This window comes from Budorcas taxicolor, chromosome 5, assembly GCF_023091745.1.
Source record: "Budorcas taxicolor isolate Tak-1 chromosome 5, Takin1.1, whole genome shotgun sequence".
Taxonomy (NCBI): Eukaryota; Metazoa; Chordata; class Mammalia; order Artiodactyla; family Bovidae; genus Budorcas; species Budorcas taxicolor.
In genome coordinates, this window is record NC_068914.1 from 624,443 (window position 1) to 696,531 (window position 72,089).

General features: G+C 44.4%; 1 pseudogene; it reads left to right on the forward strand.

The window, feature by feature from the left end:
* The first annotated feature begins 35,702 nt into the window (after window positions 1-35,702).
* On the forward strand, window positions 35,703-36,661 carry LOC128048669 (S-adenosylmethionine decarboxylase proenzyme 2-like; annotated as a pseudogene).
* The last annotated feature ends 35,428 nt before the right edge of the window (window positions 36,662-72,089 follow it).

The following is a 72,089-nucleotide window of genomic DNA, read 5'->3' on the forward strand; positions in this document are numbered from 1 at the left end:
CTCTTATTCACTTTTTAAGTCAAAAAATTGTTGAAGTGTCCTTTTTACTAACGGCCTTTCTCTTCACTATTTTATCAGTATTTTCAATAGTTTTATTTCTTTGTTTACTTTTGGCTTTGTGTGTCTTCCTTGCTTGCTTGGAAGGCTTTTCTCTAGTTGCAGCGAGTCGGGGCTACTCTTCATTCCAGTGCGCGGGCTCCGTAACTGTGGGGCACAGGCTTAGTTGTTCCATGGGATATGGGGTCACGTGGGATCTCCCGGACCAGGGAGGAAAGCCATCTCTTGCCTTGCAGGCAGATTCACTACTACTGAGCCATCAGGGAAGCCCTCCCTTCACTGTTTTAAGCTCATCCTGTTTTTATACCGATTATACATTAATATTTATTTTACCCTCTTGAACTAGAATCCTAGTTTTTCTTTTTAAAGTTCATTTTGTCATTAGGTGGGAAAAATTGGAAGACTGTGGCCTAGGGAGACCTAGGCCCAGGTGAGGTGGTAGGGGCCTGCATCAAGGGGGGCAGTGGGTGTGGAAAGAAGGGAAGAATCTGGGGATGTCGGTGAGCAGGTCTGACAGGTGAGGCATGCGGAACAAGGGGAGAGTAGGAGTGTGAGCTAACCGCCAGAGTTTAGACATGGCTGGGGCTTCCCTGGTGGCTCAGCTGGTGAAGAATCTGCCTGCAAAGCAGGAGACCCGCTCAGCTGGTGAAGAATCCGCCTGCAAAGCAGGAGACCCGCTCAGCTGGTGAAGAATCCACCTGCAAAGCAGGAGACCCGCTCAGCTGGTGAAGAATCCGCCTGCAAAGCAGGAGACCCGCTCAGCTGGTGAAGAATCCGCCTGCAATGCAGGAGACCCGCTCAGCTGGTGAAGAATCCGCCTGCAATGCAGGAGACCCGCTCAGCTGGTGAAGAATCCGCCTGCAAAGCAGGAGACCCGCTCAGCTGGTGAAGAATCCGCCTGCAAAGCAGGAGACCCGCTCAGCTGGTGAAGAATCCACCTGCAATGCAGGAGACCCTGGCTTGATTCCTGGGTTGGGAAGATCCCCTGGGGAAGCGAAAGGCTGCCCACTCCAGCACTCTTGGGCTTCCCTGGTGGCTCAGCTGGTGAAGAATCCACCTGCAGTGCGGGAGGCCTGGGTTCAATCCCTGGGTTGAGAAGATCCCCTAGAGGAGGGCATGGCAACCCATTTGAGTTTTCTTGCCTGGAGAAGCCCAAAAATACTGGAGTGGGTAGTCTATCCCTTCTCCAGTGGATCTTCTGACCCAGAAATCAAATCAGGGCCTCCTGCATTGCCGTTCTTTACCAGCTGAGCTCTCAGGGCCAGTGGTACGATGGAAAATGCATCTGACTGCAGATCAGAGGAACCTGGCGGGCTATAGTCTATGGGGTCACAAAGAGTCAGACACAACTGAATGACTGAACTCAGCACAGACGGAATCTGTGGCAAAACACAAGGAGAACTGAGTTTGGAGCAGAGTTTTAGGAAGTCCAGTTTGGACAGTTCGGATTTGTAGCACAGCTAGGACATCCCAGTTGAAGTGTCTCTGTAGAACTGGTGCTCAGGAGGGATGGACAAGAAAAAAATATAGCCTCACGAGTCATCAGCATATGACTTTTGATGATGTAGTGTGTTGTAGGCATTCCCAAGACCACCCTCAAGCTCAACAAAAAAGCTCACTAGAAGGACTCACAGGACTCAGAAAGGCTGTTATACTCATGTGAAAGTGAAAGTTGCTTAGCCGTGTTCTACTCTTTGCAACCCCATGGACTATACAGTTCATGGAATTCTCCAGGCCAGAATACTGGAGTGGGTAGCCTTTCCCTTCTCCAGGGGAACTTCCCAACCCAAGGATCGAACCCAGGTCTCCTGCACTGTAGGCAGATTCTTTACCAGTTGAGCCACCAGGGAAGCCCAAGAATACTGAAGTGGGTAGCCTATCCCTTCTCCAGAGGGTCTTCCTGACCCAGGAATCAAACCAGGGTCTCCTGCATTGCTGTTCTTTACCAGCTGAGCTCTCGGGGGCAGTGGCACAGTGGATGATGCGTCTGACTGCGGATCAGAAGATTCCAGGTCATACTCACGCTTATGGTTTATTACAATGAAAGGAGGCAACAAAGTCAGCAAACCTAAAAGCTTGTGGCGGCAGAGTCCGGGCACGAGCTTCGAGTTGTCCCTTCCAGTGCATCTGTGCAGGTGGGACTTACTTATCCCAGCAGTGATGCGTGACAACACCTATGGATGGTTGCCAACCAGGGACTCTCACCAGAGCCATAATGTTCAGGGATTTGGGGGTGTTGGTCAGATAATTATGGGATGCCCACATGGCTCACCTTAGCTGCTTAGCCTCCAGCCCCTTCGGAGTTCATATTGATACTTCGTAGCCCAGAAAGCCCACCACACGTCACACTGTGAGCATAAGCTATCTGGCATGGTCCAGAAAAATAGATGCTGCCATCAGACAGGATATTCCAAGGCTTAGAAGTTATCTTCTAGGAGGCAGGCAAAGGCCAGAGCTTTCCTTAGAAGGCGCACAGTTTGAAGATACCAGACCTGCTGAGTCAGCCTTTTCCTGTACATGGGGCTTGGATGGAGTCACTGGGATGGCGCCGCAGTGTGGGGACAGAAGATTGCTGTGGGCCTGACTGCCTGGGTTCCCAGCCCCTCAGGGAGGGCCTCGCCCCAGGGCCCTGGGGAGAGCGTTGGAGAGGCAGGAGGACAGCCTCTAAGCAGTGTTGTGCCAGAAGCTCCTGGAGCAGGAGTTACCACGGCAACCATACGCATGTCACAGGGGGCTCAGGCAGGAGGCCACCAAGAAGCTGGGGCCTCCGGGTCTAGCAACGAAGACGGTGCTGCCATTTTTACCAGACTGCTTCCCCGGGAGTGGCCGGCACCAGAAGTCTGACTCTCATCAGCTGGAAATGTTAGGAAATGAAGATAAGGAACACAGACAAATATTTTGAGTTGCTTGATTATGAAGGGAAGGAGTGAAAGGTGGCAGCTAGAAGGGAGTAACAAGAAATGAACTGATCTAATCATGGGAAACGGGAAGACTTGAGTATGTTTATAGATGGTGAGAAAGAAGCTGAAAGTAAGAGTGAGCGTGAGAGAAAGACGGGAGAGATGACCCAAAACAGGCGAGAGAAGACGTGTCACGTGGAGGGAGTGCACTCGGGGTCTTAGCAGAGTGCGAAGGGGGGTCCACTTTAGGGGAAGGGAGAGGGAACTGGTTGCCAGAGCCAGCTGAGGCACTTAGGAAGTTATCATGATCTGTGGCATCATCAAGTTTAGCCGGAGAGTGGAGTCCAGAGTTTGAGTGCCACAGAGTAGGTATGTGGGAATGAGGACGTGAGAAGAGCATAAGGATGGCAGATGATGGTGAGAGTTGGTGGGAGTCTAACTGGGCTGCTCTGAGCCACCGCTGCCTCGGCACCCATTCTGTTTAACCCGTGAGATCAGCAGGTGAAGTTCTGTGACACCCACGGATTACCAGAGCGTGAGGCACTGCAGTGTGTCATCCATAGGCTGGTCTCATTTAGACAAATCCTCTGCCTTACCTGATGGAGAAGAGCATGGCTTGGAAGCTCCAATGGCTTGGCTTTCTAGAAGCTAATGGTAGCGTCTTCTTTCATGTATGATAAGGCAGTGAGGTTGGCTTAATGCATAACCATCAGAAGGACGAAACGCTACAGGTTTAAACACCATGGAAATCCATGAGAGGGTCACCGTTGGGGTCAGCTTTGGAAATAAATGAGGGTGACCTTTGGGGTCAGCTTTGGAAATACATGAGGGTCACCTTTGGGGTCAGCTTTGGAAATACATGAGGGTCACCTTTGGGGTCAGCTTTGGAGATCCATGAGGGTCACCTTTGGGGTCAGCTTTGGAAGTTCATGAGAGGGTCACCTTTGGGGTCAGCCTTGGAAATCCATGAGGGTCACCTTTGGGGTCAGCCTTGGAAGTCCATGAGAGGGTCACCTTTGGGGTCAGCTTTGGAGATCCATGCGGGTCACCTTTGGGGTCAGCTTTGGAGATCCATGCAGGTCACCTTTGGGGTCAGCTTTGGAGATCCATGTGGGTCACCTTTGGGGTCAGCTTTGGAAGTTCATGAGAGGGTCACCTTTGGGGTCACCTTAGGTGTCAGCTTTGGAAATACATGAGAGGCTCACCTTTGGGGTCAGCTTTGGAGATCCATGCGGGTCACCTTTGGGGTCAGCTTTGGAAATACATGAGAGGGTCACCTTTGGGGTCAGCTTTGGAGATCCATGCAGGTCACCTTTGGGGTCAGCTTTGGAAATACATGAGAGGGTCACCTGTGGGGTCAGCTTTGGAGATCCATGCGGGTCACCTTTGGGGTCAGCTTTGGAAATACATGAGAGGGTCACCTTTGGGGTCAGCTTTGGAAATCCATGCGGATCACCTTTGGGGCCAGCTTTGGAGATCCATGCGGGTCACCTTTGGGGTCAGCTTTGGAGATCCATGCGGGTCACCTTTGGGGTCAGCTTTGGAAATACATGAGAGGGTCACCTTTGGGGTCAGCTTTGGAGATCCATGCGGGTCACCTTTGGGGTCAGCTTTGGAAATACATGAGAGGGTCACCTTTGGGGTCAGCTTTGGAGATCCATGCGGGTCACCTTTGGGGTCAGCTTTGGAAATACATGAGAGGGTCACCTTCGGGGTCAGCTTTGGAGATCCATGAGAGGGTCACCTTTGGGGTCAGCTTTGGAAATACATGAGAGGGTCACCTTCGGGGTCAGCTTTGGAGATCCATGCGGGTCACCTTCGGGGTCAGCTTTGGAGACGCCAGGTCTGTTTCACCACTCTCTCAGCTTGGTCCTCCCCTGTGTGTGCGTGGGATTAATTCTCTTTAAATTCGTTTTGAATTAAAAATTGTGGTAAAATACACATAACATGAAATTGAACGTCTTGGCCATTTTTAAGTGTGCAGTTCAGTGGCATTAAATACCGTCGCTTCATTGAGCAGCCATTGCTCCCATCACCAGAATGCCTCTCATCCGCACAGCTGACGCTCTTTGCCCGTTAAGTAACTTCCCGCTCCTCCTTCCCCTCAGGCCCTGGCAACCACCATTCTGCTCTTCCGTCTCCTGGATTTGGCTGCTCTGGGAGCTTTATAAGTGCAGTTATGCAGTGTTGGTCTTATTGTGACTGGCTGGTTTCACTCACCGTAATGTCCTCAAGGTCCACCCATGTAGTGGCATGCATCAGGATCCCCTTCCTTCCGAATGCTGAATAATATTTCGCTGTATTTGTAGGCCACATATTATTTATTCATCCCCTGGTGGACATTTAGGTTGCTTCAACCTTTTGGCTTTTGTGATTTATATTTTGTGAATAATGCAGCTATGTACATGGGTGTACACATATTTTTTCGATTCCCTGCTTTCATTTCTTTTGATATGTATCTTGAGGTGGAGTTTCTGGGTCATATGGTAATTGTATGTTTAATTTTTTGAGGAATTGCAAGACTTTTCAAAGCTGCTGTGCCATTTTACTTTCCCACCAACTCTGGGCTTAAGTCTAGCTTGAGTGACTTTCCTCCCGATGCAAAACAGTCCCAGCTTACTTCCCCATGCTACAGTGTCAGAGGGAAGGTGGAAAACTCCAGCATTCTAAACAGTAGCTGTGAGACACACCCTGCTTGGGTGCTTGTCACATGGCTAACCCTGAGCCAATGACGGGTAAAGAGAACAGGGTAAACTGGTGCGCTTCAGGCAACCTGGCCCACCCTGCACTGGAGGAAGGGTCATTGTCCCCTTAAGTACATATGCTCCATGGAGCTTAAAGTGAGGACCACCGATACAAAGAACTCAGGCCTTAGTGAAAGGCATTTTCATGTATATATGTGTGAAGGGCCACTCTCCTGAAATCTGAATTCTTTCTACCCTGCTGTTATTACTTTTGTCTCCTTGCTTCACTGAAGCACAGACATTTCTCTGACATTTGGAGCAGTGGCTTCATGATGCAGGATCATTAGGGAAAAGGCTAGCTTGTTTTAACACATAGTTTTCTTTTATTAGCTTTACAAGGGAAGGGGAACTTTTGCCAAGCGTCAAGACTTCTCTTCTCAGTTTGTCATCTACAACGGGAGAAGACAGTTTGGCCAGGCTCCCTTAGTCTCAGAAGAAAGATCTGCACTCAGTCCTTGGAATCCTGTCTGTTTACTGCTGGTGAACACCAGCTTCCTGCCTCTGGGCTAAAGACTCGCCCCTTTATGAGAGGCTTAGGCTGGGCGGCACTGGCCACCTCCCCGCAGTCACTGGATGATTTAAGATCTCATCAGAACAGAAACTGTAGATGCCAGGTCCACACAAACAAAGATTCAAAGGGAAAGAAAGGCCTTGGAAACAAATATGCTTGGCTCTTTCAGAAGCAAAATGTCAGCTGGTTGCAGCCAAGTTCTGAGACCATTTTAAAGGTTTCATTGTTAATCAGGACCAACTCTGTGAAAATGAATCTTCTTGTGAAAAGTCAGATGCTGCAGCCACTCCCTCAGCCTGGCAAAGGGACATATGGAGCCCCGCATGGAATAAGGGGTGGGTCCCACTTAGAGCACTCAGTCTCCCTGGGGGCTCTGGTTACCGACTGGGTGACTTTCACCTGCCTCAGAGTCTGGGGCTAGTCCAGGGCGGGGCGTCCCGAGAGCTGCCTCACTGGCAGGCCTGTGAGGGTCCCTGCCTCCCACCTGGGCTGGGGCAGGCAAGTCTGCTCACTGCCTCCAGTGCCCACGCCCCCTCCAATGGCCAGGCTTTCCACCAGCACCCTTCCTGCCTGCATTGGAGCGTCTGCCAGACTGACGGAGTTTGAGAGGGGCCAGGACAGACCCTCCTCCTGCCTTCTTCGGCCCATATTCCCGGGCTTCCTGGCTGTCAACTCAAATAATCCCAACCAATGGCCCTAAATAGCCCTGAAGGAGGCGCCTGCTAAGACTCCAAAGATAGCCGAGCGGGTGTCCTTATCCTGGCCAGGACTACGGCATTGGACCTGCCTTCTGTGGGGGGCCCAGGCTGCTTTGACCTGCAGGCTGCCGTCCCTGCAGCCTTGGCTTTGAATGGCTCCGAGCAGGCGGGTCTTTCTTCACTGGGGCCCCCAAGGCAGCAGAGAAAGTGCCCCGATCCTGTTTCCCACCCTCTAACACACGGGGACTGTGGCTTCCCTGGGTGTTTCAGGCCCTTCTTATTTCAGCAGGAGGATCCTGTGCGTTTGATCTAAATCTGGTCTCCTGCTGCAAAGACCCAAACAATCTGAGTCAAAGCAGCATTAACAGGAAACCTGTCTCTTAAGGCCAAGAATGCAACCAAAATAGCTCCAAGTCTTTACTTCGGATAGCACCGTTTGGGGAAGGCCTTTACCTGAGAGAAACAATAAGTGGAATTCTTGCCCCCAAATGTTCTGGCCTGCAGCCATTGCGTAGGGCTGCAGGACTGCATAGAGCATCGGGGAGGTGGGACCCTCGACGCACAGCGGAGCTCGGAGCTCGGAGCTCGGGGCTCGGGGCATTCCCTGAGAGCCATGCAGGCGAAAGGTGTGTTCTCGCTGAGGGAACTGGCCAAGCGTTTCTGTTTGGTGGGGACAGCTGAAGATTTTCAGATCAGATCAGTCACTCAGTCGTGTCCGACTCTTTGCGAGCCCATGAATCGCAGCACGCCAGGCCTCCCTGTCCATCACCAACTCCCGGAGTTCACTCAGACTCACGTCCATCGAGTCCGTGATGCCATCCAGCCATCTCATCCTGGGTCGTCCCCTTCTCCTCCTGCCCCCAATCCCTCCCAGCATCAGAGTCTTTTCCAATGAGTCAACTCTTCGCATGAGGTGGCCAAAGTACTGGAGTTTCAGCTTCAGCATCATTCCTTCCAAAGAAATCCCAGGGCTGATCTCCTTCAGAATGGGTGGTTGGATCTCCTTGCAGTCCAAGGGACTCTCAAGAGTCTCCTCCAACACCACAGTTCAAAAGCATCAATTCTTCGGTGCTCAGCTTTCTTCACAGTCCAACTCTCACATCCATACATGACCACAGGAAAAACCATAGCCTTGACTAGATGGACCTTAGTAAATGTAATAATGTAAAGTAATGTCTCTGCTTTTGAATATGCTATTTAGGTTGGTCATAACTTTTCTTCCAAGGAGTAAGCTGAAGATTTTAGGAGGGGAAAAAAAAATCCTGCTTTTTTTTAAGGCATTTTCATTTTCACTGTGAAATATTTGTGAACTCAGAGCACAACAAGAAAGAAAAGGAGAATCACCCATGATCTTACAATATGGAAAGAACCGCAGTAAAAGTTTTCTGGGAACTTTAATGTTTCTCTTATTTATACGTGCGTGCACACGTGCACACCCATACACACATTTTAATGGTTTGTGTGCCTCTTTTTTCAGTCTCTTGGCCACCTATTTCCCCCTCCCTACATGCAGTCATACTCTCCCCATGAGCAAGCGTTTATTAATGTGTTCATGTGTTTATGTTTTCATACGCAAGTGGTTGCATAGCAGTACTTTCGTGGACCTCTTTCCTTTTTCTTAACTTGGCAATATATCTTGGAAAGTTTTCCATATCAGAACATACAGGTCTATTTGGTTCATTTAAAAAGTTTCATGACGTTCCACCGTATGATTGCACCATGGTTTATCCAATCCCCTATGTGAACATTTACATAGTTTTTAGATCTTTGATATTAAAAAATAACATGTCTTCCTAAGACTGGCATAACTGGGTCTGAGGATTCATGTGCTGAGAGCTCTTGCTGGACCGCTCTCCACTAGCCTCAGTTTGCACTCCCATTTGTGAGATGTACCAGGGCATTGATTTCCCACACACAGGTCAAGAACCCGCTTGTCAACGCACAAGAGGTGAGAGATGCAGGCTTGATCCCTGGGTTGAGAAGATGCCCTGGGGGAAGACATGGCAACCTGCTCCAGTATTGTGCCTGGAGAGTCCCATGGACAGAGGAGCCTGCTGGGCGACAGCCCGTTGGGCTGCAAGGAGTGGGACACAACTGAGCGGCGCAGCATGCAGCATGCACCGTCCCTCACACAGGTGCTGCTGCTGCTGCTGCTGCTGCTGCTGCTGAGTCGCTTCCGTCACGTCCGACTCTGTGTGACCCCAGAGACGGCGGCCCACCAGGCTCCGTATCCCTGGGATTCTCCAGGCAAGAACACTGGAGTGCGGTGCCATTGCCTTTTCCAGTGCATGAAAGTGAAAGTCAAAGTGAAGTCGCTCAGTCCTGTCCAACTCTTAGCAACCCCGTGGACTGCGGCCCACCAGGCTCCCCCGTCCATGGGATTTTCCAGGCGAGAGTACTGGAGCGGGGTGCCATTGTCTTCTCTGACACAGATTGCTATTACAATTTAAAAAATTTTACCAATCTCAGAAGTGAAAAATGTATCATTTATAGCTTTACTTTGCATTCTTTTCAAGAATGCAAAGAGATTAAAAATATTCTCCCATATTTGAGAGAATTTGCATTTTGTTTCAGTAAAACCTCCATGTGACTTGCCTGCTTTTCTACTGGGCTCATGGTATCTCTCTCTGTATTCTTCTTTTTTGAGCATAAGGTTTTTATTTTCAGGCCACTTACTCCTTTACTTCTTAGCTCAACAAGAGTGGGAAGCTAAGAGCTGCTCACAATACAGAATTTCTTTTTCTTCTTTTTTAATTCCCTGCCTCACAGGCTGTCTGTTTCCTGAAAATACGGCTTATCTATGCAGTTCCTCATCCAGCCTGGTCTCTGATGTTCCCTCCTGCTGATCAGTCAAGGCCTGAAGCGGATCGTATCAACAATGGCACACCCAGCTACCTCGGAGGTAATTGAGGGCGACTAGATTTGGCATCTCAATTTCTACCGGTCACCTGGGAGAACTCTGCTTCTGCAAATTTTTGTTTTTAAAGATATGTAGCTTCAAACATTTTATTTTTGCATTGATCATTTTGGAACTTAAATGCTTCCAGAAGACCTTATTTTGTGCTTCATGATTCCAGAATTTTCCCTACTCCTTTTTCCTGTAACACGTTCTTTAGATGATTTTTGAGTCAGGATATGGAGGTTTTTCATTCTCTTGTCCAGTTGCCCTGGCTACCACCTCCAACACAGCGAATAGTTGTTGTTCAGTAGCTAAGTCGTGCCTGACTGTGACCCCATGAGCTGCAGCATGCCAGGCCTCCCTGTCCCCACTTGGTCATGATGAATTACTTTTTTCATACTGTACTGGATGCTCACATTTTAGTTAAGATTTTAATATCAGTATTCATATGTGAAAGTGGCTTACAGTTTTGTTTTGGGGGCACTATTTATCAGATATTGATATCTGAATTACATTTGCCACATAAAAAGAATTTAGAAATTGCAATTCTTTTCCCACGTTCTGTGGCAGTCTAAGTGGCTCTGAGGCTGCCTGACTTGAACAAACTGCAGGATTCCCCTGTGACGCCATCAGGGTCTGGTAAAGGATGACCCTGTATGCGAGACAGCAAAAGAGACACAGACGTGTAGAGCGGACTTTTGGACTCACAGGGAGAGGGCGAGGGTGGGATGATGTGGGAGAATGGCATTGAAACATGTATAGTATCGTGTAAGAAATGAATCGCCAGTCTAGGTCCGATGCAGGATGCAGGATGCTTGGGGCTGGTACACGGGGATGATCCGGAGGGACGATGTGGGGTGGGAGGTGGGAGGGGGGGTTCATGTTTGGGAGCTCATGTATACCCGTGGCGGATTCATGTCAATGTATGCCAAAACCGATACAGTATTGTAAAGTAAAATAAAGTAAAAATAAAAACTTAAAACAAACAAACAAATAAATAAATAAAGTAAATGAAGACAGAAAAAAAAGAGAACATTTTTGCAATTTCTTTATGTAACCTCTATAGTAATTTATCTTTTCAAAAAAATTTTTTTTATTTCTAAAGGTTCAGATTTGGTCAGTTTTATTTTCCTAAAAGTCATGCATTTTAGTTAGGTCGTGAAATTTATTCGTGTAAAGTTGGCAATTTTAAGATATTAAAATTCTCCATTTCAGTGAGAATTGCTCGCTTTTCTCATTTTGTCTGTGTATGTGCTCTTTTTTTTCTTGCTAGTGTTTCTCCACTTTGCGGGCCCCCGCCCCCCGCCCCCCACGAAAGCGGCAGCTTCTTGATGGATTTGTTAGTTGCATTGCTTTTTCCTCTTCCAACGCAGTGTCTGCTCTAAATTTATCCCGTTGATTCACGCTCTGCTGCGTTGCGCTAGGTGTCTGTCCTTTGCTGGTGTAGGTGTTCAGCGCTGTGGTTTCTCCTCTCTGAGCACAGCCGAGCCGTGCTCTGCTCTCCAGCGCGCGCTGCGCGTCTCTCCTCCCGTCTCCTGTGATTTCCGCTCGGCTAACTTGCTGTGTTACCAGGGGCATAGGTATTAATAGCATAGCTTCATTATGAGGTATAGCCTTTAGCATTAAAAAGTGTTTCCCTTTGTTCCATTTATTGCTTTTTGGCGAGAATTCTACTTTCTCTGGTTTCAAGATACGCCTAGTATGAATGTTCTCAACCTTTAACTTTTATCCTTTCTGAACCTCTTTGCTTACTTGTCTTTCTTGTCTAAGAGCAGAGAGTTGGGATATTGCTTTGTAAGTCAACTTGATAAACCTTTGTTCTTTACTGATGAATTTAGCTCTTTCTTTTTTCTTGACACAAATGACATGTTCAATTTCAGTTTTACCATGTCGTGGTCAAACTTTCTCTTTTACTTACCCTTTTATCTCGTTTTGGCTTTACTATTCAGGAAGATTCGTGTGTTTTCTAGTAATTACCTCTATGCTAATTAATGATTTATATAAAATTCCTAGTTCTCTTTTTCTTTAGATACTATCTGTTGGTGTTCTACTTTGAACAATACGGAAATTATACAAGCCATTTCTCCTCTTTCCCTTTTCCTAAGTGTTGAATTTTAGGCACAAGTTTTATCTTATTGCGAATCTTTGTACTCTTCAATTAACTTACACTTCTTTTACTGGACTGGCCAGCCTCAAGTGACATCTTTTTACTCTCAGGTAACAGACAGTCAGTGATTTTTTACTTTACAATTACTTTATTATCTTCTCATCTATTCTTTGATGGAGACTGTGTTCAAGTACTTTGCTCCTTTTCTTTTGAAACTGGGTTTTGTTTCCTTATTTTTCAGTTTGCAGAATTCTTAATATAAGTTCATTAAAAAAACTGGGATTTGCAAATATTTAATCTTTTTGTCCTTTTAACAGTGTCTTTTGAAGAGCAGTTCTTAATTCTGATGAGGTCAAATTAATCAGTTTTTTTCCTTTCTAGATCACAGTAAGAAATCTTTGTTTCAGCCAGAATCACAAAAATATTCTCATATTTTCTTCTAGAAGTTTTATGACCCATTTGGAGTTCAAGGAATGGGTCAAAGCTATTTTTTACACCTGGCTGTCTAGTTGTTTGCATCTTATTTGCTGAATTAATTGTCTTTTAGCTGTTGTGTTCAGTCGCCCAGTCGTGTCTGACTATTTGCGACCCCATGGACTGCAGCGCACCAGGCTTTCCTGTCCTTCACCATCTCCCGGAGTTTGATCAAACTTGTCTATTGAGTCAGTGATGCCATCCAACCATTTCATCCTCTGTTGTCCCCTTCTCCTCCTGTCTTCAATCTTTCCCAGCACTGGGATCTTTTCCAATGATTTGGCTCTTCGAAGCAGGTGGCCCAAATATTGGAGCTTCAGCTTCAGCATCAGTTCTTCTAGTGAATATTCAGGGCGGATTTCCTTTGCGATTGACTGGTTTGACCTCCCTGTGTCCGGGGGAATCTTAAGAACCTTCTGCAGCACCGCAGTTGGAAGGCGTCAGTTCTTTGTTGCTCAGTGTTTTTTACCGTCCATCTCTCACACTGGCTCATGACCTCTGGGAAAACCACAGCTTTGACTGTGAGGACCTTTGTCAGCAAAGTGATGTCTCTGCTTTTAATACCTGCCTAGGTTTGTCCTTGCTTTTCCTTCAGAAGCAAAGACAAGCATCTTTTAATTTATTTATGTACACTGGTCAACCTTTGGTCTCTCTATTCTGTTATAGTGACCCCTTTTTGTATCTTTGTATCAATATAGCACTGTCTTGATTATTTTAACTTTACAATGAGTTATGAATCAGGCCCTTTGTTTTCAAAGTTGTTTTGAATACTATATGTCCTTTTAATTTCCGTATGAATTTTACAGTGATCTTGTCAACGTCTTCAAAAAAGTTAACGAGGGCTTTGACTAGAATAGTGTGCTATACCTATAGATCAGTTTGGGAATAACTAGTATCTAATATTGAATCTTCATGTGCCTGTTATTTTTCTCCATTTATTTACATCTTCTGTAACTTTCTTCAACAGTGTTTTATAGTTTTCAGTTTATAACTTTCACATCTTTCTCATATATTCCTAAATATTTCATAATTTTCTGCTAGTGTAAATGTTTTTGTTTTTTAATTCAAGTTCTGCTTTTCCATTGCTAGTATATAGAACTATAATTGGTTTTATACACTGATCTTAAATTCTACGATCCTAGTTCTAGGAAGTTTTTTTTTTTTTTGGTAGATCCATAGTAATTCCTGGGGGTGTACGGTCATATGAATGTTTTCCATGAATCAGTTTTATTCTTTATTTGCAATCTGGATGCCTTTTTTTTTTTTTTTTTTCCTCTTCCATGACTTATGCACTGTCTGGGCGCCCTTGGCACATTTCCAGCATTGGGGAAAAGCATTTGGTCTTTCACCGATAAGTATGATGTTGGCTACAGATTTTTTTCAATAGATGCCCTTGATCAAGTTCCCTTCTATTCCTAGTACCCTGAGAGGTTCTTTTTCTTTTTTTTTTTTGGTTGGGAATGAATGTTGAATTATCAAATGTTTTTCTGTGACGACTTAATGTTCATCAGTTCAGTTCAGTCGCTCAGTCGTGTCTGACTCTTTGCGACCCCGTGAATCTCAGCACGCCTGGCCTCCCTGTCCATCACCATCTCCCGGAGTTCACTCAAACTCACATCCATCAAGTCAGCAATGCCATCCAGCCATCTCATCCTCTGTCGTCCCCTTCTCCTGCCCGCAACCCCTCCCAGCATCAGAGTCTTTTCCAATGAGTCAACTCTTCACATGAGGTGGCCAAAGTACTGGAGTTTCAGCTTTAGCATCATTCCTTCTAAAGTAGAGTTTTTCTAATTATATTGACTAATTTTTAAAATATTAAATCAGCTTTGAATTCCTGGGATAAGCCTCACTGGGCTATGAAATGTTATTCTTTATATTTATTTGGTATGTTTTAAAAAAGAAGTGTTGTATTTATGCTCATGAGGGACAGTGAATTGTACTTTAATGCATAGAATGCATAGCGTGTTTGGGATGAGACTGAATAAATAGGGACGAGACGTGAAATACTTCCCTGGCTCCGTTAAATAAATGGAGAAGTATTCTCTTGTTAATTAGCTGAAAATTTGTGTAGAATAAGTATTATTTCTTTCTTGTTTGATAGAATTTACCAGTAATAGATTTCACCAGCCTTCTGGATTTGAAGTTTTATTTGTGGGAAAGTTTTAAACTACAAGTTCAATTTCTTTATAAATATAAGCTTTTTGTTTTTCTTCAGGTTATCTGTTTTGTTTTTTTCCTTGAGTTAATTGTGTTAATATATATCATCCATTTCATTGAAGTTATCGAATTTATTGGCATAAAATTGCCCATAATATCCCCTATTATTTCTTTAATATCTGTAAAATCTGTAATGATTCCAGCTCTATCATTATAAACATTTCAGAATTTTTTTTGCATTTCTTTTCCTTCATAGTCTGTCTACAAGTTTATAAATTTCATTGCTTTTTTCAAAAATTTTTGTTTCATTACATTTTCTTCACCATTTTTCTGTTTTCTATTATCTTTTGCTATCTTTATTATTTCTTTTCTTTTGCTTACTTTGTGTTTAATTTTTCTTCTTTTTCTAATTTCTAAAGATGAAGGCTCAGGTAATTGATCAGAAACTTCTCTTTTTTTCACATATAGGCATTTATTGCTGTAAATTATGTGCTGCTTCAGTGGCATCCAGAAGTTGTGATATATTATGTTTTCATTTTCATTCAGCTTGAAATGTTTTCTAATTTTCCTTTAGTTTTTTTATCCAATTGGTTATTTAGAAAGTAACTTAATTTCTAAATATTTGAGAAATTTCCAGAGATTTTTCTGTTCTTGACTTCTAGTTGAATTCCATTATGGTTAGAGAACATATTTGATATAATTAACTCTTTTACAATTTATTAAACTATTTAATCAGTCAAATTAATTTAAATTTATTGAATTTAGCTTATGGTCCCGAACCTGCTCTCTCATGACGGTTATTCCATGTGACCTTGAAAAGAATGTGCACCTGCTCTTTGTGGGTGGGTTAGTAGTGTCGGTTTTAGATTCTCATGTGAGAGTTACCATATGATACTTGTGTTTCTCCGTCTGACTTAGTTCTCTTTGATTTCTTTCCCCTTTTCAGTAGCTTGATAGTTTTGTCTGGATAACAAAATGATTCTTCTAAATTTTATGCTCCTTTCTCAGTTTTAACTACTGTTTTCAGAGTGACCTCTCTTGCTTTCCAAGTTAGTATATGTTGGGCATTCTTTGTTTATTGATTATCAGTGTTATCAGAAGTCTCATTATCTCATGCAGGTCATGGGTAAGGGGTTTATTCGCGCCAAGGCTGGTTTAGGATCATGAAGACGCGCCGGCGCCTCCTTACTCCGGTGGACGCTGCCTGTGGCTTGGCCCTGCCCCCCAGCTGCTCTGTTTATGGGAGGGGCTCTTGGGAGGGCTCGCCGCCCGTGCAGCTGTCTTCACTGCTGGTTCTCAGAACCCTCCGAATAGGTACTGAAAATCTCGGTATGTTTGCTTGCATTTTGTTTGCTGGCTTTGGTTTTGGTCTTTGGTTGTCAATAGTTACCGGGTATGGGGTTCTTCTTCCGTTTTTCCTAACTTGAGCCCCAGAGCTGCTGATCTCCTAATGGTCCTGTTCACCCGTGTTCCTTATTCGCGTTCATAGAGAATTCCTTATCACTCGGTGTTACTGGCGATATTATTCATGGACTTATTTCCTCACACTTATGTTTGGTCTGTTTAGTTTTAAGGAAGTTGGAAGATTTAAAAAAAACCTATTGGCCTCTGTGGTTAGTCATATCAAAGGAAGTTCATGGCTATAAAAAAATTTTGCCAAATGTTATTCCATACACATCACTATGTGGGTATGCAGCTTCCTCTTTTATACTTGGATTGGTTTTGAAACCTACCCATGATGATACATACATCAAACCTGTATAGACAAAACTTCTTTACTTGCTGTGTGATGTTTTCCCGTTGTATTAGTTCAACACGTTTAATTTACCAACTTTCCTGTTCATTTGCATTTCTGCTCTTTCAAGTATTTCACTATAACAAACAAGACTGAAACAAAAATTCTGATATATTTCTCTGAAATCATGTCTGAGAGTTGCTATAGAATTTATTTATAAAAGATTATCTTCAATCTTTTAAAATTTAAATAATATGAAAAAGTTTTATAAATGAAATATGGTATACAAATGTTAGATACTTTAATCATGTTAGATTCTGTCTTTTTCCTATCTTTTCAAAGCTGTGTTCTGTTTTGATACTCACTCTTTTGGATAGGAAAGACCTGTTTTATTCTGTTTTTAATTGAAGCTTATTAAAGGAAACATCTCCTTTCCCTTTGCAGGTTCCTTGAACCTGCTGCCTTTCCCCTTAATGGCTCAACAGACCATAAAGAAACGCACACATCAGAAAACTTTGTGTGAAAATCCCTGTTAGTAGATTTCTATGATGATCACCCTTGTAGTTTGTTCTAAATCAAATAATCTAAAATGAAAAAGGAGGTGTATACTGAATTCCTTTACAGGGGTTTCCATTAGCTATCCATGTCCTGGAGGTTTCTGATCCAAGCAATTCCATCCAAGCCACTTAGCCTGAACTGAAATAAAGGTTCTTAGTTGCATAATTTTTATCAACAAACAAGTGAGCCTGATTCTTTGGCCTGGAGGCCTGTGCTTTTCATTTGGGTGGATTAATTTAGGAAACTTGAGTTCAATTCCTTGAATTTCCTGTGTATTCTTTTGTGGAGGAAAGCAGTGATCCTAGTATTCTTAGACATAGTCCAGGCAGCTGGGACTACCCCAAAATAGAGCAGGTAAAATTTCTATTTTTACCCAAGTCACTGTTTAACAAGTACATTTATTTGTTCACATATTTGACAGAACTTTATGGGGCGCTTTCTGCGTGACAGCTGATAGGAGCTAAGGATGCCATGATGATGGTGATATTGATTACAGTGGTGGTGTGTATAGGTGTGTTTTCTTAATGGCTGGAGGGTACTTTTCCATGGTATGAAAGCATTGTATTTAGTTTATCAATTTCCCTATTCACTCACATTCAGAGTCTTTCACAATGTTTATTAATTATTCTAGTGACTTTCATATATTGGCTGCTTTCATCTTCACAATAGCCCTATGAGATTGGCAAATTTGCTATTATCCTGGTTTTACACTTGAGGAAATGAAGACAGAGAGTTTAAGTGATTTTCTTTGTAGTGCTAGTAAGTTGTGAACCTGGGATCCCGCCCTAGGCAGTCTGGCTCCAAAGACCAAGAACCTGACTCAGAACTATTCACTGTCCTAAGGGTTCGCAGGCTGGCAGCTTGGCATGTGAGTAAACAGATGACAGTAAAAAGGAGTGAGAAGCAATAGGAGGACATTCACAGCACAGATGCGGCTCAGAGGAGGGGCCGGCGGGGCTCTAGGAAGTTGGAGGAAGTCTATCAAAGGAGATTTACTGTCTTGAAGGATACACAGGCTGAACTGATTCTTCGAGAAGGTCATTTGCACACATTCAGGCGCACAGTGCAGGGTCCTGAATGACAGGGTGGTCCAGTGGAAAAGGCTGCTCCCTGAAGTGAATCCACTGGGGGTCAGAATTTCAGACGTTCAGACCCTCTTCTGGATCTCGGTGGCTTTTGCCGAGTCACTAACTCTCCTGATGTGGTTGTCACTTAACAACTTCACATAGTTGGTTTTAGTCTCGAAGGAAATGATTAATCAGAAGTTCTTTGTAAATGGCTAAGTGCTGCTGCTGCTGCTGCTAAGTCGCTTCAGTCGTGTCCGACTCTGTGTGACCCCATAGACAGCAGCCAACCAGGCTCCCCCGTCGCTGGGATTCTCCAGGCAAGAACACTGGAATGGGGTGCCATATCCTTCTCCAACGCATGAAAGTGAAAAGTCAAAGTGAAGTCGCTCAGTCGTGTCCCACTCCTAGCGACCCCATGGACTGCAGCCCACCAGGCTCCTCTGCCCATGGGATTTTCCAGGCAAGAGTACTGGAGTGGGGTGCCATTGTGTTCCTTAAAAGTGGAAGACAGATTTTATTTTCTTGGGCTCCAAAATCACTGGGGAGGGTGACTTCAGCCATGAAATTAAAGGACCCTTGCTCCCTGAAAGTAAAGCAAGACAAACCTGGACGGCATATTAAAAAGCAGAGACATCACTTTGCTGACAAAGGTCTGTATAGTAAAATCTATGGTTTTCCAGTATTCATGTACAGATGTGAGAGTTGAACCATAAAGAAGGCTGAGTGGCAAAGAATTGATGATTTCGAACTATGGTGCTGGAGAAGACTCTTGAGAGTCCCTTGAACTGCAAGGAGACCAGCCAGTCCATTCTGAAGGAGATCAGCCCTGGATATTCACTGGAAGGGCTCCAGTGTAAGATGTGGCAGTGACATACACTGAGAAGGCTCAGAAACGATGCTTCTTTGAGCAGTGGTGTCCATCAAGGTAATGATGACCTTCATGGCCCACCATGGCTCCCAAGCTCAGCAGGCCACCGCTGTCCGGGTCATCCCTACGTGACCATGCAGTGGATACTTAGGTCTGGAGACAACACAGCTCTGCTTCCTTCTGAAGCTTCTAATGAAAGAATTTTCCCCGCAGCTCCTTTTCGTGTGTCCTTCTCTGAAGCTACTGCAGATGTACACAGTCCCTCTCAGGAAGCTTCACCGTGATGATCGGCTTAAAAAACCTGCTGCCTTTAACTCTGGTAGTCCTAGGTGTCATCTGACAAAAGCTTTAAAGCTTGCTACAGCTGTATAACATATCCCAGATCTGGAGGGTCTGAGTTCCTCACTTGCTTTCTAGAAATTTCCACTTAATTGACCCTATGTCTACTTTCAAGCTACCCACTTAGAGTTTCTATGTCTCTGTCCAAGTGATTTTAGCATCGTTTATGGTTCCAAATTATGTGTTTTGCAATTGGTTTTACCCTGAATGACTAATTCATTTAATGGACACAAATGATTATAAGCCCTCAGTTCTTTGCATCTGCCTTAACAGAAGTCATTGGTCAGTCGGTCGGTTCAGTCACTCAGTCGTGTCCGACTCTTTGCGACCCCATGAATCGCAGCACGCCAGGCCTCCCTGTTCATCACCATCTCCCAGAGTTCATTCAGACTCACGTCCATCAAGTCCGTGATGCCATCCAGCCATCTCATCCTGGGTCGTCCCCTTCTCCTCCTGCCCCCAATCCCTCCCAGCATCAGAGTCTTTTCCAATGAGTCAACTCTTCGCATGAGGTGGCCAAAGTACTGGAGCTTCAGCTTCAGCATCAGTCCTTCCAAAGAAATCCCAGGACTGATCTTCTTCAGAATGGACTGGTTGGATCTCCTTGCAGTCCAAGGACTCTCAAGAGTCTCCTCCAACACCACAGTTCAAAAGCATCAATTCTTCGACACTCAGCCTTCTTCACAGTCCAACTCTCACACCATATATGACCACAGGAAAAACCATAGCCTTGACTAGACGGAACTTAGTCGGCAAAGTAATCTCTCTGCTTTTGAACATGCTATCTAGGTTGTTCATAACTTTCTTCCAAGGAGTAAGCGTCTTTTAATTTCATGGCTGCCATCACCATCTGCAGTGATTTTGGAACCCCCCAAAATAAAGTCTGACACTGTTTCCACTGTTTCCCCATCTATTTCCCATGAAGTGATGGGACTGGATGCCATGATCTTCGTTTTCTGAAAGTTGAGCTTTAGGCCAACTTTTTCGCTCTCCTCTTTCACTTTCATCAAGAGGCTTTTTAGCTCCTCTTCACTTTCTGCCATAAGGGTGGTGTCATCTGCATATCTGAGGTTATTGATATTTCTCCCGGCAATCTTGATTCCAGCTTGTGTTTCTTCCAGCCCAGCGTTTCTCATGATGTACTCTGCATATAAGCTAAGTAAGCAGGGTGACAATATACAGCCTTGACGTACTCCTTTTCCTATTTGGAACCAGTCTGTTATTCCATGTCCAGTTCTAACTGTTGCTTCCTGACCTGCATACAGACTTTTCAAGAGGCAAGTCAGGTGGTCTGATATTCCCATCTCTTTCAGAATTTTCCACAGTTTGTTGTGATCCACACAGTCAAAGGCTTTGGCATAGTCAATAAAGCAGAAATAGATGTTTTTCTGGAACTCTCTTGCTTTTTCCATGATCCAGCGGATGTTGGCAATTGGATCTCTGGTTCCTCTGCCTTTTCTAAAACCAGCTTGAACATCAGTGAGTTCATGGTTCACGTATTGCTGAAGCCTGGCTTGGAGAATTTTGAGCATTACTTTACTAGCATGTGAGATGAGTGCAATTGTGCGGTAGTTTGAGCATTCTTGGCATTGCCTTTCTTTGGAATTGGAATGAAAACTGACCTTTTCCAGTCCTGTGGCCACTGCTGAGTTTTCCAAATTTGCTGGCATGTTGAGTGCAGAACTTTCACAGCATCATCATTCAGGATTTGAAATAGCTCAAGTGGAATTCCATCACCTCCACTAGCTTTGTTCATAGTGATGCTTTCTAAGGCCCACTTGACTTCACTTTCCAAGATGTCTGGTTCTAGATTAGTGATCACATCATCATGACTTTCTGGGTCGTGAAGATCTTTTTTGTACAGTTCTTCCGTGTATTCTTGCCACCTCTTCTTAACATCTTCTGCTTCTGTTAGGTCCATACCATTTCTGTCCTTTATTGAGCCCATCTTTGCATGAAATGTTCCCTTGGTATCTCCAATTCTCTTGAAGAGATCTCTAGTCTTTCCCAATCTGTTGTTTTCCCCTATTTCTTTGCATTGATCACTGAAGAAGGCTTTCTTATCTCTTCTTGCTATTCTCTGGAACTCTGCATTCAGATGCTTATATCTTTCCTTTTCTCCTTTGCTTTTCACTTCTCTTCTTTTCACAGCTATTTGTAAGGCCTCCCCAGACAGCCATTTTGCTTTTTTGCATTTCTTTTCCATGGGGATGGTCTTGATCCCTGTCTCCTGTACAATGTCATGAACCTCCGTCCATAGTTCATCAGGCACTCTATCTATCAGATCTAGGCCCTTAAATCTATTTCTCACTTCCACTGTATAATCATAAGGGGTTTGATTTAGGTCATACCTGAATGGTCTAGCAGTTTTCCCTACTTTCTTTAGTTTGAGTCTGAATTTGGCAATAAGGAGTTCATGATCTGAGCCACAGTCAGCTCCTGGCCTTGACTGTATAGAGCTTCTCCATCTTTGGCTGCATAGAATATAATCAATCTGATTTCGGTGTTGACCATCTGGTGATGTCCATGTGTAGAGTCTTCTCCTGTGTTGTTGGAAGAGGGTGTTTGCTATGACCAGTGCATTTTCTTAGCAAAACTCTATTAGTCTTTGCCCTGCTTCATTCTGAATTCCAAGGCCAAATTTGCCTGTTATCCCAGGTGTTTCTTGACTTCCCACTTTTGCATTCCAGTCCCCTATAATGAAAAGGACATCTTTTTTGGGTGTTAGTTCTAAAAGGTCTTGTAGGTTTTCATAGAACCGTTCAACTTCAGCTTCTTCAGCGTTACTGGTTGGGGCATAGACTTGGATTATCGTGATATTGAATGGTTTGCCTTGGAAATGAACAGAGAACATTCTGTCGTTTTTGAGATTGCATCCAAGTACTGCATTTTGGACTCTTTTGTTGACCATGATGGCTACTCCATTTCTTCTGAGGGATTCCTGCCCACAGTAGTAGATATAATGGTCATCTGAGTTAAATTCACCCATTCCAGTCCATTTTAGTTCGCTGATTCCTAGAATGTCGACGTTCACCCTTGCCATCTCTTGTTTGATCACTTCCAGTTTGCCTTTAGTCACGGACCGGACATTCCAGGTTCCTATGCACTATTGCTCTTTACAGCGTTGGACCTTGCTTCTATCACCAGTCACATGCACAGCTGGGTGTTGTTTTTGCTTTGGCTCCATCCCTTCCTTCTTTCTGGCGTTATTTCTCCTCTGCTCTCCAGCAGCGTGTTGGGCGCCTACTGGCCTGGGGAGTCCCTCTTTTGGTTTCCTGTCATGAACAGTGTGAAAAGGCAACAGAACAGTATGAAAATAGCCGTCACAACTGAAGCCTGAAGCTACCATGTCAATAGTGCGAACCAAGGCGCCGTGGGAGGACGGACAGGCGTTGACGCATAGCAGCGCACTCAGCGGGAGATCAGTCTCAGTGAAGCTCACCTTCTTCTCAGCTTGCGGCGCTCCGGCGGCCCCCTTCTCAGTCACAGCCCGCACTGCCCTCCCCTCCCGCTGTCCTCCGCATTGCTCTGCCTGGCACACAGGCCCCCTTGCCTGTTCCTCCTTCCGGGTCCTTCTCGCACACCTTCGCAAGTGGTCCTTGGGCCTGACTGCTTTGCCTCGGGTGTCCACGGGGTGGCGCACTCACCACCCCGGGTCTTGGTCCAGAAGTCACCTTTTCGAGGTTTTGTCTTTCTGATGTATGTAAAAATGCAACAACTTCCCAGAATCAGGGACGGTGATTCCCTCCTGCTGCCCTAGCTTTTCTCCATAATCGTTTCCCGCGTTGGACATACTCTCTGTTTATTGTATATTCCCCCAACCAGAATGTCCTTTAGAGGACGAGATTTGTATCCAGTTTGTTGTGTCTCTGGCTCCTAAGTGAGTATTTGGTGTGAATCGGTGTGGTGTGAACTACCTTTTAGTAAATGGATGGACATCATATCCTCTTGTTCAATTAAGAGTTTCATCTGAAGGCCTTCTTCCTTTCATAATATCTCTTCAAGTAAAAATAAATAGCTCTAACGGAATAGAACACAAAAATTCCACTTTCTACAGAGACATTTTCAAACTGCTTTCTGCTTTTGTTTGAAAAACATTTTTTTCTGGCAGTAAAAGTAAAACGTTGTGAGAAATTTACAAAGGTACGACCAATTTAAATGACAAATAATCCCAGAGAGTTAACTACATTTTGATGTATTTCCTTCCAGACTTTTACATAAGCACATACATGTCCACGCACACTTTTCAAAAGAATACATAATTTATGTGTTTGCATATATATGTAGTTGAGGTTATCCTGTTCAGTCTTATCATATACCGTGCCAGGAGCATAAGATGTGCCATTGTTTATCTAAAACATTTATGTTCAGAGGTATCTTAATATTGGCCACCAGCTGCAAAGAGCCGACTCATTAGAAAAGACCCTGATGCTGGGAAAGATTGAAGGCAGGAGGAGAAGGGGACGACAGAGGACGAGATGGTTGGATGGCATCACTGCCTCAATGGACATGAATCTGAGCAAGCTCCGGGAGATGGTGAAGCACAGGGAAGCCTGGCGCGCTGCAGTCCGTGTGGTCACAGAAGCAGGACGCGACTGAGCGTCAGCGTCTTAATATCGTGTCCTATGTGCTATCATATCAATCTGCTTGATTTGTCTGCTGTTGTGGACGTTAAGAAATACGTTTTCATTTCTATTTGAGTGAGAATTTCATCCCTACCATCTATTTAGTTTGTTTATCTTTAACACCTCTTTTTTCTATTCCAGTTCTTCTGGTTTGTTTTGCTCATATAGTTAATCTGTGGCCTTCTCCACCGTTTAGTCTTTCGTCCTTGTGATTTTTGAAGGCCACTTTCTCTAAGTGGGTTAGTGTCATGGTGTGTCTGCCTTTAATTCCTTAACTTTCTCTACGTCTTACCTTTTTTGTATTTCCTAAATTACCTCCTCTTTACACGACGTATTTTACAGGATCTTTACTGTGGTCATTTGGGCAACGGCAGTCTGAGTCATCATCTGCAGTCGCTTCCTCTCCTCGCCACTCACAGCTCCATCCTGGCTTTCTGGGAAACCCCTTCTTTTAAGGAAAGTCCTCAGGACATTGGTGGCTCTCTCTGATGACTGGGTGAGACTCAATGCCTTCTGGCCACCTGTTCCTGAGGAGAGGAATATTCTGAATTCTGTCTTCTACATGCCCAGACTCTGCCCTGGGGGGTGCAAGAATGTCACCCTCTTACCCAGTTCAGTGTGAGGGGCCAAGAGAGGGAAACCACACTGTCCTGGGGAGGCTGCTTTGCGGAGCGTTTGTAGCCGGAACGCTGGCAACCTTTCTCCCTCAACCTCTGTCTCTGTACTTTTAAGTTTGCTACTGATTTCTTTTTGAGGCATGGTAATAATTTTAATGGCTGGGGAGGCCTTACAAACAGCTGTTAAAAGAAGAGAAGAGAAAAGCAAAGGAGAAAAGGAAAGAAATAACCATCTGAATGCAGAGTTCCAAAGAATAGCAAGGAGAGATAAGAAAGCCTTCCTCAGCAATCAATGCAAAGAAATAGGGGAAAACAATAGAATGGGAAAGACTAGAGATCTATTCAAGAAAATCAGAGAAACCAAGGAAACATTTCATGCAAAGATGGGCTCGATAAAGGACAGAAATGTTATGGACCTAACAGAAGCAGAAGATATTAAGAAGAGGTGGCAAGAATACACAGAAGAACGGTACAAAAAAGATCTTCACGACCAAGATAATCTCAATGGTGTGATCACTCATCTAGAGCCAGACATCCTAGAATGTGAAGTCAAGTGGGCCTTAGGAAGCATCACTATGAACAAAGCTAGTGGACGTGATGGAATTCCAGGTGAGCTGTTTCAAATCCTGAAAGATGATGCTGTGACAGTGCTGCACTCAATATGCCAGCAAATTTGGAAAACTCAGCAGTGGCCACAGGATTGGAAAAGGTCAGTTTTCATTCCAATCCCAAAGAAAGGCAATGCCAAGAATGCTCAAACTACCACACAATTGCACTCATCTCACATGCTAGTAAAGTAATGCTCAAAATTCTCCAAGCCAGGCTTCAGCAATACGTGAACCGTGAACTTCCTGATGTTCAAGCTGGTTTTAGAAAAGGCAGAGGAACCAGAGATCAAATTGCCACCATCCACTGGATCATGGAAAAAGCAAGAGAGTTCCAGAAAAACATCTATTTCTGCTTTATTGACTATGCCAAAGCCTTTGACTGTGTGGATCACAATAATCTGTTGAAAATTCTGAGAGAGATGGGAATACCAGATCACCTGACCTGCCTCTTGAGAAACCTATATGTGGGTCAGGAAGCAACAGTTAGAACTGGACACAGAACAACAGACTGGTTCCAAATAGGAAAAGGGGTACGTCAAGGCTGTATATTGTCACCCTGCTTATTTAACTTGTATGCAGAGTACATCATGAGAAATGCTGGGCTGGAAGAAGCACAAGGTGGAATCAAGATTGCCAGGAGAAATATCAATCACCTCAGATATGCAGATGACATCACCCTTATGGCAGAAAGTGAAGAGGAACTAAAAAGCCTCTTGATGAAAGTGAAAGAGGAGAGTGATAATGTTGGCTTAAAGCTCAACTTTCAGAAAACGAAGATCATGGCATCCAGTCCCATCACTTCATGGGAAATAGATGGGGAAACAGTGGTGACAGTGTCAGACTTTATTATTTTGGGCTCCAAAATCACGGCAGATGGTGACTGCAGCCATGAAATTAAAAGATGCTTCGTCCTTGAAAGGAAAGTTATGACCAACCTAGATAGCATATTCAAAAGCAGAGACATTATTTTGCCAACAAAAGTCCATCTAGTCAAGGCTATGGTTTTTCCTGTGGTCATGTATGGATGTGAGAGTTGGACTGTGAAGAAAGCTGAGCACCGAAGAACTGCTGCTTTTGAACTGTGGTGGTGGAGAAGACTCTGGAGAGTCCCTTGGACCACAGGGAGATCCAACCAGTCCATTCCAAAGGAGATCAGTCCTGGGATTTCTTTGGAAGGAATGATGCTAAAGCTGAAACTCCAGTACTTTGGCCACCTCATGCGAAGAGTTGACTCATTGGAAAAGACTCTGATGCTGGGAGGGATTGGGGGCAGAAGGAAAAGGGGACGACAGAGGATGAGATGGCTGGATGGCATCACTGACTCGATGGACGTGAGTTTGAGTGAACTCCAGGAGTTGGTGCTGGACAAGGAGGCCTGGCGTGCTGCGATTCATGGGGTTGCAAAGAGTCGGACACGACTGAGCAACTGAACTGAACTGAAGTGAATAATTTTAAGTCCCCTCTGTCCCTAGATCAGATCCAAGCAAGTGCTGACTGAAGCTGGGGTTATTCCCACAGACCTCAGTGCCAGAGATCTGAGATCCTTTTGCATGAAACACATCTTTGTTAAAGAAGAGGACTGTTTCTTAACAGTGTGGAGAGGGGGCTTCCCTGGTGGCTCAGTGGTAAAGCATGCACCTGCAGGAGGTGGATTCCGTCCGTGGTCTGGGAAGATCCCGCCTGCCGCAGAGCAGCTAAGCCTGCGTACCACCAGTACTGAGCCTGTGTTTTCAGCCCGGGAGCCACAGCTATTGAGCTGTTGCACCACAGCTGCTAAAGCCCGCGTGCCCTGGAGCTTGTGCTGCACAGCAAGGGAAGCCACCGCTGCAAGAAGTGCCCACCACAGCCAGAGGCAAAGCCATGCAGCAACAAAGACCCAGCATAGCCGAAATAAGCAAGTAAACGAATAGATAAAGCTCAATGAGAAGTGTGAGGCGGCTGTCAGTGGGCTGCTGTCTCTGGCATCTCAAGGGTAACGGAAGATGAGCGTGCCTGTGGGGTGTCCACAGTCTTAGCTCCCTGCGTTGCACGAGCGCTCCTCCCATTGGCTCCTCTCTCTGCTCTGTCCGGGCCAGGAGGTGTGGCTGCTCTTGTGTGACCATTTTCTCTTCTCTCTGTGCCGGCAGCTTGGGTCTCTGGCTGACGCCGCCACCGCTCACCCTCGTGGCCTTCTGGGCTGTCCACGCGAGTCTCCCGTGGTGCCAGTTCACATGATAGGCACCTCCCTGTAGGTGCCCGGGAAGCCTGCTGCACAACGATCCCCAGAAATGTGCTCGATACATTCCTCTTTCCCAGAAACGCTGGCCGGGAAGACTTCCCGTCGTCGGGACACAGAACCCAAGTGGAGCTGGGGCCCCCCAGGTCCCCAGATCCAGTGGGACAGAGCCAGCGGCGGGTTCTGCTTCTCGGTGTACACATCACAGAGCATACTCCAGTTGTCTCATTAGATAAACTCTCCAAGATAAAGCGTCCGGAATCTTGGCAAGAGACATGGATTTTGGAAAACACATTTCCTCAAATTTAAAGTTTTAAGCCTTCTTTTCTCTCCAGCTTTGTGGAAGAAAATACCTTTGGCAAAGGCCAGGTGGGCTGGCACCTGTGCCTGCTCAGCCTCAGGGAGAACTGGCTCCTGCAGTAAGAACCTGCTTCTTCCAGATCTGATTAGAAGTCGCACTGATTGTACGATCTGCAGTCAAACATAACACCCTCTGGCCAGTGTGCATTCTAACCACTTGGCTGTTTGGTCCCAATCCTACTTTAACTGTGAATCTCTGTGCTGGGTGGTTATCTGAGAAGACCTATCTCGTGTGGACTGGCAGGGTCTTCCTGGAGCCCGTGGGTCACCCCTCCAGGGGCTGTTTAGTCATAGTTGGGGTTGAGGTTGATTTCAAAGACTTGCTACAGTTTCTAAGTGAAATTTATTGCCGTAACATCACTCTCATTCATTTGACCTCTGATGTGCTTTCTTGAGCAGGAGGGAAGGGTCAGAGTGCTTCAGTGTGTGCCAGGAAGACTGCCTTTATCCTCGGGCACCCTCAGAGGGCACTGGCTCGTTGGCCCAGAGTGAGCGCTACACACGTGCCAGGGCTCCAAACACCCAGATCCCGCCTGTCTTACATCTTGTACACAGCAAACCCACATGCAATTATGTGATGAGGAAGCCAAGTGCCTCTTCCATGCTGTTAAATAGCCTTTGCAACTTGAACTGTGAGAAATTCACCAGCTGGGGACCAAGGCCAAGTGGTTTTCTCGCTGTCAGTTTGCTCTGTGATGGGATTAGGTGTGCATTACAAATCTCACACCTCTTACAATCCCAGCCATCTGGGATGAGGGCTATACAGGTAGCTATTTAATTTCTAGACTGTATATAGTATGGCCATAATATGAAATCTTACTGAGACTATTTAAAAGCATGCTTTTGGAGCTATTTTAAGACATGAGAGGATGTTTATGGTGATACTAAGTTTTAAAAAATGGTAGGATTAAAACTTCCTATTTTGTATGATATCAGCTTTGTTATTTGTGTACATGTCCATGCTAAAATGCTATAGGTGATATCTTTGAGTGAATCCATTATAGGTACTTTCTAATCTTTTTTCATATGTGTACAATGTGTGTGAATTATTTTTATAATAAGAAAAGACATGCTATTGAAATAACATAAGATTTTAAAACCCTTTATTTTTTAAAATAAAAAATAGGCATAGAATGATATAATGAACCCCCATTCATGGACCATCATTCAGCTTCAAAAATTACCAGTGACTGGCTATTTTTGTTTCACTGATACTCTCATCTACTCACCCTGCTCATTTTATTATTTTTTAATTAATAGACTTAATTTTTTTAGAATTGTTTTAGGTTCATAAAAAGTTAAGCAGAAAATTATGTAGAGTTCCCACATCTCCTTCCTACCCAGTGTCTCCCATTATTAACATCTTGCATTAGTGTGGTTGGTACATTTGTTACAGTTGATGAAACAACATGGAGAAGTTACTACCTGAAGTCTATAGCTTGTATTAGGGTTAACTCTATGAGCATAACTTCTTCTTACACAATTTATAGAGTCAGTTATTCCCAAGACCATAAACGTCTGGGCCAAATCTACTATTTGAAGTTTCTAAACTGCCTTCTAATTATTTAGTCCAGGAACCAGTGAAGTGATGAAAAAGTCCTTGGAACCAACTGAAAATTATAAAGTTGAGAAAACAGAAAGTGAAAGTGAAGTCGCTCAGTCTTGTCGGACTCTGTGACCCCATGGACAGTAGCCTACCAGGCTCCATGATCCACAGGATTTTCCAGGCAAGAATACTGGAGTGGTCTGCCATTTCCTTCTCCAGGGGATCTTCCCAACCCAAGGATCGAACCCACATCTCCTGCATTGCAGACAGACGCTTTACCATCTGAGCCACTCTGAAAATTATGAAGTTGAGAAAACAGAAGACCATACTGGAAATCACTGAGCGGAGTGGGCTTGTGCTCAGGCGTGTGTGCCTCTTTCCGATCCCATGGACACTGTAGTCCACCAGGCTCTTCTGTCTGTGGAATTTGGTGCCTAAAAGCAACCTTGGTGCAAGTCATCTTTGCCTATAGTGTGGGCAGAGCTGTGGGCTGGGGAAGAGCTGCGTCCTGCCCTGATCAGTGTGGGCCTGGAGGGCACTGGACTGGCTCTTCAGGGAGCAGTGACTTATTGAAGCACTGTTGTCAAGGAGGCAGGAGTGGGAAGGAGCCCATAAAGTTTCCACTAGCCTAACTAAAGTTAGAACCTACAAGAGAAGTAAAAAAATTAAAAGAAATGCTTGTGGCAGCTGAATTAAATAGAGGATTTCTCAGCGGTGGAATGCAGGTGGGGAGTGTGACCAGCCATAACCTCGCAGCTGCCCTCAGCTCTTTCCAGAAACCTACCAGACACTAGTTGGTCAAATCCTCCTGTGCTGGGGCCCAGGTAAGGGGTTGAGCAGCAGACATCATTTCCCCTAGGACCTGTGCAACAAGTCAAGAGTTTAATGCCTCATCCTCCCAACCAAGCATTATTAGACTTTGGGATCAATAGGTGTTGACTCAGACCCAAAATCTGTCATGCCAGTTGGTGTAGAGACCACTTTGACTGCTTGATATTCAGCAATACCACCGACTGGCTTTTATTCAGACCCAGGCATGCTGGCGCTGGGCTGGGCCGCAGAGCTAGTGGGAACAAAACAGACCGCGTCTGAGCCTCAGGGCGCTGGCCTCTCTCCGTGGACACTGAGGCTCATAAGGGCACCGTGGCCTGCTCCTCCTTTGTTTAATTTTTCTCCTGGGACGCAACCTGCCTTCACCACACCTGATGTGTAACCAGAGGGGGCAAATCCTTCCATAGACACGTGTAGTCTGGGTTTCCTGACAGTACATCAGGCCTGAAACCAGAGTCTAAGTGTCCAATTACCGAAGACTCTGCTTATTGTGATGGTGCGATCCACCCCATCCTGAGCGGCTGCAGTTACAGAAAGAGCCTGCTGACTGCTCTTTCCAAAACCAGTCACTTCTCACCCAGGAGAAGTGCATACCTGCATCCCTTTCCAGGAGAAGCACCAAACTCTCAACTCAGGACCACCTTGACTTCTCAAGATAATTTTCAAGTTAATCTGACAAACCTACATATAAAAGCAGCTAGTAAACTTTAAAAGAGAAAACTAGAAGGGACTAGGTCTACACTATTTAAAGATATATTTATGTTTCTGCAAAAAATGTTACCTGGTGAGAGTTCTAGATACAGCCTTACCACCTTTACCATAAAGAAACACAAAAATTGGATACTGTCAGATTTTCATAGAGAATCTTGCTGTAAGGTATTACACTAGGTACTTCCAACAGCGCGAGGGTTGGCAGCGTAACTGGCCCTGCTTCACAGAGTGGGACATCGAGCCCCTTGGGACGTATGTGCCTGGCATATATTACCAGTCAGGAAGGGGCAAGACGGGCTTCCCTCGTGGCTCAGTGGTAAAGAATCCACCTGCAGTGAGACTCAGGAGACACAGGTTCGCTCCCTGGGGTGGGTAGATCCCCTGGAGAAGGAAGTGGCAACCCATTCCAGTATTCTTGCCAGGGGATGCCACCGAACACACATACGAGGGGCGAGATGGGTGTTTCCCCAGCCTTCCCTCCACCCCAGATTAGTGGTTCAAACACTGCCAGTCGTGAACACAACAGTAGAAAATGTTCCTCTTCCAACTTGTCAAGTCACCCTGGTTATTGATATGAGTTATTCTCAGATATACAGTTTACTTAGCAATACAAATAAAATTTTAAAAATATACACCCTAAAATTAAGAATAAGAAACCAATACAACATTAAAGTGTTACTATACTGAACAAAACTTAGCCAACTGGGAGAGCACTTTGGAAATCACTAGAGAAATTTTGCCCGTTATTTGAAAATAACACAAAACTTTGGTTGGGACAGCATTACATTCAGTAAATTTTCATACTCAAATAGCATGTAAATTTCTGTTTCACCAATTCTGCTTTATCATAAATTATGTGAGAACGTATTTTAATGTGTTTTGCTTTAGTTAAAGAAGGAATGGCCGTGATCTTTCGATCTTGTTCGCCTCCTAGGTGGAAAACTGTCACGAGGAGCAGTTCCACAGGCAGACCGGGAAGCCCGCAGCCTTTCAGAAAGAGCACCGGAGGCCTGGAGCGCCGCTGGCAGGCGCCTGCACTGAGGCAGCTCTGTCTGCATCTCTGCACCTTCCCTTTGCAGTTCATGACTCGGCACCATATCCTTTGAAAACTTGCTCTGATTTCAGGAAGAAGTATTCTATGCTGCAGTCTCCGTTGAGCCTCAGACACGGGCCAGAAGATTGCTTTCTAAGTGGTCAGGTGAGGCTGCCGGGTACTTTCAGATCACCAGTGCAGTACCAGGAGCCTAGAAGCGTCACAGCTGCCGGCAAATTTGGTGTTCCTTCTAGATGCCCCTGGAGAAGGAAACGGCGACGCCCTCCAGTACTCTTGCTTGGAAAATTCCATGGATGGAGGAGCCTGGAAGGCTACAGTCCATGGGGCTGCAAAGAGTCAGACACGACTGAACGACTTCACTCTCTCTCTTGACTCTAGATGCCCGAAGCCTAGGGGTGGGGTCACGGGCAGGGATGCTGACTGGAAACCATTTCTTCCTGACTGTGGACATTTCGGTCTTTCTGCACTCCACATTTCTCTACGTCGGTCTGGTTTTTGAGCTTGGCCTATTTTACTTCCATGCAAATATTTTCCTACAGTCCACCATCTCACTGCTGAGAAACTCAGCTCTAATCCCACCCCCCCCAGGAGCTTTTCCAGGTCTTATCAGTCACCACCCCCTCCCTGCAGATGCCCATGAGTTTCTGTTCACATCCTGGTGGGCCTTGTGTCCTGTACTTGCTTTCTCACCAGACTGCTGAGCTCTTAGAAGGAAGGCATCGTTCTTATCCATCTCTGACTTCCTCCTCCCCACCCCAGCCTCTAGTTTTGGCACAGTGTATGGACCTTGAAGGAGCTTCATTGTGCTTGAACAGAAGTAAAGGACATTTGAGGTTTTCTCTATTATGTGGTTGATGTTTTCTCTGTCCCATAAATAAGTGGAAATTGGCTTGGGATCTCTGGAGTGGTCCGTGGCCCTGGTAAAATCCAAAGGGGAGAGAACCTTGGTTAAAAGAAGAAATGGAGAAAGATCAACTTCTAATTTTCTTTGACTAAGGTCAGATTATTACTTCTCTGAATTGCTCCAACTTGCTGAAATGGAAACTTCCTTTAATTTGGAATAGATAAGAGTAATTTTGGGCAGATAAGATAAGAGCTCTGGGAAGCTATCATTGCTCACTGGTTTGACAGAGATACTGCTACAAAATGATTATGCAAGATTTTTTTCTGTCTATTTTGAACTATTTTTTAAAAATCTAGGTTATTGATTTAAAAACAATAGATCAAGACTTCCGTCTGGCACTATTGGAACCCAGAGTGAGTAAAGGGGGCCTCTGGTGTTCCAGAGAGCCTAGTATTTAGTAGATTTAATGGCTCACCATCTCTTTGGATTCACCTGTCATTACTTGATTACTTGATGGAAATATTGGAGAGAATGAAGCTGTAAACTAGGATGAAGACCTTGTAAAGCAGTCGAAGACCTATGCACCCTCAATATCCTTCTGAAACATTTAAAGAGGACTGTGTGTTTCACAGCAGCTCCTCATGTTCCTGAGACAGGCCTTATCATTGCTCTGACCCTGGGGAGGCATCGGGATATCCTGTGGTTCCCATGAAAGGCCAAACACAACCTGTCCTGGAGAGTCTATGCTGTGCTAGGGACTGTTGAGTTTTGGGATGCAGACACATAGGAGCTGAGGACATAGGGACACTTAGGAGCAAAACGAAGGCATAGGCAGATTCCTGCGCCGTTTCCCCTCTGCTTCAGGGCACACTCCAGCCCCTAGAGTGTGCCATCACAGCCTGTCTCCTCACCCAGGGGAAGGGTGGGCGACCTCTACTGTCTGCCTGATCTTCCTTCTTCTCACCGCTTGCTCTCCATCATCCCTCATCCCTCTCAACACGCACAGCACTGTGCCCCGACTCCCTCCTTTATTTTGGAGGTGCTCACTTGGGGAATCAAAAGGAGAGGGAGTGACTGTGGATGAGACATGGGGCAGAAAGTCTCCAAAGACGAAGATATCTTTGAGGTCATAAAGGAGGTCTACTCCTCACAGGTAAGGACTCCCAACTAGCTGATTGTGCAATGCCACAATCAGACAGGAGCAGGAATTCTGTTGCTTCCCATCCACTGTGCATGGGCGAGTTTGAACAAGGTATAACAAGGTTTCACCAGGTCATGTTCAGTTGTATAATGTTGGTATTGTGTTTAGGAATGGAGAAGGCAACAGCACCCCACTCCAGCACTCTTGCCTGGAAAATCCCATGGACGGAGGAGCCTGGTAGGCTGCAATCCATGGGGTCGCTAGGAGTCGGACACAACTGAGCGACTTCACTTTCACTTTTCACTTTCGTGCACTGGAAAAGGAAATGGCAACCCACTCCAGTGTTCTTGCCTGGAGAATCCCAGGGACGGGGAAGCCTGGTGAGCTGCCGTCTCTGGGGTCGCACAGAGTCGGACACGACTGAGGTGACTTAGCAGCAGAGGTGTGTTTAGGAATAGGACTGCTTTATGCTCTGGTGGTGAGGGAGGCTGAACTGGGAATGAGGTCCAGTGCAAAATCTTTGTGTGACCTTAGATGTGTTATTGAACTCAAGTCTGTGTGCCCAACACCCAGCAAGACCAAATAATACCAAAATGTCAGAGTTTGAAGCAGAGAAAATTTTATTGCAGGGCCATGCAAGGAAATGGGTGGCTCATGCAGTTTCATAAGAAAGGCGAGGAAGAGATGTGGTTAGCTGTTGCAAACTTCTTGGTGTCAGATCCTCTGTTTTTTGAGGTCAGGTCATGATATTCCTGTAAACTTCACTGAAACAAATGTTATTCTCAGTTCTGGTAAGAAACGACAAGTCCCAAGGCTTGACTTTCACCCTCTGAGGTCCAGGCCTTGGCTAAGGGAGGGAGGTGCCCGTGCGGGACGGTTAGCCTGCCTGGGAGGGTTGGTCCAGCACCCAGTCTGGGGCCTCCCACCCATGCTAAGCCCGGCCAAAGAGTCAGATCTTAGGTGGGGGTGCCTGCAGGGTGAGATCCCACAGACCGCACCCAGCCGTCATAACTGAGGGAGCCAGGCACCCAGGACCCAGCCGGCCCTTAGGTTTTTCGTTTCAACTGGAGAGAATCACTTGTACAGGACCAACAGAAGCACATGTTGCTGCAAATACCGATCAGGTGAATTCCTAGCTCACAACAATGGCCCTTTTCGGAGAATGGCCCCAGCCTCAGAGGGGACCTGACGGAATGAGGTGCAGTGTCCTTGCAGCTTAGCCCTGACCTCTGGTCACCTCCTAGGGGTAGCCCGCTGACCTAAGCTGGACCAGTTTTTGAAACTTGAGCAGAGAGACTGACACTGGTTGAGGCTGTTCTTTTAATGGCAGTGTGCATATAGTCCAGTTGCTGAGACCTTCACGGATGGAACCCATGGAGACTGCCCTGGCCGTTAGGTCACAGAAGTGGGGCTGGTGGGGGGTGCTCACCACTGCTAAAAGTCCTGGGCCTGGCCCGGGGGCAGCTGTGGCCAGACACAGCCAGCTCTGTGTTCAGCTCTGCAGGACGCAGCCCTCGGCCTGACCCGGGCCCCAGGGCATCAGGCGGCCCCACGGCCCCAGGGCCTGAAGGGCCCTGCGAGAAGCTGCAATCCACCTCTCACCACACTCTGCTGGGGGAACCACTGCGAGCCTGACTGTTGGCTGCTGCGCTCGGTGTCTCGCGATAAGTGTCTGGCACTCACGGTCGTCACTAAGGGCTGCACCCAACCCACCCCCATCACGTGCGGGTCACGTGCTAGCTGCCAGCTCTCCCCCCTCAGACGGCAAACAGGGGACACTGAGACACGGAACTGTGTGTGCCTCTGTTTCCAACAAACTGGTGATCTTTCGTCTCTCTCTGCCCTCAAAAGAAGAAAAGCAAGTCCAGGTAAATTTTACTAATTCTTTTCTTAAAAAAGAGTCAATATAAAATTAAAGCAATAGAGGAGACTGAATGCGGGTAACACGGTTGAAGTAATTGGTGGCACTCACAGCAAGGAGAGAAAGGATTTAGTTGATTTTCTGTGACTATTGGTTGTTTGCTAGTCTTATGGTGATGGAAGTTGCACATTTTTTTTAATAGGATCCAAGAAGCTGCCGGACTTTTGGTTCTCTCAGCGGCAACTTGTCACAAACCAAGGATCTGATGAATCTTCAAATCACCCCATGATTCCAGTGGGATATATTTTTGAAAGATGTTTAGTGGTTCGTCATGAGTGTGGCAAAAACTGAAACTTACATATTCAGTGAGAATAGCATGTTTGTCTCCAAGAGACAAAGATGTGTGGTACCACCTTCTGCTGAAAGCACTGGTTTCCCTGTTGAGCCTTGCTCAGAAGTATAGTGATTTTGACTCAGTTCAAATTTCTTTTATTTTCGGAAGAATTTAATGGCGCCACCTCATCAAGGGAACCCACACTGGAATTCACAGGAAGAAATAGTTTCTTAATGTAGTTTTCCGAAATGCAGCAGTGTATTGTATATGACGGATGAGTTCTGAGAGTTCATACTGGTATACTCTGGATTTCCCAGAGACTTGGGTAATCAGTCAGCTGGATCAAATCCAGGAAATACTGATGAGTGAGCTTGACCCAGAAGTTATGGACCAATTTTACGTAAAAGATGGTGCTACTGCAAGGATATCATTTGTGAAAGCAGAGTTTGTGCTAAGCTCTGTCGCTGATATCACACTGTTCAGTCCTTGTGGGGACTCAGTGAGTGGCATGAAGTCAGAGGCAACTTACTGGACTGCTCATGCCATTCCCATAACCAGAATTTTCTCATAGTAGCTTTGAAATAAACTTTAGCTAGAACCCTTATAATGACCCGTTTAGGAAAGTTGTGAGTTTTTAAGCCAGGAAAATTTTTGACCACCTGGTTTGTAAATCAGATTTTTAAATGTCCCACACTGCTTTCCTTGCCCCAGAAGACTGAAGTTTTAAATACCTTGATTGACAGAGGAGTTCTATATTTAGTGATTACAATTTTATTTTTACCAATTTGGCTAAGAAATGATAGTAACAGAAGAACTGATTTAGAAAAATGAAGAAAAATACAAAACACATATAGAAGGAAATGATGGCTCCTTTCTATATATTGCCATTTCCTTCTCCAATGTGTGAAAGTGAAAAGTGAAAGTGAAGTCGCTCAGTCGTGTCTGACTCTTAGTGACCTCATGGACTGCAGCCTACCAGGGTCCTCCGTCCATGGGATTTCCCAGGCAAGAGTACTGGAGTGGGTGCCATTGCCTTCTCCAATATTGGTACTGAGGTCCGTGCTTTCCATAACCCCCACCTCGAGATGCAGAAAGCCCTGGATGTGATGAGTCTAATCATGTTAGACTGTGTGTATTTTTATCCTGGGGAGTTGGATGTCTAGCCTGAATGCTCTCTGTGTGTTTAGATATCCTAACCACTTCTGCTGCTAACTGAAGTGCTTGTAGAAACAGCACTTTATGGAACTTTATAACAGAATGAAAGCAATTCAGTTTGGTTTCAGCACAGTGTAATATTTCTCCAGGAACTGTCCGAATCCCCATAGACCAAGATTTTGTTGTCATTAGGTGTTGGCCCCAACCTAACCGCCTGGGGCTGGCCTATTCAATTGCTGTCGGGATTTTACATTCTGCTTGCTGCTACTTCCTAGAATATATTCTTTGCTAAAAGTATTGAAACTAATTTCTCCTTCATATATATATATATATTTATATTTTTTGCTATAGCAGTTAGCTTTCCTTCCACAAATCAAGTTCTTCTAAGAAAACGATTGCAGCTATTCATTTTTTTTATCACCACTTACCATTGTTGCTCCCTGCGTTCCTAGTCCTTTAATTGGTTTTTTTTCTTACCTGTGCGTCTCCCCTCCCTACCCCAAATAAAGCAATTCACTGTCACACTGTGGGTATATACTAATCTTATCCCCCATAGGGGAAGCTGGGGTAGATCTTGGACTTAATATTCATTTAAGGTTTAGAGAATTTGGCTTCCTTTTAATTGGCATGGGCTCTTTTGAAAGACAGTGACAAAATAAACTTATTTTGTTGATTATCAAGATGACCCGTAGAGAATTATAGACTGAGATGTGGGTGAACAGACGTGACTGCACAGAAATCATATGGCATCTTGTGTTTCCAGTAAATGAGATTCCGTTCAGTTCAGTTCCTTTCCCGACTAGGCCTTTACTAATGTGTAAAACAGTGGTTTCCAGGGTTTATTATCACTGAGTTTATTATCAGGGAGATTGAACGTAAAGGTTGTACTGGATTCAGTACATCAAGCTGGCTTGGGTCATTCACTTTGACTTTTACATTAGTAGCCATTTCCATGAAATCCCAGTGCTAATTTCCTGTAAACTTTGTTTTAAAGCAGAATCAGTGTCCTTTTCATCTTGTGACTTAAAATCCCGTGATTCTGTGATGCGTGTGATAATGTCTACATTCATCCGTTCCCCTCCTCGCATGTTCCCTTCACTGTGGCCTCACAGGATCGAGTGAATGACGGCGCAGGAAGGCGGAACGCTATTCATGAAGCATGATGTACAGTGTTCCAGTACAGTTGATGGGAAATGCCTGAAAACATAGGCTTTCAAGAGTTAGCATCTTTTAGCTATATTTGCAAATACTGTTAGAGAAGGCAATGGCACCCCACTCCAGAACTCTTGCCTGGAAAATCCCATGGATGGGGGAGCCTGGTAGGCTGAAGTCCATGGGGTTGCTAAGAGTCAGACACGACTGAGCGACTTCACTTTCACTTCTCACTTTCATGCATTGGAGAAGGAAATGGCAACCCACTCCAGTGTTCTTGCCTGGAGAATCCCAGGGACGGGGGAACCTGGTGGGCTGCCGTCTATGGGGTCGCACAGAGTCGGACACGACTGAAGCGACTCAGCAGCAGCTGGCAGATTTAAGCAGCCAAGAGAACAACAAAGTTGACTAAATTTTGTATTTCTTCTTGTCCTCAAAATGTTTTATTTTTATTTTTGTGTTGATGCAGTGATGTTTGGTTTCTTCTGCATTTGTAAATGAACCACATTTCATTGGTGTCTCTAAACATGAAATCTACTTTGTTTGAAATCAAGTGGTTGGAATACTGTTTTGACTTAAGGCATATTGTTGATTGAAACCTTCATTTGAGAGGCTTTCAATCAATGTGATCAGCTGGACTCTGTAATTAGCACAGCACCTAATGTCTTGGTGTCCTGGTGTTAAGGATCAGTGTTCAGAGTAGATTCTGTTCTTATACAGTATCTAGTGGATATGATAACATTCATTGGCTCAAAGTCTGTTTTTTTTCTTCTTATAGATTTAAGAATTATATCTAATGTTTGAAGACTGTACACACTGCAGCAAAGCCTGGAAAGCTGATAACTGTAGATTACATAGGGATATAAATTCATCTTAGGATTATTGAAGAGAGAACATTTGGTGCCATAATTTCGCCCTTCATCGTGTTGGATTTAAACCAGTTGAAATGCTTTTCTGTACAACAATGTAAGTATCAGTGAAAGTTTGCCCAATTAAAATGTGCCTACAAGTTTGTTTTCTTTCCAGTGGATGCCCAGTCCTGGGCGTCCATTGCCACCAGTCACTTATTAGCTGTGAGCACTTTCCCACTAACTCCTGAGATAGTGCTTATTCTGTCAGAGGAAGAAATGATCTGATGTGAGAGACACCGCTGGTAGAGGATAGGGAAGGGTGCGGTAGAAATCCAGAAGGTGGGCATGGTCTATAGGACTCAGAGCTTGGAGAGTGGGCCCTGGAATCCTCAAGACAGAAGATGCAGAAGTGGTTAAGGCAAGCCTCACTTCCGTGATGTTACCTTTGTACCTGTCTTGTGAGCCCTTTTCCAGGCTGGGCTCTGTGAGCAGTGCCTGCCTTCAAGGACTTACCTTTCCTGCAGGGCCACTGGAGTGGGACTTAGGCCGCATTTCTATTTGCAAAAGAGAAGTGCTCCCTGTGCCTGTGAGTAGTGTTGGCTGTCATTTTCCTTTGGAAAGGGTCTCTCCTGAGGGGGCTTACCTCGCCTTTGTGAAAGGAGTTCAGAAGCAGAAGGAGTAAGGCTCCTCCTCACCAGAGTGTTCTCCTCAAGTCCCGTGGCTGTTGACGCCTGGGTGACCAGGGTGGATTTCCCCTGGAGCTCTCAGGTGGGCAGGCAGTGGCACTGACAAGGCTGGTGGCGGTCAGGCCGTGAGCTACAGGCAGGCTGGGAAAGTGCAGCCCCGGCAGTGGGGCGGGGATTCCGGTCTTCTGGGCATCCTCTCCCTGGGCTAGAGAAGATCCTTGTAAAACAAACCGTAGGCAGATGATTCTACTGAAGCCGCTAGAATGGCAAGGCATTTCTATATGCCTTAGCCTGGCCTCCTTATTATTTTGCATCATGCAAACAGGAATTTTAGACAGGCATACCTCTTTTATTACTCTTCACTTTATCAGGCCTTGCAGGTTTTTTTTTTTTTTTTTTTAAACAAATTGAAATTTTGTGGCAACCCTGTCTTGAGCAGATTTGGACAGCATGTTCTCACTTTGTGTCCTGTGTCACGTTTTGGGAATTCTTGTGATATTTCAGATGTTTTCATTATTACTATTATTTTTTTTGGTGATCAGTGATCTTTGATGTCACCATTGCAATTGCTTTGGAACTCCATGGACCGCGCTCATGTAAGGCGTAAACTTAACTGATAAACGCTGTGTGTTCTGACTGCTCAACTGACTGATGTCTCACTGTCTCTCTTCCTCGCCTCTGGCCTTCCTATTCCCCGAGACACATGAACCTTGAATTTAGGCCAGTTAACAACACTGCAATAGCCTCTATGTGTCTGAGTGAAAGGAAGCGTTGCATGTCTCTCATTTTAAATCAAAAGCTAGAAATGATTAAGCTTAGTGAGGAAGGCATGTCCAAAGCCAAGACAGACCCAAACTAGGCCTCCTGTGACACTCAGCCAGGCTGTAAATGCAAAGGAAAATTTCTTGAAGGAGATGAATTCCAGCAAACATGTGAATGATAAGAAAGTGAAGCAGCCTTATCACCGATCTGGAGAGAGTTTTAGTGTTCTGGATAGAAGATCAAACCAGCCACAACACTGCCTTAAGTGAAAGCTTAATTCGGAGCAAGGGCCTCTCTCTTTTCTACACATGTGTGCTTTCTTGAGGAATCAGTGGGAGGGGGGGAGGATGCACAGAGCCTGCCCAGTCCCCTGCTGGCCTTGAGCTCCTGCAGCACCAGCCTTGCTGACCACACCCCGGCTAACCCCTCAGGGAACCTGGGGAGGCCCCCGCACCGAGGCGCAGAGGGGGAGCGTGGTTCCAGCCTACCTTTCTACACGAGCCGCTTGCCTACTATCCTGCACACTCACAAAGGGGCTTCATTGTAATTGATGGATGCTTTGGTTTTCTTAGTCGCTTTCTTTTTCATCTCCATGAGTCATAATTCTCTTTAATTCTGTGAAGGCTGAGAGAGGTGAATAAGCTGAAGAAGAGACGTTTGAAGCTAGCAGAGGCTGGTTCACGAGGTTTAGAGAAGGAAGTCACGTCAAAGTGCACGTCTTTAAGAACATCGTGGACTTCCCTGGTGGCCCACTGGCTAAGACACTGCGCCCCCGGTGCGGGGTTCCCGAGTTCTATCCCCAGTTGGGGAAATAAGATCCCCCGTGCCGCAGTGCAGACAGAAATTGTGATTTATGGGAAGAGGTCAAAATTGTCAACATGAACATGAGTTTGAAAGAAGTTGATTCCAACCTCCATGAATGACTACGGGGGGTTCAAGACTTCAGGGGAGGACGTGGCTGCCGACACGGTGGAAACAGCAGGAGAACTAGGATTAGCCGTGGAGCCTGGAGCTGTGACTGAAATGGTGCAACCTCATGATACGACTCTGACAGATGAGGGGTCGCTCCTTACGGATGAGTAGAGAAAGGCTTCCTGAGATGGAATGTGCTCCTGGTGAAGAAGCTGTGAAGGCTTGAAATGATAACAAAAGATTCAGAATATTACATAAACTTGGTAAAACTATATCAGAGATTGAGAGGACTGACTCCAGCTTGGAAAGAATTTCTACCATGGGTAAATGCTGCCAAACCATTGCATGCCACAGAGAAATTGGTCATGAAAGGAAGAGTCAATTAATGTGGAAATTTCATTTTTGTCTTATTCTAATAAATTTTGAAAGTCACTCTAACCTTCAGCAACCACCATCCTGATGAGTCAGCATCTATCAACATCTAGGCAAGACCCTCCACCAGCAAAAAGATTACAGCTTGCTGAAGGTTCAGATGGTCAGCATTTTTTTTAGCAATAAACTATCTTAAATTAAGGTATGTACAGTTTTAGGCATGTTATTGTCTACTTAATAGACTACAGTATAGGGTAAATGTAACTTTTATATGCACTGAGAAACCGAAAAGTTTGTGTGACTTTATTGTGATATTTGCTTTATTCTGTGGTCTGGAATGGAACCTGAAAAACTCTGATGTATGCCTGTATTGATTGTTATTTCTAATCTCTGATAGAACTTAGTATAATATTCTGTGCATTAATTCTGACTAATGGATTTATTTTTACCTTATCTTTGATGAAAACTATTACCCATGAGAGTATCTACTTAGGTTTTGAAAAAAAATTAGACTTTTTCCTTCTGTATATTATTTGATATATATTTTATATAACATATGTCAATAAAGAAGCCCAGTATAAAAATGAACACCTATGAACTTACCACATAACTTGAAAGGCTGTCTTTGTGTTCGTCCCAGCTCTTATCTCTCCTGTCTTTGAAATCCTGAATTTTATTCTTAGTATATACCCATAAAGGCTTCCCCGGTGGCTCAGTGGTAAAGGATCTGCTTGCATTGTAGGGATTGCAGGAGACTTGGGTTCAGTCCCAGGGTTGGGAAGCTCCTCTGGCCGAGGGAATGGCAACCCACTCCAGCCTTCTGGCCTGGAGAAGTCCATGGACAAAGGAGTGGACACACAGAGTGGACATGGCTGGAGTGACTAAGCACGCATGCATATATCCATAATTGTCTCATATATGTCTGAGTCTCCAAACAATATAATGTTTGGATTCAGAAGACACTGGCTTTGTTTGGGAAAATGTGGTACAGTGATTAGAAATAACGGTTTTAAAATCAAACTGACTGGGTTGAGATTTCAGATGAACCATTTCCTAGCTATGTGGTCTTGAATGCATTATTTACTCTCTCTGAGCATCTACAAATGGGAGTAATTCTTCCCACCTCATCTCCCTCCTGAGGATTTAATGGAATAAGGAATGTTAAGGACCTTGTACTTTCCTTGTCTACCTCCTTCCTCCTTCTGCCTCAGACTCCCTGGGAACTCCTGTGAAGCACACTCAGCCCTTCACCACTGGCACCGACTCCAAGATACCAGCCTTAAAGCAACAGAGAATGAGAAACCCATGCAATGAGCAAGAGTGCCAGACTGTATTTACAGCCCTTAATCTGTCCACACAGGGAGACAAATGAGGCAGACAGCGGGCAGTGGGTGCCATTACTGGGTCATTAATCAGCAACTTGTTTGGCCTTGGCAGGAAATCATCTGTCATTTTCTGATGAGCAGAGAACTGCAGAACCTTCTATCTGTCCTCCCTTGTTCTGAACCAGTGTGACAGATGCGATCGTCCTCGCCAGGGTTTTCCCTCCCACGGCGCCTTATCCAGATAAGTGACTGGGACGCTGCTGCCCTGTGATCTGCTCGATGCAAGAGCCTGAACTCGGAAGGGGTCCGGGGCCAAAGACTTCCAGGGCTGGAGAACTATGCCAGAAACCCCAAAAGATAAATGAAGGCTTCTGGAACGAGATGAGACGATGAATAAACTATTTGCTTTGAGAATGGACATGATGTTCCAGAAAAATCAACTTTAGCTGCCAGAGTAACCCTTTTAGAGTTCACAAAGAACCACATCGGGGCTCCCACGTGTGAGCATGTGCTCAGGGCTGGCGTAGGAGGCTTCACAGTAATTAAGTGGTGCAGGGTTACTGAACTCCTAGAGCAAAGGAGGAGCCAGAGGCCCAGAAGGCAATAGTTAGTGTCCAGATGAAAATATTTAGGAAGAGACTGATCTACATTTCAAACCAACATCTGTCTGGTTCCAAAACTCAGGCGTGCTCTATGACACCATCTGTGTTCCTCAGCAGGCTGACAGGCCACCATGAATAAGACAGATGCTAGCCAGTGGTGCCTCAGCCTCTGATGGCCCGCCACCTTTAAACACCCACAGACTCTCTGGGCTGAACAGGTGATGCCTGGTGCGTCTTTGGCCTTGTTGCGTATATCTAATCTTCGAGGCCCATTGTCTCTTCTTGAAATGATTCAGCTTGGCTAAGGTTTAAAGGCAACGACACATTTGCTGTTGGAAGTGAGAGGGAAGACCGCATTTGCCCCTGTACTGATGAGACACAGAGACTGTCTCAACCATTTCATCACAACGGGAGGCTTTCAGGAGAAGCACGTGGCCGAAAGCTCTAAAAGCAAAGGGGAAGAGGTTTAGCAGAAGGAAGCAGGGGAAGGTGTCCGTGTGGAATCTCCAATAGAAGTTGGTAGGTAAAGACCATGAGATACTAAGGAAAGGAACAGGAAACATTGTTTGAGACCTTGGGTCTTGGCAGAAGAAGAGAAGGCTCTACAGCCTGGAGCTGGGTGGTCAGGTGACTGGGCTTCTGTACGACCAAGCCTGTGCAAACTGAAGCGCCCGGTCCAGGACGGGGGGAAGGGGCAACATAGTGACTGAGGCTGCAGCTGAGTTGTTTCCCCAATGAGAGACTTCAGGTGGGAGGTGGCTATTATTTTTGGCAATCCATTGTGCTTAGGGTGAGGGTCTCATGAACAATATTTAGGAAATGTCTTAAATAGTCTTAGATTTATAACTAAAATTATTGTCACAAAATCATTTGTAAGTTGTATTCTCTGATAGAATTAAGAACCAATTTATTTGTATCTGTAGAGAGTAGCTATTCAGATTAGAGAAACTAAGGTTAAGCACTAAGCTATAATTTTTTTCTTGTTTCACTTATACCCGATCCATCCCATCCTTGCTTTAACTGTCTCCTCCCAATGAATCATTTAAAAGAAAACCCAGATATTACATTATTTCATTAATAAATGCTTAACTGTATATTTCTAAGATAAATGGGTCATTATTAAAAGCATGCTTACTTTGCTGACTGAGGTCTGTCTAGTCAAGGCTATGGTTTTTCCAGTGGTCATGTATGGATGTGAGTTGGACTGTGAAGAAGGCTGAGCGCTGAAGAATGGATGCTTTTGAACTGTGGTGTTGGGGGAGACTCTTGAGAGTCCCTTGGACTGCAAGGAGATGCAACCAGTCCATTCTGAACGAGATCAGCCCTGGGATTTCCTTGGAAGGAATGATGCTAAAGCTGAAACTCCAGTACTTTGGCCACCTCATGAGAAGAGCTGACTCATTGGAAACGACTCTGATGCTGGGAGGGATTGGGGGCAGGAGGAGAAGGGGACGACCGAGGATGAGATGCCTGGATGGCATCACTGACTCGATGGACGTGAGTCTGAGTGAACTCTGGGAGATGGTGATGGACAGGGAGGCCTGGCGTGCTGTGATTCATGGGTCACAAAGAGTCGGACACGACTGAGTGACCGAACTGAACTGAATTTTACCTTTATCACACTAAAAATATGAAAAATAATCCACTAATATCATCTGGTAGCCAGCCTATGGTTAAATTTCCCAATTCTTTTTCAGTTAAAAGCTGAATTAAAGTGCACTATATATATACGTATACATACATATATATAATGTACTTCTCCCCCAACCAAAAGCTCCATCTCCTTCCCCCTTTGTCATTTCTTTGTTGAAGAGCTTGGCCATTCATCCTGTAGGGTTCTCCGCATTCCGCATTGGTTGATTTTACTCTGGTGCTGCTCCTTTGTCTTGTCTTGTTTAAATTAGTGATTAGATTTAGAGGCTTATCACATTTGGATTTTTCCTAAAACTATTTCCCAGTTTGTGTCTTTCCTATTGCATTTCATCAGGAGCACTGGAAAGCTGGCACCTTTATTTTCCCCTTTCAGGATGTGAAGATTCATCAGTGAATTCAGGCGATATCAGCCTGATCCATCCAGTAAGAAGTCTCTCATCAACCTTCCACCCAATGGATTTGGCAGCTATTGATGACTTTCCAGGCTCATTATTTCATTAGGGTTGCAAAGTGGGGATTCTCTGTAACAGTAATTCTCTCTGCACTTATCAGCTGTAATTATTTTATAAATAAGAACTTTTGATCATCAGTTGGATTTCCTAAAAGATAGTTTATTCAGGAATGTCTGAATAAATGATTGATTCTTTCCAGTTGTTTACTAGTTTTCCAGAAAATTCTTTGGTTTTCTAGCAGTCTCCAATGTGAACACTGTGGCCTTTTTTTTAGTCATTATTGACTCGCAAATTTTAAATTCTTTGATATAGTTCAGTTCACTGCAGGCATTGTGCTTCTTGATGCTCAAGTTGTCCCATCCTTGGCAATTCTTTCAGATTGGCTGCTGGGGCCTTTGACTTTCTTTTTTTTTTGGTAGTCTTGGTTAACTTCTTTGCTTTCTTTGGGCTTCCCTGGTGGCTCAGAGGGTAACGCGCCTGCCTACAATGCGGGAGACCTGGGTTCGATCCCTGGGTCGGGAAGGAAGGAAATGGCAACCCACTCCAGTACTCTTGCCTGGAAAATCCCATGGACTGAGAAGCCTGGTAGGCTACAGTCCATGGGGTCGCAAAGAGACATGACTGAGCAACTTCACTTCACTTGGTTAACTTCTTTGCTTTCTGATACGACAGTCTAGAATCATCGCAAACATTTCGGCAGGGACCTGAATACTAAGGTCTGCATGCTTGGAGCGATTATTACTACTTGGTTTTCACTGTTTTAGGTATTTTCAGTGGAAACATATTTTTTTGCTGAGTTAAAAAGTGCACATTTCTTTTTATTTGAATAAGGAAACATGTTATGACCGTAATGTGGAAGGTTCATTTTGGGGCTTTGTATTCTGCCCCGTTGACCTATGCATTTGTTTCTATGCTAATACCATATTGCTTTGGTTCCTATAGCTGTGTGGTGTAGTCTAAAGTCAGGGAGTGTGGTACCTATGCTTTGTTCATAGTTCTCAAGATTACTTTGATTATTCAAGGTTTTTTGTGGTTCCATGTACATTTTAGGATTATTGGTTCTAGTTCTATAAAAAATGTCATGGGTATTTTGATAAAGATTGAATTAAATCTGTAGATTGCTTTGGGCAGTATGGGCATTTTAATAATACTTATTCTTCCAATCAATGAACTTGAGGTATTTCCCCATTTCTTTGTGTCGCCTTCAGTTTCCTTCATTAGTGTCTCATAGTTTTCAGGGTATAGGTCTTTCACCTTCTTGGCCAGTTTATTTTTAGATATTTTATTCTTTTTGATGCAATTTTATTTATTTATTATTTTTTAATGTCTTTTACTTTTTACTTAAACTTTTTAAATTTTAAAAATTGACTCATGTTTAGTTGAAGGATAATTGCTTTACACTACTGTGTTGGTTTCTACCAAACTACAGCTTGAATCAACCGTAGGTTTATCCACGTTCCCTCCCACTCGAACAATTGTTTTCTTTCTTCCAGCATTTCATTATTAATGTATAGAAAGCAAGAGATTCCTGCATATTAATTTTGTAACCTGCAATTCTATAAATGAATTAATTAATTATTTCTATTAGTTTTTTTCTGAAGATTTTAGTTTTTTAAATGTACTATCATGCCATCTGTGAACAATGACCATTTGCCTTTTTCCTTCCAATTTGGATGCTTTTTATTTCTTTTTCTTATCTCATTTTTGAGACTAGGATTTCTAATACTATGTTAAATAGAAGTAGAGTGAACATACTTGTCTTGTTCTTGATTTTAGAGGAAATGCTTTCAGCTTTTCATCATTGAAAGTGATGCTAGCTGTGGGTTTGTTATAAAGCAAATGACTACTAATGGAAATAAACATAATTAAAATTAATGATAAATAGTGTACAGGAGAGAAGGAGCAGCCTGAAAGGGATTTTTAATAGATCAGAATGAGGGGCAGAGAAAGCCTTTCTGAGGAAATAATCATTAGGTTGGTGACTGAAGGAGGAGTTGGGAATGGGCCAGGCAAAGATGTGGACCAAAAACATGGCAGGCAGGGTGAAAACGATGGGGAAAAGGGATGAGGCAGAGAAGGGATAACTTTTCAGGCTGTGAAAGGATTGTGAGGCTAGATCTTGTGAGCAAAACAGAAGGTGACAAGGGGTGTAATGGGAGGTGTGTGTAAGGGGCAGTTGGCAGCTATCTGGTGGGCCTGGGGACTCAATACTAAATTAAAGAGGATGCCACTAAAGAGTTTAAGCAAGTGGTGTGATCCTGCCTATCCTTTAATATATCACCCCAACTTCTGTGTCCGGTATGAACTGGGAACTATAAGAGCAGAAGTACTGAGATAGCAGCAGAGATGATTGATTGCTTATTTTCAGGAAATTCATGACCGCGGTTCAACCTGAGGTGGTGGGGTGGAGGTGGAGGAGAATGAGATGGAGGAGAATAAGGTGGAGTCCGTTGAGAGGCAGAATGGCTCAGAATTATTGGATGGAAGGATTAGACTAGATGAGAGAGAAGAGGGAGGTCTCCAGGGTAACTCCTCGGTCTTAAGCATAAGCAGCCAGCTCGCTAATGGTGACAGTGAAGAGCGTCAGGTTGAAGGTGGGGAGGCCATCACTCGGGCATTCTGGTCTGACTGCGAGAGATGGAATGCGTGCGTGCTCTTGCTCAGTCGTGCCTGACTCTCCGTGACCCCATGGACTGTGGCCTGCCAGCCTCTCCTCCATCCACGCAGTTCTCTAGGCAAGGGTGCTGGAGCAGGTTGCCATTTCTTGCTCCTGTGGATCTTCCTGACTCGGATCAAACCCACGTGTCCGGTATCTCCTGTATTGGCAGACGGATTCTTTACCACTGAGCCACCTGGGAAGCCAAAGATGGAGATATGGGGAAATTGATTTGAGTGCCTGTCCTTGAGCCTCTGGGGGTTTCAGTATAGAGGCTGTGGCACAAACAGGACAGGAGAAGCTTACCCAGAGGAAGGGAACCAAGTGAGTGAAGAGGTTCCAGGGCTTCATTTGAGGGCCTCCAGCATCATCAGCTCAGGAGAAATAAAGTGCTGGCCAAGAAGATGGGATTAATTTTTAGCAATAGCAGGAGTGAAAATTAATTGTCCTTGATTTATATTCATACCATTCCAGAACAAAAGAGATCCTAGAGATATGTAGTCTGCCTCCCCCATTTAATAGAAAAGAGAAGAAGCTGTAGAATTCAGAAATGACAGTCCACTGCCTCCTAGCCTTGTGAAAATAGCGACTCCTGGAATAGCACTGATCACACCAAAGGAGAAAGTGATCAGTTTAGTTCTGCCCATAATTTGTAACTGATTCTATCAAGATATAATTCACACTTAATTTTTTTCCACCTCCAAAATTCGTGCTCGTCCTTAGGTAGAAAAACTAGCTCGCAGATGCAGAAAAAATGCAGAGTTAAAACCATGCAGTTGCTCTCAGAAGTCCTTCTCTGAGGTGCAAGATGCTTGTCTCTCCCTTGTGCTGCTAGAAGCACTATGGCCCCTTTGAACAGCCCCACAATCTTCTCTGGAGCAACTTGCAGGTCTTACGGGTCTGAGAATTGATACTGGTGACCACAGGAGGCAGGTGCAGCTGGGCGTGGCTGTCATTCACGCTGCTTGCCTCGTTTCCTTCTTCTCCCTCCCCCTAGGCTTATGGGGTCTTCCCTGGTGGCTCAGCGATAAAGAATCCGCCTGCCAGTGCATGAGACACGGGTTCAATCCCTGGGTCAGGAAGATTCCCTAGAGAAGGAAATGGCAGCCCACTCCAGTATCCTTGCCTGGAAAATGCCATGAACAGAGGAGCAAGCTACGATATATCGGGTCATGAAGAGATGGACACGACTTTGTGACTAAACAACACCAACAAGGCATATGGTAGGGATGCACATCTTGGTTCCCTTGTGGTTAGGCGAGGCCATATGATTCCTTCTGGGGAATGAGTTATGAGTGGAAATAATGCATCCTCTCCAGACCAGAGCTTTTAATTGCTGATGTGAGGTCTCCGTAGTGTTCTTGCCCTGTGCTGCAATGACTGGAATTCTGGAAATAGTGGCTGCTTTATCACACTGGCTTGCTGAGTGACTCTGAGGAGCAGAGCCCCCTTGCTAATCTGAACTGGGCATGGGGCATGAGAAGACATAGATCTTTGTTATTTTAATCCACTGAGATTTGGAGGCTATGTGCTACTGTAGCATAACTTTGTCTCATGCTGACTGATACCTGGCTGTTCTCGTCTCTTTTCAGGGGCTTAATGGGCACCCTGTATATTCAGCTCTTCAAGGAAACACAGACCATATTCCCCGGATGGATTTGCTGCTCTGCTAGAGGCATCGCAGCAGATGGACAGAGCTCTCCCGACATTGCTCCATCTCCTCCTATGTTTTCCAGGGCACACTTGCTGCATTGTTCCCATTAGGTACCAGTGGGGTTCCCTTTTAAGTGGCCAGTAACAGAAAATCAGTATAACAGTTTGGGTCAGATAGGAATGGGTTTCAGTTCTTGGCTCCGGATCGCTGAGATTCTGTTTCCCTTTTCTACATATACCACTGGGTTGAGCTGAGAGGGAGAGAAACACTGGATGTGGGGGAACTACATTCCTGATGCATTTGTGGCCCATGTCAGTTACCCCGTTGCTACTGCTGGCTGTGGTGTAGGTAGGAGAAAGGCAGGGGATCGCCAAGGGAGTGGAAAGGTGGCACGCTGCACCCTGCTGATCCTTCATGGGCTCCCCCATTACCTTTCCCCACAGAGAACCAGGTCTTTCTATTGTGGACTTTCTTTGCTCTGTCCTCCGTCTCTACCCTGGAGCACTCGGCTCTGGAGATAACCCAACCGCTTCCACGGTAACATTTCTCATGATGATAGCTGTTAATAATCGTAAGTCATTTTTCCCAGGATAATTAGTCACCATTACTGTTACTGGCTGTGCTGTGTGACTGCTATTTGTATAGTGTAATTATGTCCTTATGCTCTGCAGGATTCGAGGTTCTTCTCATGGCCAGGCAGTCTACTGTGTGGCTCCCACTATTAAAGTTGCTCCTGAAGGGATCTGCAGGGCACAGACATTCCTGGAATTGGCTACAGGGCCCTTGTGAGCATGCCTGCCCCAGGAGCTGCATAAGCCTTGTGCTTTGTGGCTTGTCCTCGCTCTGTGACACAAGCATGAATTGTGGACCAGCCTGCAGAGCAGAACAAGCAGACAGCTACGTGAAGCTCCGCATTCCAAACAGGGACTGCTGAGGCCAGAATTCACAGGTGGTGCGCCACGGGTGATGAGAAGGAAAGGGATGCCCAGGAGTTCCACTGAAGCAGTGGCATCTCATCTATCCAGGCTCTGAATGTTGATTAGTAGATCCAGTTGGGGGAAGGACACTCCTGACTGTGGTGACAACTTTCACAAAGGTGCATAGTATGTTCAGGAAATGTTGTGTTGCCACTAAGTTGTGTCCAACTCTTTGCAACCCATGGACTGCAGCCCGCCAGGCTCCTCTGTCCATGGGATTCTTCAGGCAAGAATACTGGAGTGGGTTGCCATTTCCTTCTCCAGGGATCTTCCCGACCCAGGGATTGAACCTGCGTCTCCTGCCTTGGCAGGTGGATTCTTTACCACTGAGCCACCAGGGAAATCCACTGTTTTGTATGTTCAGGAAATGGTGAACACTAGAAAGGTCCATAGACTGCACCTGACTCTCTTACCATAGACCCTGGCAGTCCACGGCGGGGGATGTCATAGCCATACTAAGTAAGATCTGGGATCCAGCTCTATCTGAATGACTATGCTGAAGTGAAAATGGAGCTATGGGCTCTGTTTGCCACCTCTCCAGACATTCATTGGAGAGAGGGTCATTGAACTCCTCAAGAGGAAAAATGGAGGTGACCCAGGGCAGTTCACATCCTGTGTCTGTCAGGGGAGGCCAAGCCTAGGTATAGTTTTCCCTTGTATGACTGAACATTAAAAAGAAGTTTCCATGGCGTGATCTTGCAGCTCAAGGAGAACAGCATGTTATCTAGAGGACTTAGAGAAAGAGCAGATCTCTAAAATCACTTATAGGAAGGGAAAAATGTTTCAGAAAACATCTGTTTGGTCCCCTTACAAAGGAAACAAGGAGACTTGCTGTTTGTGGAATGAGAGTAGAAAGCTGCAGGGAGAGCATGTGGGCTGTGGGGAGGGCAGAATCCAACTTCAGGGCTGCAAATGAGACGCCTTAAAGTTTCGTTCACCTGCTTATATTTGCCTCAGTGCAGAGAGAAAGTGAAAGTGCAGGCAAGAATACTGGAGAGGGTAGAAGAGTCCCTTCTCCAGGAGATCTTCACTACCCGAGGATCCAAACCAGTTCTCCCACTGTTCAGGCAGATTCTTTACTAGAGCCACCGGGGAGACCCAAGTGGTGGAGAGAGAAGTCCATGTGAGCCAAACGCAGCGGCAGGAGTGGTTCCCCTCCTGTCAGGGAGGCCTTGACAGCGCCCCAAGGATACTGAATATAAACTACTCAGCACTGTGCCTAAACCTCTTGTTATCTCCCTCTCCAATTCTTAATCCATTCCTACCTCCTAAACCCTCTGGAAACTCACCTGGAGGAAGGGAATGCCTAGAAATTCCAGCTTTTCCATTCTTTGATTGTAGCCTGAGAGATTCTAATTGGAAGCCAGTGGTCTCCGACAGATCCCACACAATGCTGTGTGGACTTCCCTTTGTAGGGATAAGCAAATAGAAAAAACACACCATACACTTGGTTTCATTTGGAAACAGAACAACAGACTGACTTCAAGAAAAAGCAGAAATCACCTAAAAATCTGGATTTGAACTCTCAGTAAAATGTAAGAGTATGTCAAGGCTGTATATTGCCACCCTGCTTATTTAACTTCTATGCAGAGTACATCATGAGAAATGCTGGGTTGGAAGAAGCACAAGCTGGAATCAAGATTGCTGGGAGAAATATCAATAACCTCAGATATGCAGATGACACCACCCTTATGGCAGAAAGTGAAGAGGAGCTAAAAAGCCTCTTGATGAAAGTGAAAGAGGAAAGTGAAAAGGTTGGCTTAAAGCTCAACATTCAGAAAACGAAGATCATGGCATCTGGTCCCATTACTTCATGGGAAATAGATCGGGAAACAGAGGAAACAGTGGCAGACTTTATTTTTTTGGGCTCCAAAATCACTGCAGATGGTGACTGCAGCCATGAAATTAAAAGATGCTTACTTCTTGGAAGGAAAGTTATGACCAACCTAGATAGTATATTCAAAAGCAGAGACATTACTTTGCCAACAAAGGTCTGTCTAGTCAATGCTATGGTTTTTCCAATAGTCATGTGTGGATGTGAGAGTTGGACTGTGAAGAAAGCTGAGCGCTGAAGAATTGATGGTTTTGAACTGTGATGTTGGAGAAGACTCTTGAGAGTCCCTTGGACTGCAAGGAGATCCAACCAGTCCATTCTAAAGGAGATCAGTCCTGGGTGTTCATTGGAAGGACTGATGCTGAAACTGAAACTCCAGTACTTTGGCTACTTCATGCGAAGAGTTGACTCATTGGAAAAGACTCTGATGCTGGGAGGGATTGGGGGCAGGAGGAAAAGGGGACGACAGAGGATGAGATGGCTGGATGGCATCACGGACTCGATGGACGTGAGTCTGAGTGAACTCCGGGAGTTGGTGATGGACAGGGAGGCCTGGCGTGCTGCAATTCATGGGGTCACAAAGAGTCGGACATGACTGAGCAACTGAACTAAACTGAACTGTGAATTTATGAAGCAGGAAAAACTGACAAGAAATGGATGAATTTAAAGTGAAAAACATAATTATCCCAAATGAAAATGGCACAAAAGCAATGATGAACAGATTAGGTACTGCAGAAACTTTCATGAGCAAGTAATTGGTTGGTAATTGCTGTTTGGCTATTAAAGCAGAACATAAAAGTCCTCCCTCAGGAAAAGAATATTTGTAGCGATATAAGGATGATGAGGAGAAAGATGAGAAGCTAAGGTCAGATTCACAGAAGTCCATGTACTAAGGGTTACAGCAAGGAGAGTCACAGATTGATGTTTTCCAATTGTGGTGCTTCTGAAAACTCTTTGGGCAACAAGGAAATCAAAACAATCAATCCTAAAGGAAATCAACCTGAATATTCATTGGAAGGACTGATGTTGAAGCTGAAGCGCCAACACTTTGGCCATCTGATGTGAAGAGCTGACCCACTGGAAAAGACCCTGATGCTGGGAAAGACTGAGGGCAGGAGGAGAAGGGGGCGACAGAGGATGAGATGGCCGGATGGCATCATTGACTCAATGCACATGAGTTTGAGCAAACTCCGGGAGACAGTGAAGGACAGGGAAGCCTGGTGTGCTGCAGTCCATGGGGTCACAAAGAGTTGGACACGACTGAGCGCCTGAACGGCAACAGCAACACACACAAAGTTGCAGAATTGTTATAGAACAGTTAGAGTTACAGACACGGTCACGTGGAAAGTTCAAAAGTGTTCGCAAGTAGAACAAAACTGGAATTAAATGACAGAAGGGGAAGTGGACACACTGGAGGCTCAAAAATATTTTAAAAACCAACTCCTTATGCCATAGGGAAAATCAGAACTGCCATTTCAGACTGTGTAGAAAGTAACATGCAGTTGAAGCTTAAGGAGCAGATAATGATGTTGCTGAAACTGTTCCAGACGCTGCTGCAAAAAGAGATGATCGCCAAATCCCATTGAAACACGTATACTATCATGTAAGAATCGAATCACCAGTCTATGTCTGATGCAGGATACAGCATGCTTGGGGCTGGTGCACGGGGATGACCCAGAGGGATGTTGTGGGGAGGGAGGTGGGAGGGGGGTTCATGTTTGGGATTGCATGTACACCCGTGGTGGATTCATGTCAATGTATGGCAAAACCAATACAGTATTGTAAAGTAAAATAAAGTAAAAATAAAAAGTTAAAAAAAAAAAAAAAGAAATAATCGCCAAATCCCTTTAATGGATAGCATAAGCGTGATAACATAGTACAGATAACCCTTCAAAATTAACCTGCAGAATAATCCTCAGGATGAATTATTCAGATATATATAGATGTCAATTCTTTTCATTAATATGCAAGCGTGCTATTACATAACTCTAGTCAGTATCCCAACCTGATTTTATTTCAATACTAAAAAATTCTGAAGTGTATCTGGAAGTGAAACATGCCAGGAAAGCCAGGAAAATTCTGGAAAAGGCGAAGGCAATTGTGTGGTAATTGCTGTATAGCTATTAAAGCACATCACAGTATTTCAGTGATCCAGATAGCCTTGAACTAACCTCAGAGGAGACGGATCAATGAGGAGAGATGGAGCAGAAACATGCGTCTAGAAACAGATGTATACAGGCAAGAAGATTTCTGAAATAGTAAAAGTGGTGTTTAAATCAGGGTAGCACAGGTTTATTACTCAGTAAAATATACATTAGCTCAACTGGCTATATTTGGCAAAATACTAGTAGCAAAGATGAAAACAGTGGTAATACATTTAGATCCGTATCAGGTTAATTAAATAAGAAACAATTAAAGCCAAAAATTATCAGAAGGAAATCCGAGAGAACAATTTTGTAATTTGGGGATTGGGGAAGCTTCTTGAATTAGGATCTTAGAGTCAGAAAACTTAAAGGGAAAATGGAAAAGTCTTCAGATGAGACAGGGAAAAAAAGTGCCTACAACAGAGAGAACAAAGCACCGTTAAGATAGCTCGCCCCTGTGTGCTGGGTCACCTGCCCAGATGAGCACATGTGCACTCCTGCCCCCCACCACTGCCCTTCTACTCAAGTGGGACGGTGACTGCGTACACCACTCACACATCTGACTGTCCTGCTCCAGCAAACCTGCAACCATTCCTGGACGCTTGGCTATTGGTTGACTTTATGGTTCTTCCTGAATAAGGCTCTATTGGCAAGAAGTTTTAAAGCAACAGAAAACCCGAGGTTTGATGGATTTACCATCCCCTTTATTTATGTAAAATGGCTTCCAGTAAGGAGTTCTGCTACAATTGGCTGCAAGTTTATTTAAGGTCCAATGGAAGATGAAAATAAACAAGTATTAATCCTGAGAACTTTTTTGTGGAATTATGAAAACAGTCTGTTATAAAACACATCCAGATGTCAGCCAGGACTGAGTCAATTAGAATAATAGCTTCAAGTAAAATCAACAAAGGTCAGCCAGTCAGGCTGAGGGGTGAAATCTCCAGAATACCCAGTTCAAAGGGGGCAGGGGAGGCTGCTGTTATGCCCCAGCCTTGAGCTTTGTCTGTGAAACATAATTATTTAAGTGATCTGTAAAGAAGAAATTATGGATCCTGCTGATCAACATAACTTTTTAAAAAGATTAATTTTGTCACAGTTTAAGGTAGGCTTATAGAAGACCAAAATAAGACAGTGTCATTTGAGAATGAGCTGAAACTTTGAAAGAACAAAATGAAAAAAAAAACCAACTTCCCCTATATTTGAAAATTATTAGAATTTTATATCAGTAAAAAAGTTTATGAAGACCTATGGAAAAATTTCTTATTGATACACTAGCCCTATTTTTCCAAAAGGAGTGTGTAAGGATATTCATTGGAACATTTAATGTTAAACCCTCTGCAGTCATCTAAATAGTGATCTATGGAATATTGGTTAACAAATGATGGCACCATTGCACAGTACAACAAGATGCAAATTTTGAAAAGGGCAATCAACCTGCTTGTGAATTGCTAGGGAAATGTGTCTAACAAATGTTAAGTATGAAAAGGCAAGTAACAGAGCATTATTCAGCCATTTTTAATTAATCAATCTATTGATTTGTGTTTCTTACATTGTATGCAGGGAAAGTTCTAGAAAGAAAGCAGTGTTTGTAATGACTACCTCTGGAAATGCAGGGGCTGAGAGCAGAAGTTCTTTTCATTTTTGTATTATATTTTTTCCATAATGTTCAACATTTTACTTTGGGCATGTATTGCTTTCAGAAAAAATTTTAAGAGGTTAGTTAGGAGCAGCAGGAGAGGGAAAGAAAGAATGAGAGATCCACTGAAGTGGAAAGCTAACTAATGGAACAGTGATGACCTAGTGCGCTCTTGAGAGGAAATAGTACAGCTGTGAAAATATTGGCCGCCTCTGAAAATGTTAGGAGTTAAACGGTCACCACGAGAGAAATGGTTTTACTCATTATGCTTTCTCCAGTGAATGCCTAATTGCCTGACAATGTTGTTACATCGGTTCGGTACCTACTGAAGGTTCTGATAGCCAATAGCATCTCATATGCCTGAACCCAACGTTAGTTTGAAATTTATTTTTTCTTTAAAAAAGTTGACTGATAATTTCTGTCCACGGAAAAGCTTGGAAGCATTAACATCCCTGTTACCTTCTAGATGGCTTACTGGCTATAGTTGGAAAACTTTGGCCATCAAGGATCCTGAGAACTTCAGGTGGAACATGGCTCTGCCCGATCACCTATCACAGGAGCCACTTCTGCCCTTTCAGAGGAGCTCAGAGCAGTACTGATGTCCTGTCTCTCTCCCTGATGCCTCTGCTTCAGTGTGAGATGACCCACAATCAGATCTGCTCTGCCAAGCAAAGCCACTGGTTGATTTTATGAAACAGAAGTCAGCCTACTGGTCATTGTGAGCACATGAGACCAAATTAAACATCTGATGGGGTGTTTCACATATTTGAACACAGCATCTTGTAGAGCCAGAACATCTTTGCATTTGAGGGAACTTAGCAGTCACACAGTCAGGGCCCATGATGTGTCCTACTACAGCGCATTGTCCACCTCATTTGGCTTTTTATCACAATGACTGTGTCTACTAATGTTAAAATATTTTCTTACTGATTTCCATATGACAATGATATTTAAAAACAAAAAGATGCAACAAAAGAAACCTCATTTATGCAAGTGTATAGTAGAATAAGTGTGTGTGTGCACATGTGCACGTGTGTGTGGACATGTGACTCTCTTGCTTGCATGTGTTCACTCATGGGGAGGAAGAGCAAGAAATGGAAGGGAATGGTTTGTTTCTTTTTGGAATTTAAGAAAAATACTCAAGGTAAATCATTTCCTTCTAGTTTCTTCCTCAGATGGCTCAAAAATTAAAAACAAAAAGAAAGAAACAGAAAAAGCAAAAATTCCATAAACTTCAAGCACTCATTTTCCTGTGTTAAGAAGAGATTCAAATATTGTCTAAATCTTATGTGGCCTAAAGGTTTCTACATTTTATGTAAGGTGGTATTAACTCTAGGCTGTAAAAGTTAAGGAAATGTATAATAACTTCTAAGTAATCACTAAAAACGTAATGCAATGAGGTATGGCTAAAAAGCCAATAGGTGAATTAAAATGGAATTCCATATAATTCAAATAAACAGAGAATAGAGTTGAGGATAATTTATTTAAACCCTCTGGGGACAAATAACAGACCTGACATGAATGTCAAAAGAAGATGAAGCAGAAGATCAAAGGAAACAAAAAGCAAAGGGAAAACTCCTGTACCTCCTTTCCTAGAGTATTGAAGGATGCAGTTTGTAGACTACTGATTAAAATCCGTCTGAAAAAAAAATTTGCTTAAGATATCTAAATATCTTGGTTAATAGGATAATTAGAAAGATAAATACTTATACCTTCAAGGAAATACACCCTTGAGCTCTGTAACCTAGAGATTAAAGAATGAAATGGAAGGAGAATTAGTAAGTGAAGAAGAACAACTATACCACTTCAGGACTATCGATTCATTAAGATTGACATTGTAGAAAATGAAACTGTACCTCAAACAAGATAGTAAAAGAATACGATGAAGAACTCTGTACCCTCAAATTTGATAATGACCTGAATGAAATGGATAAATTCCTTGAAAAACACAACCTGCCAAAACTCACAGAAGAAGAAATAGATGATTTGAGTAGGACTATATCTAACTCCAGTACTTTGGCCACCTCATGCGAAGAGCTGACTCATTGGAAAAGACTCTGATGCTGGGAGGGATTGGGGGCAGGAGGAGAAGGGGACGACAGAGGATGAGATGGCTGGACGGCATCATGGACTCGATGGACGTGAGTCTGAGTGAACTCCGGGAGATGGTGATGGACAGGGAGGCCTGGCGTGCTGCGATTCATGGGGTCGCAAAGAGTCGGACACGACTGAGTGACTGAAATGAACTGAACTGAACTGATATCTATTAAAGAAGTTGAACAAAAAGTTAATAACCTTCTAAAACAGAAAGTACCAGACCCAACTGGATTCATTGGTGAATTCACATTTGGGGAAGAAATGATATCATTGTTTACAACCTCTTTCAGATGATCAAAACAGAGGGCACACTTCCTAACTCATTCTTTAAGTCTAGAATTACCCTAATACCAAATCCAGACAAGGCATTATAAGAACAGAAAACTACAGACCAATGTCTCTCATGAAAACATATGCAAATAGTCTCAACAAAATATTAGCAAGACAAATCCAAAAAAATATAGAAAGAATTATACCCCACAACTAAGTGGGACTTATTCCAGGTATGCAAGGCTGGTTTAACATCTGAAAATCAATTAATGTAACCCACTGCATCAATAGAAAGAAAAATCACATGATCATGTCAATAGATGCAGAAAAGTGTTCGACAAAATCCAACACCCATTTGTGATAAAAATTCTCAGTAAACATGGATTAGAGGGCAACTTTCTCAACTTGGTAAAGATTATCTACGAAAACTCTGTAGCTAACATCAAACTTCAGTGAGAAGCTTGAGGCTTTCCCATTAAGCTCTGGCAGAAGGCAAGGGTGTCCCCTCTTACCCCTTTTCAACATCATGCTGCAAGCTCTTGGTATCGCAGGAAGAAAAGAAAAGGTATTCAGATTAAGAAGGTAGATACAAAGCTGTCTTTGCTGACAACTTGATTGTCTACACCGAACATTTGAAAAAATCCATGAAAAACCCCTGGTACTAAGAAGAGATTATAGCAAGTTTGCAGGATATGAGGATAATGTAAAAGCCTGTTGTTTTCTTAGATACCACCAACGAGCAAGTGGAATTTGGAATTAAAAACGCCACGTGCATTAATACCCTCCAAATGAAATACCTTTGGTATAAAACTAAAAAATATGTATCAGATCTATATGAGGAAAACCATAAAACTCTGATGAAGGAAATAAAAAAAGAACTAAATAAGTAGAGAGACAGGCCATGTTTATGGATAGGAAGATTCACTATTGTCAAGAAGTCAGTTCTTCCCAACATGATCTATAGATTCATTGGAGTATCGACAAAAGTCCCAGCAAGATGTTACATAGAGAGTCGAAAGACCCAGACAAGTCAGCACAGTGCTGAAGAAGAGCAAAGCTGGAGAGCTGACACACTGTGACTGTCGGGCCTGCTTACTCTGAATCTACAGTAATCAAGACAGTGTGGTCCTTGTGAGAGAGCGGGCAAGCAGACAGAGAGCCCGGAGATAAAGCCACGTGAATATAGTCAGAGGAGAAAAGGAAATATCGTGGAGCAAAGGTGGCCTCCTCAGCGATGACGCTGGAAAAACTGGGCATCCAGAGGCAAAGAAACAAACGGAACCAAAACAGAAAGCCTAGCACAGACCTTATCCCCCCACAAATTAACACGAAGTGCATCACAGACTTGAACGTACAGTGTAATACTATGCAAAATCCATAGACGATAGCATAGAAGAAAACCTAGATTGTTTGGATCTGGTGACACTTTTTAAGAAGCAGTACTAAAGACATGGTCCATGAAATAGATTTGATAAGCTAGACTTCATCAAAATTAAAAATTTACACTTTTCAACAGACAAAATAGAAAATTAAGAGAAGCCACAGACTAGGGGAAAATATTTGAGGAAGATACACCTGATAAAGGATTGTTCTCCAAAATATACAGAGAATTCTTAAAATTCAACAGTGAGAAAAAATAATCTGATTAAACAAATGGGTCAAAGACCTTAAAGGCATCTCACTAGAGCAGATGTGCAAATAGAAAAGAGCCCTGTGAAGAGGTGCTCCATATCATACGCCATCAGGCCAACTAAAATCAAACAGCGGTGAGGTGCCACTGCGCGTGTGTGTGCTCAGTTGCTGAGTCGTGTCTGACTCTTTTCTTTTGACGCCATCGACTGTAGCGCACCAGGCTCCTCTATCCATGGGATTTTTCAGGGAAGAATACTGGCGTAGATTGCCATTTTCTCTTTCCGGGGGCCTTCCTGACCCAGGGATTGAACCCACCCTCTACTGCGTCTCCTGCGTTGGCAGGTGGATTCTTTACCACTGAGCCACCTGGGAAGCCCGAGACACCTCTGCACATCTACGTAAATGGTCAAAATTAAGAACACTGCTGACACCAAATGGTGGTGGGATGTGGAGCCACAGGAGCTTGCATTCACTGCTGCTGGTGATGCAAAATGGTATAGCTACCCTGGAAGACGGTGTGCTGGTTTCTTGCAAAACTAATAACCTTCTCATATAACCCAACAATTGTACTTCTTGGTATTTACCCACAGGAACCAAAAACATGTCAACACAAAATACAAAAATCTGTACATGAATGTTTATATCAGCTTTGTTTGTAATTGCCAAAACTTGGAAGCAAACGAAGATGTCCTTCAGTAGGTGAATGGACAAGCAAGTTGGTACATCGAGACCACACTAAGTATTATCAAGCACTGAACAGCAATAAACTATCAAGCCACGAAAAGACACGGAGAAATGTTAAAGGCATGTCACTAAGTGAAAGAGGTCAATCTGAAAAGGCCACGTGCTATAATATTCCAGCCATGTGATGTATTGCAAAAGACAAAACTATGATCAATGATGGGGGAGGGAGGGTGGGGGGGTGATGAACAGATGGAGCACAGGGGATTGTTAGGGCATTGAAAATATCTTGATGGTAGTATAGTGATTAGTGATTGTACATTGGTTAAAACCATACGGGCTCAGATGGTAAAGAACCTGCCTGCAGTGCAGGAGACCTGGGTTCGATCCTGTCGGGAGGATCCCCTGGAGACGGAAATGGCAGCCCACTCCAGTATTCTTGCCTGGAGAATCCCACAGACAGAGGAGCCTGGTGGGCTACAGTCCATGGGGTTATAAAGAGTTGGACACAACTGAGCTACTCACACATTAAACCCATACACTGTACAGTATGGAGAAGGGGTCCTAAGGCAAACTATGGACCCTGTGTGATTATGAGATGTGAGTGTAGGTTCATCAGTTGTAACAAACAACTGCACCACTCTGGTGGTGGCTGTTGATGACGGGGGAAGCTGTGCTCGTGGCCGGGGATACGTGGGGCATCTCTGTGCCTCCTTCTCAATTTTGTTGTACATCTAAAACTGCTCTTAAAAGGTCTTTAAAGAAGAAAAAATTGGAACTGAAACATGGATGATATTTTAGAAATTACACAGGATATGAGGATAAAGAGTAATTTGGAAATTTTTGTTAAGTACAAATGACAGGCAAATACATTCCTTCATACAGATTAGTTGATATACTTGAAATACAAAAAACGATACATCAAAATGGAAAATTTTATCTAGGAAGGACTTTTTTTAAGGGTTTAAAAAACTTTTTTGAAAAGACAAAAAGAACTATGCTATTAGATTGAGTGTTTATCACATCTTTCATAAAAAGTAATCATTAGCTAAGACATGTTTTTTGAAAGTGACTACATTTTTAAAATAAATATAAATCCTATTAGCATCCAGGAAGAAGAAAATCATTTATAAGGGGGAAAAGATAATTCTTGTCTCAAACTGTTCCAACTATATTTAAGGAGGAAAACCCTACAGAGAGTGAGAGAGAAATATCGTAACCCATAAATTCCATATATTCAGGTTGTTAGTCACTAGAAAAGATATGAAAAGAAAACTTCAAATAAACAGAGAAAAAACTAATTCCTGTAGCATAATCTATGACACTTTCTATACTAATAATATGGTGAGATTTTTAAAATACGGGTAAGTTCCATGTCTTATGAAATGAAAGTACCATACGTAAGGATCTTTGGACAAAGATGTTTATTACAGCTTTGTTCATAGGGGCGAAACATTGGAAACAAACTGAACATTTTTCAGTTAAGGAACAATGATTCTGTTTATATCATAAACTATTATGCAGCTGACACAAGGAGGGTGAAAGAGAGAAAGAAGAAGAGGGGGGGTGGAGAAGGGGAAAGGAGAGAAAGAGGGGGAAAGAGGGCAAGAAGGAGGGAAATTTAACCGGAGGAATTTCCATCTGATACCACTGAGCAAAATGAAGAAATCACATATAATCTGATTCCATTTGAGCAACCAAACAATTGTTAGAGTCGTATCTATTTCTCTACCATCCACGCTGATGTTTAAGTATTGTACCTTTATACCCACAAACACCAAAGAGGAGTCTACATCTGGAAGTGGACATAACTGGTTGTAAGCCTGGACAGCTCGAGTGTGGGGACGTGCGCTTGGAAGCTGATGTAGCTGCACGGAGGAAAGAGAAGAGAAAAGGAGGAGAAAATTAAAAAGGAAAAAGACTAGTAAGAAAGCAAATAGTTATGTTTAATGTATTTATGCCAAATTCGAACTCTTGGTTTTCTATATCCATTTTCTTATTATTTTCTAGTATGTTAATTTCCATCATCACCTTTATCTCCTCACTTTCTTAACTGTTTGAAACATTTTTTGTCTCCTGTGGATACGTCACTCTGTCACGCACATTATACTTTCCCAAGTGTTTATAGTGCCTTTTGATTTTGGTTATGAAGATTTTGCAGAACTACTTACATTTTACATAATCAAATTTGTCTATCTTTTCCTTTGTTACTGATTAATTCTGTGCATTTCAAGAAAGATTTTATATATCTCAGCATTATAAAAGTAAATTCTCTTCTGGTAGTTATAATTTCACTTATGTTTGAATATTTACTATAATTGCCTGCAGAATCCCATCGGCAGCTGGCAGGCTACAGTCCGTGGGGTCACACAGAGTCGGATATGACTGAAGTGACTTAGCAGCATTTACCACAGTTGCAAATAAGTTTGGGATGAGGATTTAGGTGGGAGACTGTACCTCCTGTGGCCGGCCCTCTCCTCCAAACATGGCCGATTTTCAGGATGTGTGCGTGTGTTAGTCGCTCAGTCGTGTCTGACTCTGCGACCCCATGAACCACAGCTCGCCAGGCTTCTCTGTCCATGGAATTCTCCAGGCAAGAATACTGGAGCGGGTAGCCATTCCCTTCTCCAGGGGCTCTTCCGACCCCGGGATCGAATGCAGGTCTCCCACGCTGCAGGCGGGTTCTCTACAGTCTGAGCCTCCAGGGAAGCCACGTACTGCCCAGTAGCTGCTCTCTCTTACTGAAATGTCACATTTGTAAAATTCAGTACTTTCATTCAAATCTTGCTTGCATTTCTTGATTCTGTCCTTCTATTTGCTTATTTTGGCGTCTGAACTACTGGATTTTTTAAATCGAAATGTATTTGACATAATTGTGTAAATCTAAGGTGTACAGCATGTTAATTTGGTAAGTTTATATAGTGTAATATGATTGCCATTATGGCAGTAATGTTATTATGCCATAACACTTCTATCATGTTACATAATTGTCATTTCTTTTTATCGGTGGAACCACTGGATTTTAGTTATTTTCTAGCTCTTAACATCTGGTAGTGCAAACCGCATTACCCTTCCCCCTCCAACTACTTATTTCTCTGATTTTTCTTGATTACTCACATATTTAGTTTTCATATTAAAAAAAACATTTAAAAACAAGTTTCTAAAAATGTTTGGGTTCTTATTATGATTGTGTTAAATTAATTATTACTATATGACATGTTCTCTCCCAGACAAAAGCATGTCTCTCTGTTTACTTGAGTCATATTTTATGTCTCTCAAGAGAGTGGGTGCGGCCTTCTCAGCAAAACAAAACCAGACCCAGAAAACATAAGGGAAAAGACTAACAGATATGAGTACACATTAAAAAAAATTACCAAAGGAAAAATGGCAGAAATTAAAAGACAAGTCAAGCTGGAAAGGTATCTGCCACACATGTCAGGAAAGAAAATAATGCTAGTGTAAACCTAGAAATTTACCATCCTTCACCAAAAACCAAACCCAAACAACACACCAGGCAATCCGCAAAGAAAAGGCTAAAGACAACAGCAACACGACCTGTACCATGCGGCTGTTCACCTATCAGCCTGGCCAAGAGGGCACTGCCTTATAATGGCCCGTTTGGCAGGTGGCGCTCGTGGGAGAGAACCCGCCTGCCAATGCAGGAGGCACGAGAGATGCGGGTTCCTTCCCTGGGTCGGGAAGATCCCTTGAAGGAAGGCATGGCAGTCCACGCCAGTGTTGTTGCCTGGAGAATCCCACGGACGGAGGAGCCTGGTGGGCTGCAGTCCATAGAGTCTCAAAGCTGGATACGACTGAAGCGACGCAGCACGCCTGCAGTTTGTCTGGTAACTAGAGGGGAGAGGGGCTCTTACATTCTGGCAGGAGTGTGAATTTGTGCGTTGCCTTTGGAGAGCGGTTCAGCAGTTTCTAACAAATGAACGAAAGATTCTTGGCTCTTACAATCACCCCTCTAAGAATCCATTCCACAAGGCACATTCCTGTATGTCCAAAAAGGCACTTAGACAAGGGTGTTGTACCCATCTGTAAAAGCCAAAGAAGGAAACCGCTTAAATGCCAAGCTATATAGGGGTCTGGTAAAATGCTTTCTCATTCTTCCATGAAATAAAATACAATCCAATCTTGAAAAAGAACGAGTTAGTTTGCATGTGCTGAAATGTATTATTACAGTAAAGAAAAGCTAGGTGCAGAGTGGGTTCTGATGCTCTCATTTGACAGGAGTATTTGTAAACATACACAGGTGGGCAGACGGGCTGCACACACAGGGCCTCTGCGGAGGCCCACAGAAACTGTGAATGATGCTCACATCCTGCAAGGAGCCTGAGGGTCTGCTTTGTGAGGCTGATTGGCTTTTCACTTTTTAACCTTTTATGTAGTATTTGGATTTTTTCTAACACACACTTGCCTTACATTTCAATACATAAAATAAAGAGATTTCGATTGAAAACCTAAGACTAAATCTGAGATATGAATCATCGATGTTTGGCAAACAAATAATAGTATAGAATATCTCTCCAAACTCAATCGTAATTTGCAAAACTGGCCAAGTTATGAGTTCCTAAGTTTTGTGAAAATTTGAATTCCACCCCATTATGCTTTTGAATTTTGAAAGCGGGTGGCTTGAAACCGAGATATGAATGGAATTGCATGTCAGTTTCAATTAAAAAAAATAGAGGTTTAGATTGATTAGCTAGAGTGAGATGAACTTTTACAGAGAAGGTAAGGCTGACGCAGTGGCGGGGGGAGGAAGCAAGGAACAACAGGGGAGATTTTGCTACTATTACTCAGAAGGCTGAAACTTGCTCAGCCTTTGCTTTCTCTTAATTCAGCCTCTTAAGGAAATGAATTTTCAAACTATTCTCTGTTCCTTTTCTGCACCTGAGTGTGACTTTTGTGTCAATCATCTCTGGCATAAGAATCTTAATTATTTCCTTGGTCTTTGGTCTGACCAAGGTTAGAGTGAATTTCCTCCTGCTGGATCTTTCCAGATTGCTGGCCGTGAGGCTAGTGGGAGGCACGTGGGAGTCACACAGAAATAGGTCATAGTCTAGTAACTGAACCGTTGCTCATATATCCTTTGTGAGTCCTGAAAGTGCTGAGAGTTTTTAGAACAGTCTGGAGATAATACCCTGGCCTTGTGCATGCTCATTTTTTGAAACAAAGCAGATGGGCAATAATTAGTTGTTGGTTCCATATTTTTGGAAGATGAGAGCAATGTTATCCCTCAAAGAATGCACAAAACAGACGCATTTCCCCACAGCAGGAGGAGTGCTGTGCACGGGGGTTTATGGGAATGGAGCGGAAGGAGACTGGGCGGGACTCGAACGATTCGGCGACACCCTCAAAGGGGAAAACGGCCACAGGACAGAAATAGAGAAGGCAGGTAGGTTTGGGGAACGGAAAACAATCACTTTAACAGCTCAACTAAGTAAGAAAGCACACAAGTGAGATACTCCTGGGGCCTCTGCACGGTCAGGAGTCTTGGTGCAAGAGCCACGGGGATGCGATCCACTCGTCCCTCCTGCTAAGTAACTCCCTGTGGAGAACAGGACCTGGCTCTCAGGTAAGGCCCCTCCGCTCACCAGGTGTATGTCAATGTGTAAATCACTCATCCTCTGAAAGGCTCCATTTCCTCATTTGTGAAATTCAAATATTTAGCACCAGCTTCACAAAATCCCGTGCCTGGCACCTAGCAATTGCTCAATAAATAGAAGTTCTCCTTATCCTTTGTGGATTCCTTTTGTCTAAGTACTATTCAAAGGCTTCCCTGGCGACTCAGTGGTAAAGAATGCAGGAGATTCGAGTTCGATCTGTGAGTCAGGAAGGTCCCCTGAAGGAAATGGCAACTCAGTCCAGTATTATTGCCTGGGAAATCCCACGGACAGAGGAGCCTGGTGGGCTGCAGTCCATAGAGTCACAAAGAGTCGAACACAATTAGCAACTAAACAAAAACAACAGCAATTACTATTTGTGATTCAGCTTAGCATTCCAAGTCTTCCACATCCGACCCCTCCTCTTATTGAGCAAATGAAAACTACTAACACCTCTGACCTTGAGACTGACTTTCTTTTATTTATTTATTTGGGCTGTGCTAGGTTTTTGCTGTTGCTCGAGGGCTTTTCTCCAGTTGCAGCCAGCAGGGGCTCCGCTTCGTTGTGGTGTCTGGGCTTCTCCTTGCAGTGGCTTTTCTTGTTGCAGAGCCCAGGCTGTAGGGCACACAGGCTTTGGTAGCTGCAGCACGGGGGCTCAGTAGTTGGCACTCCCAGGCTCTAGAGCTCCCAGGCGTGGCTCCACAGCTACTGTGGCGCCTGGCTTATTTGCTGTCCTGCACGTGGGATCTTCCTGGACCAGGGATCGAACCTGTGCTCCCTGCATTGGTAGGTGGTTTCTTATCCATTGCACCATCAGGGAAGTCCTAGACTGACTTTAATGATTGAAACAACTGACATTACTCTATCAAATTATTCCCTACACAAGCTTCTAGATCTTTCTACCATATGCACCCTGTGATGTAACTGGGCTAGGATTAATACGGTGCCCAATAGACAAATGTGGAATTGAAGGCTAAGGTGTTAAGTGACAGGTAAGGTCACAGTGAATGACAGGCATACCTAAGCCTCAACGAGCATCCTCTGAAGCTCTAGCCTAAGGTGGTAACAGACCTCTCAGGAAGGTCATTAAATGTCAGAATCATGTGAGTCTCCTTTTCTCATTTGTCCTCCTTTCTGCCTGGCGAAATGAGTTCATTTTCAGGATGTACCTTAAGACGCTCATATTCCAGGAATTCTTCTGACTCCAGTGTGAAGTGTGTGCAAATGGTAAATGTTCTGGCATTTTTGTAGGAGACCCTTTGGAGGCTCTGGAATGCTTTCACAGCAATCCTTCCTCTGCACGGGAAGAAAACGTGGGTGACAGGCAATGACCATGTCCTTAAGCAAGGGAGAGACGGGTTGTGTGTGTGTCGCTTTGCAGAAGATGGACTTTGCAGATTTCAATAGAGGCAAGAAGAGGGGTGGGCGATGTTTCCACCTGCCCCGGGAGAAGTCCCTTTCTGTCTAGAAATTATTTATGCCTTCCTTTGTAATACGTTTGGAAGAATAGAAAGACAAGCCTATTTTCTCTATGAGATAATAATTTTTTGATTGACTATGGTCTACTGAACCAGCGTGAAATGATGCTACAATTGTGCTTGGATGTCACTGTTGACCCAATAGTACAGTCCTCATGACAGTAATGAAGGGATTCAGATGCAGCTGTGATCTGAGGGGCCCAGAAAGAGGGTGTGTCCAGAAGCATGGCAGAGAGGCTCATTGTGGGAACTCTCCCTCTGATGGTGTCCAAAAGGATGTGGAGGAGGCTGAGGTAAGGCCATTTGCAAAAGGCACCTTGAAGTTAAAAAAATTTTACAGAGCTGATAGATAATTTATAGGCAGGGAAAGTGAGTTGGAAAAGTCACCAAATAGTAGATTAATGATTCCATTATCAAATATCTTGGGTTTAGCTTTCTGGAAATTGGTGTTCTTCACTTTAAAAATGACAGCTGGCCTTTTCTATAAACATCGCTGCCTCTGGCTTTTCCTCTGAAGTTGGAGTTACTTGGTGCACTGTGAGGCTGTAAGATGTATGGAGAGGCTCTGGGGTTCATCACAGAGCTTCCAGAAGCAACCATCTGTTTTTTTGCCTATTGGCTGTGACATTCCCTAGCTAAAGGGTTAGTGGACACTTTAGTGTTCTCAGTCTTCCTAAAACCAGGCGAGGAATTCTTCCCAGACTGGAAGGTGCCCCAGAATGAGCAAGAAGCAAGATTTTTAAAAAAAAATTATTGGAGTGTAGTTACTTCACAATGCTGTTAGTTTCTGCTGGTAGCAAAGTGAACCCACTACTTGTGTACATATAGCCCCTCTGTTTAGATTCCCTTTCCATGAAGGTCACCACAGAGCGCTGAGTGGACTTCCCTTTGCTATACAGCAGGTTCTCATTAGTTATCTGTTCTATACAAAGTATAAAAATGGACTTCCTTGGTGGCTCAGATGGTAAAGCATCTGTCTACAGTGCGGGAGACCCAGGTTCGATCCCTGGGTCAGGAAGATCCCCTGGAGAAGGGAATGGCAATCCACTCCAGTACTCTTGCCTGGAGAATTCCATAGACAGAGGAGCCTGGTAGGCTACAGTCCACGGGGTCGCAAAGAGTCGGACACGACTGAGCGACTTCACTCTATACAAAGTCGTGTGTGTATGTCAGCCTCAATCTCCCAACTCATCCACTCCCACCTCCCTTGGGATCCATAAGTTTGTTCTCCACATCTGTGCCTCTGTTTCCACTTTGAAAATAAGTTCATCTGTACCATTTTTCTAGACTCCACATAGAAGCAATATTATACAATATCTGTTTTTCTCTTTCTGACTCGCTTCACTCTGTATGACGGTCTCTAGGCCTACCCATGTCTCTGTCAATGGCAATGTTTAATTCCTTTTTGTGGCTCTTTTGATCTCAGTGGGGCTTCAAAAATATGGATGGCCAAGGTCATGTGTCACATAGACTGGACGTGTGGCACTTGGGGCAGGTGGTCATGCATGTGAGGTCACGGCTGCCCCTCCCAGCCTCTGAGTGAGGGCGGGTGGCATGCTCTCAGGCCTGCCCATCATCTTAGCCTTCCTATGCCAGCCTCTGAGTGAGGGCGGGTGGCATGCTCTCGGGCCTGCCCATCATCTTAGCCTTCCTATGCCAGCCTCTGAGTGTGGGAAGGTGGCATGCTCTCGGGCCTGCCCATTTACCATGCCAGGCGGGCAGCATGTGTTCAGTCAGTGATGCTGGAGGAAGAGTAATGACCGCCAGCTTCGGCTGAAGTTGGGTGCCAAGCTTCCTTTCCCCCACTACCCTGTGATGCCTCCATGGGCCTCATCTTGATGGCCTCTGGAGTTCTCTGTATCTTATAGGCTCTGCATGGGGTGAGTGAGTTGATGCTATGGAATGACGCAAAATAAGCTCTGACTGGCATTTGGGGATGAGCAGAAGGTCACATCTTGACTTCGTCCTTCAGTTAGAGGGCCACCATCTGCAGGAAATTTTCTCTAATTTCCCCAGCAAGGACAGATCCTTCCTGTCCATTTGGGGCTTTGTAAAAGACCACAGGATAACACTGCTGCCCACATTGTGTTTCAGTGTTAACGTGTGTGTCATTTCACCGAAGTTGGGAGCATTTTAAGGGATTAGAATTGAGATTGATCTATTCTGTTGACAACAGCATGAGGTATTGAATGGAGGGATGGATGAATGTGATTGGGATGTGGGATTAGAAAAGGATATGCAAGGAGGTGCTTCCATGGGTGGAAACCACAGTGGCCCAGACCAGGCCCCACCGACCTGGCCAGAGGCTGCTCACCTGTGCAACTCCTGGTCCTGGACAGAGGGGCCTGGTAGGCTACAGTCCACGGGGTCACAAAGAGTCACCTTTGGGCCACCTTTGGAAGCTTGTTTGAACTCTGGTTTCAGAGACAGGCTTCCTCCCCTCTGGGTGCTGCATGTAGAGAAACTGATAAACACGGGAGAGTGAAGAAAAGTCATCCAGAGGAGCGTGTGGCATTGGCGTGTTTCACGGGACATCGTGCGGCCTTTCCCCCTTCCTCCGGAAGGCAGGAACTAGGCTTGTCAGCATAGCCCTAACCCTAACCTTCAGAGGAGCCCTCTGCCCACTGCCACCAGTTCATGCCTCCTGGCACACTGTGGCTCCCATCCATGTGCACAGAGGCAGGGAGCAGGTGGCTCTGGGGGCAGCGGCTTCCCTGGAAGCACATGCTGCCCCAGAGCAGAGGCTTCCACAGTCCAACCAGCACTCTGTGATGAGTCCCAGGGGCACAGGCTTAGAGGCGGGTTGCTTGTGGAGGACCCCCTGGTGTGCCAGAAGGCTGCCAAAACTGCTGTGATTGCTCTGCTAGAGGCAGGTTCAGAGTCCCAGGAACACAGAAGGAAGGAACCTCCTCTGATTCAGGGAGTTAGAGGTGGGGGAGACCACGTGGAGAAGATGGCATGTGAGTTGGATCTGAGAGGATGCGTACGACTAGGAGTTGAGAACGAGGGACAGAGAAGGAGAGACGATGACCTGAGCAAAGGCCGATGAGCCCAGGGATGCTTGTGTATAGCGAGCAGAGGGTCCTGAGGAGCTGGTAGGTGTGGACCCCGGGGCTGTGGCAGATGATTCAGGGTCTTCAGTGCTGCTGCCTCAGAGACAGGAGACACAGTGATAAACTAATGTGTGCGGGTGGTCCTGGGACCAGACCCCAGGCAGGAGAGGTGGGCTCCGGAGCGTGATGGCACAGGAAGAAAGTTCACAGCTAGCTCCAGGCATGCATGACACGCGCGCAAAGGCAGACCAGCCTACAGCTCCTCCCCTCATCAAATGACAGATGGAATGTCTACAGCTTCGTCTGACTCGAGGAGTCTGAATCTTTCAGGATTAGAACCAACATTTTTCTGTTGTATTAGTCTGCCTTTGTGCCTTGTGCACAGATGCTAAAACATAAATCCAGCTGAGCTCAGGAAAGGTTTGCTCAAAGGGAAAATTGGTTTTGTGACTTGCAAAATTGATGAATTTGGACTAAAATCACTGAGTTGCAGCTCTCTGTGAGTTCTATAATAGCTGTAAGAAGGCAATTGAGAATAGCGATAAAAGCATGGGCTCTGGAGCCAGCCCACCAGTGTTCCAAGTC